Raw genomic sequence first — 72089 nt, forward strand, 5'->3', positions numbered from 1 at the left:
AAGCAGTGCTGAATGCTAACTGTGTACCCATAGCTTCCTGAAAACTCTTCCAAAATCATGAAGTAAACTGAGGATCTTGGTCGGAGACTATGGATACCGGCACACCATGGACGCGAACTATCTCTTGAATATATATTTCTGCCAATCTGTCCATGGAATAACCGACTTTAATCGGAATGAAATGAGCAGTCTTCGTCAAACGATCAATAACCACCCAAATTATATTCAACCCTTGTCCTGCTGGTGGTAATCCCGTAACAAAATCCATCGAAACGTGATCCCATTTCCACTCTGGAATAAACAATGGCTGCAACTACCCTGCTAGTTTCTGGTGCTCAACTTTAACCTACTAACATGTCAAGCACTACTGTACAAATTTAGCTATCTCTCTCTTCATTCCACTCCACCAGAAGTACTCCCACAGATCCCGATACATTTTAGTGCTACCTGGATGTACGATGTATAGGGATCTGTGAGCCTCCTCCAATATAGTTCTTCTGATCTCAATATCGGTAGGAACATAGAGCCTAGTACGGAACCGCAAGGCTCCGTCATCTGATGTGATGAACTTCTCACCCTGACCATCTTGCACCCTAGCCATTACCTTTGCCAACTCTGCATCATCACCCTATGTTGCTTTAATCCTCTTATATAGCATAGGCTAAACCACTAGACTGACAATGTTTGCCTGAGGACTCTCCTCTATCAACTCTATGTTGAGCCTCTCCAAATCCATCAAAATTGAGTGTCGAATCTCCATAGCTGCCAATACGGGTCCTATTGACTTCCTGTTCAAAGCATCTGCCACTATATTTGCCTTCCTTGGATGGTAAATAATCGTTCAATCAAGTCTTTAATAAGCTTTAGACACCTTCTTTGACTCATATTCAGCTCTTTCTAGGTGAAGAAATATTTCAGGCTCTTGTGATCTATGAAAATCTCTCACTTTCCACCATATAGGTAATGCCTCTAGATCTTGAGAGGGTACACCACTGCAGCTAACTCTAAATCATGGACAGGATAATTCTTCTCATATTCTTTAAGTTGTCTAGAAGCATACGCAATTACCCTACCATGCTGCATCAATACACACTCAAGACCTTTCAATGACGCATCACTATATATTACAAATTCGTCATCCCCTGATGGAATAGATAATATCGGAGCTGAAACTAACCGTCGCTTTAACTCCTAAAAACTTTGTTCTCAATCATCGGTCTAATCAAATTTTACATTTTTCCTTGTAAGTCATGTTAATGGTCCTGATAGCCTGGAGAAGCCATCTACAAAGCGCCAGTAATAGCCTGCCAATCCTAGAAAACTCCTGACTTCCTAAACGTTTCCCAGCCTTTCCCAATTCAGTATTGCTTCTATTTTACTTGAATCAACTGATATACCCGTATCAGAGATCACATGACCGAGAAAGGTAACCTGCCTTAACCAAAACTCACATTTCTTGAATTTTGCATATAATTTTCTCTCTCTCAATATTTGCAACACCAGCCTCAAATGATGTTCATATTCCTCAAAACTCCTCGAGTAGACCAGTATATCATCAATGAAGTCATCAATGAAAACAACCACAAACTGGTCCAAATATTGATGGAACACCTGATTCATTAAATTCATGAATACTGCTGGGGCGTTAGTTAACCCAAATGGCATCACCAGGAACTCGTAATGCCCATATTTGGTTCAATATGCGGTCTTCGAAATATCATCTACTCTAACTTTCACCTGATGGTAACCTAACCGCAGGTCAATTTTAGAATAAACCTGGGTCCCCTGGAGTTGATCAAATAAATCATCAATCCTAGGGAGAGAATATTTATTCTTAACTGTTAGTTTATTTATCTCCTTATAATCGATTCACAATCTCATGGTTCCATCTTTCTTTTTAACGAACAAAACTGGGGCTCCCCAAGGCAACACACTGGGCTTGATAAACCCTTTGTCCAGCAATTCCTGTAGCTGATCTTTCAATTCTTTCAACTCGACTGGAGCCATATAGTACGGTGCTTTAGATACCGGTGTAAATCTCAGCAACAGACCTATAGTTAATTCAATCTCACGGTCAGGCGGCAAACTAGGCAATTCTTCTAGAAAGACATTTGGGAATTCCCTCACTACTAGTATGTCAGTTTGTCTCAATTCTTCTTTTGGCAATTCTTTTATGTATGCAACATGCCCCTGGTAACCACCCTATAGCAATCTTCTCACCTGAATAGACGACACCGGCTATGGCATGGCACGTATGCGTGAACCCACAAATATGTACTCTTGTTCATCCGAGGATCTAAAAAACACTTCTTTCTGGTGCCAATCTATACTAGCGTGATGAGTTGTTAGCCAATCCATGCCCAAACCCTTGAATATCAAGTACTAAAAGGTTGGCTAACAGTACTCTCTTCTGAATACTTACTAGAAAATTTCGAAACACTTTCCTGCATTTTACCACAGATCCCATCGGCGTACCCACAGATAATTCTACATCTAATAGCTGTGTCTCTACCCCAGTTATTCTGACATACCCCGCGGATATAAAAGAGTGGGTGGCACCTGTATCAAACAAAACAACAATTTTATATGGTAAAATAGTAAGGGTACCTATGACCACGTCTCCAGCCGTCTCGGCGTCCCCTGGCGTCAACGCATAAACCCTTGCTAGTGCGATATTTCTCTGCTGACCTCCGCGGGGTCCCTGGTATCCTCCCTAAAATGGCCTAGGATCCGATACATAACCTGGTGGCATCTGGCAATATCGATCTATATGACCGGGCCTCCCACAGCGATAACAAACATTCTCCCCTGGTCAGCACTCACCAGGATGTCACCATCCTGATCTAGGACAAATGACAAGAAGTTATCCACCTTGAAATCCATCGTGCTCTACCATCTGTCTCTAGCCTCGGCCAGATCTACCTCCTCTCCAAGGGCCTCGATTGGGACCCGCCTAAAAACTCGAGGGCGCAGTCCTCTTCTTTTGACCTGTGTCTCAGTCTTCCTGGGTAGACTCTCCTTTGCTATACTAGCCCTATCAACCAACTCTACAAAATCGTGGATCCTCAGTACCGCCACCTTCCTATAGATATCTCGCCTCAAGTTTCTCTCAAACATTCTGGCCTTCTTCACTTCATCGGGGACAATATATGGGCAGAAATGCGAGAGCTCGATAAATCTCACCGCGTACTGCTAGACTGTCATCGACCCCTAGGACATACTCAAAAACTCTTGTGCTCGAGCCTCTCTGACTGAGGTATGATAGTACCTATTGAAGAACACCTCCTTGAATCGAGCTCAAGTCATCGACACTTGTATAGCCCTCTACTCCTCCAATTTCTTGGTAGCTATCCACCATCTCTCGGCCTCCCCCTCCAGTCTATATGTAGCATATAAGTGCCTCTGCTCATCGATGCAGTGAAGTAATGTCAGAATCTTCTCTACCTCCTACACCTAGTTCTCAGCAACTGTAGGGTCAGCCAAAGGCTAACGGATTCATCTTCATAAATTTCTCTGTGGTACATCCCTGAACTGGAGATAGACCTCCTCGCTCTCTAGAGCTTCGCGCTATTTCAGCCATAACTTGCTAAGCCACACTACGTAACACAAAATCTGAATCTCCACCACCTGCGCCAAAAGGACCCACTCCGTCATCACCACTAGTGTGAGCGCTATTGCCTCCTACATCCATCCTACAAATATGTAGAACACCGTTTTAGAATCCTATTCCCCATACAGACCCAACTTATTCAACCAAAACTTCAAATCCTCTATAAATCATCCTTCCTGATCCTAATCCCAAAATCCAATCCTACAACCCAAACACACGACTCGTTGATAGTTTACTATGGCTTTCCTGAAATCGTAACCCTAGGAAAAACACAGAAACCACCACGAAATCCTATATCTAAATCACAGAATAAAACCTCAAATTCTTTTCCTATATTCTAGTATTGTTTCCCGCTGCACTCTAGAGTCTACAGAAACTATCAACCTAGGCTCTGATACCAAAATGTAACGTCCTCAAAATTTACACCATTTTTTTTAAAGAATATGTATACATAAACATATCTACGCAGCGGATACATAAGTCATACAACTATATATACTATACAATACTCGAATTCAGTACATTTAGACCATAGCCATATAAAACAACTCCCTCAAGTATCACCTACCCCAAAAATACAAAACCCTATCACAAACTTACCCTACAACCAGGGTAACCAAGTCAACTCTCTATCCGCAAGCCTGATCTGCTCGCCTAGCAGGCCCACCTGAAAAATGGTAAAGTAATGGGGTGAGAAGACGCTCAGTAAGTGGAAATATGTTATTACTAGTGTGTGACGACCGAGTCATATAACTATAACAATAATATTTAAAATGACATGATCTGGAAAATCTGTAAAACACGTATATCACATGTATAGTAGCTTAAAATATTGGTATCATCTAAACTTTCTATCATTCATACTGCTAATACCTTACTATATTTAATAAATGTTGTAATCTGTATACATATACATATTCAGAACTCTGCTCTTTCCCTGGGACTCTATATGTCATGATTTGATCCCTCATGACAGGGTTGTGTGGCTCGTAGGCGGGAATTAACTCTGGTCGACCCTCCAAGTAAGTCATCATACTCCACACTACCTCAGTCTGACCAAACTGCATCCACTCCTAAGCTTGGGATTGGCTGCTACCTAGTCAAACTGGCCCCCTCAATCCAGTGAACTATGGAGCTGCATCCTCTCCGAGCACAGTTTGATGGTACCCACACAATATCTGAGATAAATGGTTGCACTCTATTCTGTATATAGCAACGGTACCGTGCTCTGTAAACTATATCTGTCTGTAATCTTTCCACAGGGATCTGATACTATATACATATATACTACATTCTTTTTACTATTTCCATTATGTTTCCAAAATAACCATAACACAATTAATATGTACTGTAAATACTGTAATATCTGTAGTATCTTGATGTTATAACTGTATAATCTATCTATACCTTCTATCTGTGTAATCTGTCTTTTATACTCTGAATGTTATGGCATTTAGGAAAACATAATATTTTGTAATTACTATATATATACTGATCTGAATAAACATCTGTATTTATATATATATATATATATATATATATATATATATCCATCTGTGAAACTATCTGAATAAAACTGTATATGTTCATGCATCTGTCTGTATAATATCTGTGAATATCTGGCTATATCTATATGTTCTGTATAACATCATAACTGGGAAAACTGTATAAAATTCTACATCAAATAATATCTACTCAGGCCACACATACTTTATAATTTCATATTCTGTAAAACTACATAATAATTGGTATACATGCCATTGTAAAATTTCTATTAACATAGTCAAATCTCCTAGCATAGCATATTTCCCTTACCTAGTTTCTAAAAAGCCCCTACAATACTCTAGCCCTACACTCGCAGGGTTCTCCACTCAACATCCTAAAAATGACATCCCCCAAAACAAAACATTAGTATTTTCATGCATACAACATTTCCTATAACTACAAGAAAAGCATATTTTGAATAAAACAACTTACCCTGAATTTGGGACGAATTTCAAACCACTTCCACCAATGATCAACTCCAGCAGTCTTGCAGAGAACTTCACCAGGAGCGTTGTGGTGGCTTCGAATATTTGATCTGGTGAGAAATGGGGCCGAAATCGTAGAGAGAAGGAGAGAGAGGCGTTGAGAGAGAGAGAGAGAGAGAGAGAGAGAGAAGATGTTTTACGCCAAAATTTTGCTAATTAACTTGAGTTTTCACTATTTATAGCCCCGAATTCATCGGTGAGACATGTCATCTTGTCGACGAGTTCTTAAGTGATTTCGTCGATGAACCTTACTTCCTCATCGATGAATTTTGGACTACCCAAAGCCCTCTCGGTATCTTCTTGTCGAACTCAGGGAGTCCATCGATGAGGCCCTGTGTAAATCTTCTGGGTTATTACACTTCGCTATGAGCCCTTCACCTTGTGAACCCTCATCGCTAGCCTTCTTTTTCTGATGGAACCCCAGCAATGCACTTATGATATCCTCCAACTCCAAGGTTTCTTTTCCCTAAGTCGGAGTCCTAACTAGATTTTTGTATATAGGTAACCTAGGTAGGGAATTCTGTAGCATCAACGCTTTGTCTTCTTCCTTGAACTTCACATCAACTTGCATCAGATCACTAATGATCTGATTGAATTTGTTGATGCGCTGAGTCAAGTATGAACCCTATGCCATCTTAAGCCAATAAAACTTCGCTCTAGTTTCAATTAAACTGCTACTGGCCATTCCTCATCCATGACGTGATACAACATGCCATCGGCTAGACATAGCCTGATAGTGGACACAGCTTTTTCTTCCAGCTCCTTCCAACTTGCGTCGTCCTTGCTTTCCGGCTTCTTCCCGTATAGAGCCTTCACCATACGTTGCTGCACTAACCAGTCCTTCACCCTCCTCTGCCAAAGTCCGAAGTTCCCTCTTCCATCGAACTTCATTGAAGAGACCCCTGCCATTGTAAACCAATAGCTCTGATAGCAATTATTGGAAACCAATTAGTGCTCTAATACCAATTGTTGTTTGCAGATGCGTAGCAGAAGACCTCACACACTTACAAATTAATCAACAAACAAGTAGTGTAATCACTTAGTAATGAACAATAAAAAATTAACAATCAACCACAAAGCATAAAAAGAAAGCAATAAGAACACACACGACACAAGATTTACATGGTTCGATAATTTGCCTACGTCCACGAGAGCAGCGGCTATTTTTCACTATCACAATAAAGCTTACAAGAAGCTTATCAAACTAGGGTTACATAATATGATTATATACTAGCACTATGCATATAGAAGACTTCTACTATATCTAAAACACTTCTATAGCAATCCCCCCAAGGAAAATCCTCCAAAATCTCTCAATCTATTCATCTCCGATTCAAAAATTCGTGACATTCGCAAGCGTAACTGTTGATGGTTTAGGCTAAACCGTCAATGGTTTGAAGTCGAGAAGAATTCCCTGCAACACTGCCTGAAACCGTTGACATTTACACCCAAACCTAAGACGGTTTACCTTCTGCATCCTTATTTCTTTATTCCTCACTTCACGATACTTTCCCCTAGTGAATGCGTTCCACTCAAAATATGAGCTACATCCCCAACAAATTAACAGTATATATATAATGATCGAAAATTATGTTCTTTTTCTCTTAACCAATAGTGAATTATTAGAGGCTCCTATTGTAAGAACCCGACCCGAGGTATGTAGAATGAATAAATGAATAAAGGTAAAAAGGTAAAGTTTGCAAGCTTCATCAATGAAGCCATTGTTCTCGCCGATGAAGGCCCTCATAATCTTCTTCACCAAAAATCAGAGTCTCATCGACGAAGAGATACCGAACGTGTTGTAAAATATCAAAATAAGGTTTGTCGCCAAAGGAGCCAGTTCGTCGACGAAATGTATGGATGATTCGTCGACGAAGGCGCCATCTCATCGACGAGGTTGCCCGGGTCAAAGAGGTTATAAATATCCTATTGCTTTGCTTAGTTACCAAGAAACCTCTCTCTCTCTCTCTCTCTCTCTCTCTCTCTCTCTCTCTCTCTCTCTCTCTCTCTTCAATTCTTCATTGTTCATTGCCTGATTCGATGATCCGACATTACTGCGTGGATCAGGGGAGGAATCTCTTCGAAAATAGTAGATCAGAAAGTCGTTTTGAGGATTTTCGGGTTTTGACCCAAATTGAGGTAAGGGTCCGATTTCAATTTCGTTTTGGAATATGTGTAGTAGTAAGAATTGTAAGGGACTATAGTTCTTGGTTGTTTAGGTTTTGGTGTCTCGGTTCGTAGTTTTGGAGCCGTAGAGTTTGTATTTTGATATTCGGAAAAAGGTAAGTGGATTCTGTTTATACCAATTTATTTTTGAAATCGGGATCGATAAACCCTTAGTTTACGATCGTATATATGTTTGGATTACTTATTTGGGAAAATCTATCAGGTGAAAATGTGGGATTTTCAGGTTACAGTTTTTGAAAAAATTTGGGGGTTTCAAGTATCATCTCTGTCTTGTTTGGGAAATCGTATGTTGTATTAAAACTGTGGTATTGAGATGACCGTTCCCATTTTTGTATTAAACTGTATTCTTGAACTGAAAATGATATGATTTGTTGTATACCAAATAAGTGTGGAATGAACTATTGTATGTAAAATATTCTAGGTTTGGTAAAAATAGTTAGGGGCGGCTAATTACTGTACGCTGATGAGTATAGGGACATGAGTTCCAAAATTGTTCTAGGTTTTGTAAATCAGCTAGTGGCGGTTAAGTACTGTATGCTGAATCAGTTAGGGGCGGTTAACTACCGTACGCTGACGCCACGTCTCGGCTAATTACCATGGGCGAGAGTGTCCGACTCTATATATGAGGGTGTGAAATATTTCCTGTTCTTTTCTGCTGGTCACTGATGGGTGTGAGCTACACCATAGTGGCAATGGTATCGCTGTGAGGCTTCGATTGTTGCAGATTATCAGGTGCTCGTATTGGCAATGTTATTGCTATGAGGCTTCAGTTATCGCAGGGTAATTGGGTGCTTAGTGTGACGACACTGACCGTATGTTTGGGTATCGTATGTACTAAAAGAATTTGTGGAAAATACTAGAATTGTATTGAACTGTATCGTACTATATTGTATTGTGTTATGTTTAATGCTGAAATAACACTCATATGGCATACACTGATATGACATGCTTTCTTCCTTACTGAGAGGTGTCTCACCCCGAATATACATATGTTTTTCAGGTCTTTCAAATAGTTGGAACTAGCATCCTAGCGTTCGGAAGCGAGGGTGTCGGGTAGCTGTGTTTAGTACCTGTGTAAGTATGAGTTTGGTAACCGGGTTGTCATTGTTGGGTTTTGTAGACGCCCAAAGTATGTACTGTAATTTTGGGAACGTATAATTTGGTTCTATATAGACTCTAGTATGGTATGATGTATGTATAGAAAGAACATTTTCTGCTACGTATTTGATGAGTATGGATAGGTATGTGAATGTGTATAGGGTTTACGTGTACCCCACGGGGTCGGACCCTCATTTGGTATTGTATCAAGTATGTTTAATTGATACAAAGACATGTTAGATTACTATATTCACGCTTGGGACCCATTTGCGGATTCGGGGCATGACACCTATATTTTTTATAAAATAGAAAATGTTAATGTTAGTGCTCTTTATCTTGGGATTTACATGATTTGCTATTTGAATTAATAGTATTTTAGTAAGGATTCTTATGATTAATTAATAAAGACTTCTATTTACGACCAAAAAAAAAAATGTCAATGTTAGTGTATTTTATCTTAAGATTTACACGGTAATATAGTCTACTACGCTAGCCAAGAAAGAGTGTAGCAGACTCCATTTGCCCGTGGAGGAAGAATCAAAAAATATAAAGGTATTGCTTATAATAGTTGCTTGTCGACGATCACCATCGCCAGAATAGTCGCAAAGCTTCGTCGTGCCATACACCCTCTCAGCAACTATCCACACAAGCATGTATACTATTTGAATTAATAGTATATTAATAGAGACTCTTGTATTTGTAAATGAATATGTATTATATATATAATGATTGAAAATTGTGCTTTTTTTTTCTCTTAACCAATAGTGGATTATTAGCGGCTCCTATATTTTATATAAAATAGAAAATGTCAATGTTAGTGGTTTTTATCTTGGGATTTATACAATTTGCTATTTGAATTATTAGAATTTTAATAAAGGCTCTATATTTTGTGAATAATAATTTTTTTTAGAATTGAAATGTCATTTTCTCTTAACTATAGTAGATTAATAGAGGCTCCTATATTTTTGACAAAATAGAAAATGCCAATGTCTCAGGATTTACACAATATGCTATTTAAATTAATAATAGATTAATAAAAGCTCTTATGTTTATAAATGATAAAATATTTTTCTAAAATATGAAGAAAAAAATATAATGATAGAAATTTTTGTCATTTTCTCTTAACTAATAGCAGATTAATAGAAACTCTTATATTTTTGAAATAATAGAAAATATCAATGTCAATGTATTTTGTTTTGAGATTTACAAAATATGGTATTTGAATTAATTGCATATTAATAGAGGCTCTTATATTTGTTAATGATAAAGTTTTTTAAAGAATATGAAGAAGAAAACATAATTATTAAAAAATTTGTTCTTTTTTTCTTAACTAGTAGGTGATTAATATAGGTTCTTATATTCTCGACGAAATAGAAGATGTCAATGTCAATGCATTTTATTTTAAAATTGACACAACATGCTATTTGAATTATTAACAGTGTAGATACCTTATTTTGTCGGAGTCTTATATAACAAAAATTGGATAACATTTTTATTTCGTAAAATGAGAAAATACAAGAAAATAAAAAATATAGAGAAATTAAATTTGTTACATTGAAAATAAACAAAATAAAAAAAAAAGAGGAAAAAAAAAAAGAAATAAAAAAAGCGTTGAATTCTCCATGTTTGCACCTGCATATTCGTACAAAAGAGAGTCAGTTATGAAATAAAAAATAAAAGCTAATTGATATTTTAAATATGATTGGACTTAAATTGGTTAATCAATTTGATGAACCAAGTAGCTTTAAGTTTGATTGATCAATTTAAAATTGATTTGAAAATAAATAAAATAGAAAAAAAAGAAAAAATAAATAAAAATAAAAAAAGGGCCGAATTCTCCATGCTTGCACCTACATATTCGTACAAAAGAGAGTCAGTTATGAAATAAAAAATGAAAGCTAATTGATATTTTAAATATGCTTGAACAACTTAAATTGGTTAATCAATTTGATGAACCAATTACCTTTAAGTTTGATTGATCAATTTTAAATTGATTGATCAATCGAATTTAATCCAAATTGCTTCCCTTAGACTTATAAATAGGGATTTTTTGAAGGTGAGAGAGACAAATTGACAGTTATAGAGACAATTGAAAGTGAGGGACAAAAAACTGAGAGTTTGACAAAGTCTGAAAGAAAAAGCAAATTGCTGAGAAATTGAGATGACAGAGATCGAAGAAATCAAGGAAGATTGAAGATCGAAGGGTTCAAATTGTAGCAGGGGCTTGGAATTGAAAGGAAAGACAGAGACTTGGAAGACAAGTGCAATATAAAGAAATTCAAGAGGCTTGGAGTGGAGAATTCAAAAACTAAGGTAAGTATGGTTTGATTTGTTCAAATCTCTAATAAATGTTGAATTTTGAATTTATTTAGTTAGTGTTTAAATTCAAATAATTTTCTTAGAATTTAGATCGAATTTGGAATATTCATACCCAATTTCAAGGATGGGTCAACTTCACCCAAATTCAATCCATTGACTTGAGTCTAACCTATTGACCTGAATCCAACCCATTTACTCAAAGACCTGAGGCTCGGGTCCATTGACCTTTGACCTTGACCCAAAACCCATTTGTTTAAATCCAAAATCCAATTGGGCTTGAAATAGTTTAAGCCCAATCCAAAGTTTATGTAAAACCAAAGTCTAATCCAGAATTTAAGCTCAATCCAGAATTTATTTAATCTAGAGCTCAAATGGGTTTGGCTTAGACTAAACCAACTGGTCCACAACCATTTCAAGTCCAAATCTAATTCTAACTTAAACCTAAGCCTGGACTTAATTCGAGTTAAGTCACTCAAGAAAAGGGAAAGGGAATGGAAAGGATTTATCTCTATAAATTAAGATAAGTTGATAGAATTTTCACTCCTTCTGAATTAATATCTTTAAAAAGAAAAATAGAAACAGAGAGATAGAAAGGAAAAAAAAAAGAGTGTGAGATAGAAATTTATGTAAAGTGAGAAGAGAAACATAGAGAGTTCTACGAGAAGAGAGAGAGAGAAAAGAAAAAAAAAAGAGTGGAGAAAAGATGAGAAAGAAAGAAAAAACTTTTATATGCTTGTTAGTGGGACACATGTCACCGTTCATACGGTAACACGCGTCACAATCAGGGCCGCGTATTTGGAAGGCAACATGGCGCAATCCATCTGAAGTATGTTTTGTCTGAATGACCACATTGCTACTATGTCAACAATCCTTGTCACACACTCAGAGCCAATCAGAGCATGTGCATATAGCAGGTGACATCATGCTGACCTCACCCTACTGTAAAAAAATTTTAAAAATAATAAAAATAAAAATGAAAGAAAAAAAAAAAAGTATGTCACGTGGCGTGTGACGTCATGATAACATCACCCTACTACAGTATATAAAATAATAATAATTAATAAAAAATAGGGACATGTGTCTCCATGTTTGGCTAACACATAACCCACTTATCCCAACTCGATCAGAACTAGTTCAGATCGGTTGAACCAATCTGACTTTGTCCGAATATTCGGTTCATTTATTTTAATTTAAATTTGATTTTTAATTGATTCTTTAATTTTAAAAATTTTGAACAAAAAAAAAATAGAAAAATTTAGAAAAATATTTTTTAAAAAAAGGAAAAATAAATAAAAATTATTTGACTTATTTTGACTTAGAAAAAAAAAATGAGAAAAAAATTTAAAAAATGAAGAAAAAGTCTTTAAAAATTTTAGAAAAATGTTGAGAAATTTTCAGAAAATTAGAAAAAAAAAATTAGAAAAATTTGGGAATGTTTTAAAGATTTTTTTTTAAATCAAATTTGATGAATTTATTATCTGTATATATTTTATTTTTGTGTGTGTGTTCCACTGATTTAACAACAAATAAAAAGGTACTTGAGACCTGACCTAAATTAGTTTTGAGGGAAGTTTATCTAATAAGATTCATTCCTTTAGAGGTCTTATTAGACATCCTAAATCGCACTTTATTTTTCATTTTCCCTTTAGATTTTATTTATTTATTTATTTATTTTAAAAGAATTAATTAGAGACCATTAGATTCAATTTAGGATTAATTCATGATTAACTAGGCACCGTTTGGATAACGAGTGTGTAGAAAATGTTAGTACCTTCTCCTCACATAACTGAACTCTCGATCCCAATTCTGATTAATGTAGACTATGACTACTGATTCCTTGACCTAAGATTAGTCTAGAAGATCAATCAACAAGCAGTAATTAGGTAAACTAACTACACTTAAGTAAATAACAGGTCAGTGGCGACTTTATCAAATTTTTAAGATTATTATTTCTTATCATTTCAGACCCTTCTCCGGGACATTGCGTCAAATAGATTAATAAAGTAAAGACTACAATGAGTTTTCTGAGGAAGAAAAGTTCAATTTTTATTTTTTTTTCCATAATTTAATTTTATTTCTTTATTTATTAAAATTCATAAAGTGTGAAATTGCTCCATTAAAAGTTATAATATGTTTGAAATTTACTTGGTCACAAATTTGTTTCGCTAATTAAGCTCATAGTTTTGAATTTAATCAGCCCATCTAAAACAGAGATTGGTTAGACAGTCAAATTTGTGTTGAGGCCCATTCAGAAAGCCCAACCAAACTGGCCCAAAGGCCAAAACACTCTGAGGCCCAACACATCCCAACTTCGTAGTCCACATCCGTTATTGGATCAAGATCCGGATTGGCAACCCAGGTCAACTCAGATTTGGACCCGAATTCAGACCCACATTGATTTCCAAAACAATTTTTTAAAAAATGTACGAACAAATCAATTAGTGATCCAATTTGAAAACAAATATTTAAGGTCTTTGGAAGTTGGGAAATGTTAGAGAAAAGAAATGAAAATATGAAGAAATATGGTTTTTTATGTTTGATTGGAAGAAAAGTGAAAAATAAAATAAAATAAAATATATAAAAAAGAAATAAATTAAAATATAGTTTCACACATGATTAGTTTTTTATTTTTTTAAATTTTTGTTCATAGTAGGAAAAAAATAATTTTTAATAGCATTTAATATAGAGAGAAATTATTATGAGAACTAATTTCTTATTTTCCTTACATTTTCTTTTCCTAAACAAAATCCTTATCCAAACATATCATTAAAACTACTTCCCATCAAGTCTAATTACTTTTCCACGGTCCTAATTGTGTCATACTAGTTTAGTTCTATTTTATTCGTCCATTAATAAAGGGGTTACTCTAAACTCAATCAATCAAATTTTAATCATTAATAAATCTTAAAATTAAGGACAAGATATTACGTTTTCGGTTCATTAAAAAAAATCATTTTTTATCTTATATATTATTTTTCGTCTTTCAAGACTCAAAAATAAAAATCAACATAAAAATATCAGATTTGAATTAATAAGGGGTGTCGTAAGAGACAGTTTATGACAAGTCCTAGGTCATGGTACAGTGTGGACAAGGCTGCAACTACAAGCAACTAGCAGACAAGCAGCATGTTCAATTATGGGACACATCATATACTAAGGATAAGATTTTATAGTACTGTAAGAAAGTTGACGAGTGTCCAGCAAAAAACTAAGAGCTAAATCATTGACATATTATATATGTATATAATATTATGCTGTCTTCTAAGAAAAGAGGACAAAATATTCATGCATGCATGTTCTTTAATCACTATCTGTCCATCTGTTGTGAAGGACGAGAAATTCAACCTCGCCCTCTCTGCTACATATGGCCGAGGGGCACGAAAGAAAGACAAAGAGGTTCGGAATTAATTGTACAAGAATGACTCATCTGCTGCATAAAGTAAAGCCGACCACCTATTAATCTAAGGCCCCCCACGCCAAACCATGCATGTGCAGGATATGCAACTCACACTTTTTAAGTCTTTTTTTTTTTTCATCCATTTGGAGGTGGGGGCGATTCGGTTCGATTTGCCAGTATAATGGGTAACCCATGTTTCATCTTACGTTTTTTTTTTTTTTGCCCCTTTGTAATTTGTCAAACTTATTCAAACTCGGAGGGTTAGAATGTCAATTTTTTAGGGTTTTATTTGTTCGGATGGATTGTTAGGGTAATTTAAATAAGTAGAACATATTTAATTTTTGCTTGGTGCGATATATATAGATGTGGAAAAGGATTAGTGAACGGCATGGAAGGGAGGGCATTGGCTCACTTAAATAGTGTAAGACTGGCCAGTCCCCCTTCTATACCTAACTACCAGCTACAACCACTAATGACTAATTAAGTAATAAAAGGACTAAATCACTTTTTAAGTTCTAATTAAACGAGTCGATCTTCCTCCACCAGCCAATAAAAGTTAAGATATATGAGGCTATGTTATTATAGGCATACTATTTAGTAGATTTCTCATTGATAAAGTATGAAATTTTTATCCATGAAAAGTCAAGTTCAAACCTTGGGAGGGTACCTCGAGTTGTATTGTCGAGGTTTAGGGCTTTAAATCAAACAAAAAAGGACTAGTTCATGGCATGGAAGAGCATCCATTGGATTCAATTCACACACTAAATTTATTTATTTATTTTTTTCAACAAGTGGGTGGTTTGTTAGGTTCGAGTTTTTAAATTTATTCAAATTATGAGGATTAGAACGTCTCCCATGACCTATATTTGCTTGGGTGGCTTGATTAGACTTATTTAAATAAGTAGAGCATATTTAACTTAAATTCGATGCAATATTAGTGTGAAAAAGGACTAGTCAAGAGCATTGAAGGAAGGACCTTAGCTCACTTAAATAATGTAAGATTAGTCGGTCCCCCTTCTATCTCTACCAACTACGAAATTAATAACTTAGTAATAAAAGAATTAAATTGCATTTTAAGTAATGATTAAACGGGTCGATCTTCCTCCACAAGCTAAAGGTTAAAATTAATACACAAAACTATGTTATTTTAGGTATATCTCCTATCTCCTTATTACTCAAAGTTTTCACCATATTCAAACAGTTTTATACCAGTACATAGAGGGCAGAGAGAAGATCCTTTTAAAAATAGGAAAAGGCAAAAGAGCAGTGAGATGCATTATGGCTAGCCTCGTCATTCAAATCTTTGCATGCGAACAAGAAGATTCAAGTTCACATGGATGAAGGGTAAAAGGTGGAAGTTCTAAGCAATATGCCAAGACAAAATATGATTAATGAGAAATAAAGGATCTATACCCAATCCAATATGAGTCTGCGAAGTCACATGAGGGATTTGGCTTTTCTCGCAGTCATGGAACTCTAAATTTGCAGATTTATTGGGTTTGGTGTACATCGGGGTTGTCCAAATGTAACCAGAGGATGAAATTTATTTGTTTATTGAAAAATTAATTTATATCCAAAGTATGAATTTCAAATCTTAAATTTGGATTTGGATAATTTTTGAACAAATTTCAATGTGATTTTACATTATATTTTATTTAAATTTAATATAATTTCAAATTTAAAATCTCTTCAAACTAGGTGTTGACCTAACATGACTTACTAATCTTGTTTTGATGATAACAAATAAAAGGTCATTTAACATGTTTTGTTACAAGTGATGAAACTTCAGGAATCAAGTCATTAAAGTTCAAATTCAAGTGAATGCAAAGCTCATTGCAAGCCTCTGTGAAAAAAAAAAAAATGAAAGCTTGAAGATCATAAGATCATGAGTATCAAAGAGGAATTGCTAGAAGTTTAGAGGATTTGAAGTTCAAAGACAAGATGGATTAAACAAAGGACAAGCATAGACTCCAAGCTTAGAATGTGTCTTAAAGTTTTAAGAGAATCTTTATGTAAGTACTTCATTCAAATGATGATTAGATTGAATTTGAAGCTCATTAGGAATTTCATTGACTTAGAGACCATGTTTTGAAAAACCCCGAAAAATACTATTTAAAAGTCTTAAATTATTTTGGAGAAAGCAAAAGAGTAAAACTAATTTGGAAACAAAATTGAAAAATCAGTTGTTTGGTCTGTTCATACGACTAACAAGATTTTTCCAGTCGACTGACAAATATTTGAACTAATTTGGAAACAACCCGAGAGGATCAAGGCGACTAACTCGTGTGTTCCCAATCAACTGACTAGTTCTAACTTTGAAAATCTCAGTGTTTTAAGTGGATCCAGACGACTGACTCTTATTTCCCAGTCGACTGACTCTTCAAGATTTTAAATTTTAAACATAACGGAAAATTTCCAAATTTGATTTTTTTTGAATTATAAATGTTATAAAAATTTAGGAAACACTTCAAGTCACTTAGGGAGCACGAAATGCTCTTGATTAAATATCTATCAATAACCCCCCCCCCCCTAAGGCTAAGGATTCAAACATACAAAGCAATTACATCAATCATGCTTTCTTACTCTCAATACTCTCAAAAGCTCTCTTGTACAATTACTTTCTAAATTTCTTTATTGAGGTTTGTTGGGAATCTCTTACAAAATTCTAAGCCTACTTTGAATTCTTTTAATCTAGAAAGAAAGCTCATGGTGATATACTTCTAAAGGCTTCAAATTATTTCAAATGTTATTTTGAATTGAAGTATATTTAGTGCTTAATTGTTCTTCACAGATGATTTTCCGAATATTTTATCGATGTTCAGGGCAATAGGTTGGAAAAATATAGCAGTCTATCAAGCAAAGGGTCTATACCCTAATCTTGTTAAGATTTTCTATGCCAACATGACTTAAAATCAATCGGTTCTTTCATCAAAGTTAGAGGCCATAAAATTTCCTTAGCTCCTCAAACCTTGGTCCCCATTCTTCATATTGACCGAGGTGACTTTGAGTGTCCTACATTTTCCCGTACTTGGATTATGGATCAAGGATTCACACCCAAGGAATTCTTACCTTTGATTATGGTAGAAGCACCTGAACAATTCAGAACTCCTCCCAAGTACGCTCAGCTGAACATTCAAGTTCAGATTCTTCAGAAAATCATAACCTACAACATCACATCTTAGGTTGGATGACATGATTACATGTCATATATGTTGATTGCTTCATCATATGGTGTCTTTTGAAAGGAAAGAAACTTGACTTGTCCAGTTTGCTTTTAAAATGGATGTGGGCAAGGTTGGAAGCTCGTCGGGTTACTCTTCCTTATGGAGGCATTCTCAATGTGTTTGTAATAACCCAAACTTAGAAATGTAAAAGAAAATAAATAAAAGGAAAAAGGGGAAATAAAAGAAAGGGAAAAAAAATTTAAAAAGGGTAACAAGCAGGGACTCATCGACGAAGTTGATCTTCTTGTCGACAAACAATCTTCTGGGTTTCGTCGACGAGTATATGTGCCTCATCGACGAAGTTTTACTGAGAGAGGTTTTGGGTATTTCTGAAATTCGTCGAGGAACTCACGGTTTCGTCGACGAATGTTCTTCTTGGGCTCATCAATGAATCCACGTGTCTCGTCGATGAAGCTCTGCTTATAAATAAGAAAGTTTTCATTTTAAGCGAGAAATTCTCTCTCGTTACGCCACTCTCTCTCTATCTATGGCTCCATCACCTTCTTTCTTCGATTTTGGACCCAATTCAGCTCGGATTGACGATCAAAAACCACCAAGAGGTCCCTGAAAAGATTTTCTGCATCATAGGCAGAACAGATTTTCAATTTGGAGTACTTGGACACCACTCCAAAACTAGGGTAAGTAGGGTATTTTTAATATTAAATAAAGCATTGGGAGTGTGTGGGCCTATGAGATGATAAATGATCAGGGATTAAACTAATTAACTTAGAATTTTTGGAATACAAGGTTTTGTTTTCCGTTCAGCTTAGGCAGAAATTTGAGGAGCAGGTAAGGGAAAAACATTATAGCAATTTTTTATTAATTTTAAACTGATTATATTCGAGTATACAAATAATATATATATACATATATATATATATATATTTGATTTATCTGATCAGTTAGGCATTTGAAAAATAATGATTTTGATTATATTTTATATTTGGGAAAAACTGTGTGGCATGAAAATAACTTTTATAATTAAAGGGTTGCGAGTACTGTGTGATTATATATATATATATATATATATATATATATATATATATATATTTGATTTATCTTATCAATTAGGCATTTGAAAAATAATGATTTTGATTATATTTTATATTTGGGAAAAACTGTGGCATGAAAATAACTTTTATAATTAAAGGGTTGCGAGTACTGTGTGATTATGATTGTTGTTCGCTTGTGGCTGCTGCTTGTGTTATAAATTCTGGTTGGTTGTGAATACTATTCAACTGTGAGTATTGTTTGATTGTGAATACTGTGGTAACTATGTTGATATGCTTGAATGATTGGTTATGCAATGGATGTGTATTATTCTATGATTCATGTAAATTGCGATACAACGTTGGCAGTGGTATAAGGAGGTTGTTATATGAACGTTTATATCAAGGGGGTAATACATTGGCAGTGGAATGAGAAGTTTGTTTTACCGATTTACTATGAACGGGGTTGTGTGTGTGAATTTGTAACCTGCGTGGTTGAGGAGATTGTGTAGTAACCTGTGTGGTTAAGGAGATTGTGTAGTAACCTGTGTGGTTGATAGTCCTCTGTGGACATTAAATCCTAAGTGGATGGTATTCCTGTGTGGATGTGAGTCTTGTGTGGACATTATGTTCTATGTGAAAGTGGACCCTGTGTGGGTGTGAATGAAGTATGTGTGTATCTTGTGTGGATTGGTTGTGATATGAGTAGTTACGTGGATCTTTGTGAAACGATTAGCATTGGATGCGTGTAACTTTAATTACATAAGTATTTATGGTAAAATAGAATTCTCAACCTGAGGGCATGCTGAGAAAGGCGAGTGCCCTAACTAGTAATTTTCTGGGATACCAGAGCAGAGGGAAGTTGTTTGTATAGGCTGGTAATCTTCCCTATTCTCGGAGACTTTACCTGGATACATAACCCAAGGGCTTATTGAGTAAGGTAAGTGCCTTTGTATTAGTACTAAAGTAGAGGGAAGGTACTTGTATAGGCAGATAGTTTTCTCTTTTCTCGAAATTTTATCACTAAACATAACTATGTGTGTGTAGGATATCAGACGTCAGTGAAATTAATAATGATGTGATTTCTTAGCTTCTATGATATTGAATACCAGATGATTATTCTTGTATGTATTAAACTTTTTGTCGCACACTGTTATAACTTTTTCTTCCTTACTGAGAGGTGTCTCACCCCAACAATTTATTATTCTTTTCAAGTTCTATAGGTGATCGAGCTTAGAAAGCTCTAAGGCGGGGTTAGTTGTAGTGACCCAAAGAATAATGTTATTTAAATAATTAAGAGGGAGAGAAATGGAAGCAGTAACAGAAGGAGGCAGCAAACTTTGTCGACGAAAGAAATTTTGGATATAATAACCCCAGAAATTTTCCAAGCACTCGTCAACGAACATAGGGGTTTCGTCAACGAGGCTTCTTTAGGACCTTGTCGACGAGAAGATACCGAGAAAGGATTATTGGGATGTCTGAAATTCATCGATGAGGGGGCAGGTTCGTTGAAGAATTTTCTATAGGACTCGTCGAGACGAGGTGACGTGGCTTATCGACGAATCTTGCAGTATAAATAGCCCTAAACTCAGTTAATCGCAAAAAAAAAAAAAATGACGGCAAACCTTCTTCTGTCTCTCTTCTACGGCCTCTCCTCCATCTCTCTTCGATTTCGGCCCCGTCAGCCACCGGATCGATGATTTGAGACCACCACGACGCTCCTAACGGAGTTCTCTTCAAGTATGCTGGGGCGGATTGTCGGTGGGATTGAGTCGAGTTTCTCCCTAGAATCAGGGTAAGGTCTTTTATTCAGTTTTTGACCTTCTAGCAGTTGTAGGAAATGATGTAGGCCAAGAAATATTGATATTTGGTTCTAGAAAATGTGGTTTTCAAGGTGTGGAATAGGAAGCCCTGTGGGTGTAGGACCAGTATACGATAGGGGCTTTCGACAGTTTGGTAAAGGAAACATGCTATGCTAGGAAAACCTAGTATGGTTTCAATATGAAGTTTATGTTTTACCAGATTATTATTCAAAGCAAAAATTTATACCATTTATTATTAATATTAAAATATTTTAAATTATGGTGTGGCATGAGAGTATGAAAACAGTATAGAAACATATTTTTATAGTATTTTCAGGAATATGTTTTACAGAATATACAGACAATGAAATGTGTTTACAGCATCTTTTAGAATACCATGATTTTACAGTTTTATAACACCATAACAAGTAGATTTATAGTTTATCTCAAAGAAATACAATTGATATAGTTACAGAATATTACAGCATCATGGTTTATACAGTTATTACAGAATCATGATAAAACAGTTTGTGTATATAGAAACGTATTATATGATATCAGACCCTAATGGATCAGACAACAAAGCACGGTATCGTAGCTACAAATATACAGATATTCAATTCAGAGTGCAACCACTTAACTCAGATAGTAAGTGGTATGAGGTCGATCGTGCCTAGTTGTGGATAGGCTCCCCATCAAATATGGGATGAGGAGGGCCGATATGACCGAAGAGTAGAGTGGTTTACCCTTTTCGACCAGCCAGGATACATCCAACCTTCAGGCCACACAACCCTATCATGAGGGGTTAAATCATGACATACAGCCATCCAAGGAAATATTCTTAAATATTATGGTATTATTAGATTTTTTTTTTCAAAATAGTATTATTATTATGAAAAGTAATTTCATATAGTTTGACATGTTAAATTATGTACTTAAAGGTTTTATAATATGTTATGTAGTATCAGCATTTTCAGTTTTAATTATTTGTACTACCCTTAACTCGGATTAATTTTTACAGATTCACATCTCGGTAGCCACACACTAGTGATAGCATGTTTCGTCTTACTAAGTTTTGGCTCATCCTAGTGTTGAATTATTTTTCTAGTGAGCCAGTTAGGCGAGCGGAGCAAGCTCGTAGATAGAGGAGCTATTAGTCTGCCCTTTTTGAGGGTGAGTGTTTTTGGGGTTCAATTTTGTTAGTCCTGGTAGTAGTAAGAGTAGTTCTTAAGAGTACAGTGAAATATGTAATATTTGTGGAATATTTAGACACTCTGGTATTGTATAATTATATATGATTATGTTTATTGACTTACGCTTCTCGCTGCTTAGGTTGATGGTTGGGGAAAAAAAAACCCCCCTAGTTAAATAGCAGGTCATTACATTAGTTTTGTGAGTGGTTAAAGAAATGGATATATATAAAATTCTATGTTTAATTTCTTTTCTGGTTATGTAATATGAACAATATGGTTAAACCCTTTTTTATATATATATAACTTTAGTATGTTATTTGAGGTTGTATAATTAGTTCTGCTGTGTGAATGGTATCAGGGATGGATGATTGGAATCTTATCACCCTGGGCCCCACTTGGAGGGCTCCAGGACGTTACAATGTTGTTCTCTCATCTTAGTATCATCAGTCCGAATGAGTTGTTCATCAAAAGAATTCAGTATGATTTGTTCAATTCTACAACTCTAAAACAGATGGGATAAGAAAAGCATGACTAGAATTGGTTTTTAAGAGGAAGAAAACCACCTAGGCCAACCCCCGAGCAAGCTCCACCTTCTAAACAGCAGCCTGAACCACAACCTGATGCTCCTTTGTGGTTCATGCCATTTCATCATCAGTTCACCACTTTTAGTAGTGATGTATGCTTAGGACTTCAATCTCTTCAAGAAAGTCATTCCTCCCTTCAATCTCATATTTCCTCCATTGATTAAAGACTTAACTATTTGGAACATTATCAGGCTAGTTTGTCACGTTATCCGAGTAATGATGCATCAGATGATGAATCCAAGGAAAAGAAAGCTGAAGGAAATGATGATAGTGCTCGTGATGATGCAGCTGCTACTGATGCTTGATGATCTTGTTATGCTATGAATTTCAGTGATCTATCAGTGTTTTTGTTGTCTCTTTATATATGTATTCAATTTGTTTATGTTTCGAATTGTATTTCAGTTTGTTGTTTTTGGTATGTATCTCAAGTTGCCTATATGTACACCTTTGGGTTTCTTTGAAAATTATTTTGTTTGTATAACTTTGTGTCTACCTTGGACTTTTAATTGCTTCTTATTTTTTCTCGTTTTGATTGATGTCAAAGGGGGAGAAGGATTGAGCAAAATTGAGATATTAAACAAACTTAAAATAAATGATGAAATATGAAATATATTGATGATGAAATCTGAAGTTCATACTATTGAATGATTATTATATTATCAAAACATTGTTAAAAATATGCTCATTGTAAAGGGGAGCCTTATCAAGGTTCACTCACTTTTGTTACTTATTTGTCATCATCAAAAATGGGAAGATTGTTAGCCTCATATGGCTTACTAATCTTGTTTTGATGATAACAAATAAAAGGTCATTTAACATGTTTTGTTACAAGTGATGAAACTTTAGGAATCAAGTCATTAAAGCTCAAATTAAAGTGAATACAAAGCTCTTTACAAGTCTCCATGAAACAGATATGAAAGCTTGAAGATCGTAAGAGTATGAGTATCAAAGAGGAATTGCTAAAATCTTAGAGGATTTGAAGTTCAAAAGCAATAAGATGGACTAAAAAATGAGAAGCATAAAGACTCCAAGCTTAGAATGTGTCTTAAAGTTTTAAGAGAGTCTCTATGTAAGTACTTCATTCAAATGATGATTAGATTGAATTCGAAGTTCATTAAGAATCTTATTGACTTAGAGACCATGTTTTGAAAAACCCCAGAAAATACTTTTCAAAAGTATTAAATTATTTTGGAGAAAGTAAAAGAGCAAAAAGAATTTGGAAACAAAATTGAAAAATCAGTTGTTTGGTCTGTCCAAGCGGCTAACAAGGTTTTCCCAATCAACTGACAAATAGTTGAACTGATTTTGAAACAACCCGAGATGACCCAAGAAACTGACTTGTGTGTTCCCAGTCAACTGATTCATTCTGACTTTGAAAATATCAATGTTTTAAATGGATCAAGGCGACTAACTCCTATTTCGCAGTTAGCTGACTCTTCGAGATTTTAAATTTTAAACATTACGGGAAGTTTCCAAATTTGATCTTTCAAATTCTAAACGTTATAAAAACTTGAGAAACACTCCAAGTCACTTGGGGAGCACAAAATACTCTTGATTAAACATCTATAAATCCCCCCCCCCCCCAAGGCTAAGGATTCAAACACACCAAGCAAACACATGGATTAAGCTTTCTTGCTCTCAAAACTCTCAATACTCTCAAAAGCTCTCTTGTGCAATTATTTTCTGAATTTCTCTACTAAGGTTTTTTTAGGAATCTCTTACAAAATTCTGAGCCCACTTTGAGTTCTTTGAATCTAGAAAGAAAGCTCACGGTGATATACTTCTAAAGGATTCAAATTCTTTCAATTGTTATTTTGAATTGAAGTATATAGTGCTTAATTATTGTACTGATTAGCTCTTGTTGAGAGTGTAGAGACCCAAAAAAATTAATTTATGAAAATAATAAAGGAAAAGAAAGAGAAAGAGAAAGAGAAAGAAAAGAAGGAGAAAGGAAAAGAGGGGTATCACCAGGGATTCGTCGACAAACCCATGGTCTTCTTTGACAAAATTCCTTCTATGGTTCGTTGACAAGTATACGTGTCTCATCAACGAGAAGATACCGAGAGCAAAGAATTTCATGCTATTAAGGGTTTGTCGATGAACCCATTACCTTCGTCGACGAACGTCCTTTTGTGGTTCGTCAACGAGTGCACGTGTCTCGTCGACGAAGCCACGTGGCTAGCAATCTATAAATATGCTGAAATCAGAATTTCAACGTGAAATTCTTTTCTCTCTCTCTCTAGGTTCGACCAACCCACCTTCTCTTTTCATTTCTCGCTTCATTTAAACTTGTTGCGATGATCAGAAGCCACCATGAGGTTTGTGGGGAGATTCTCTATAACTTAACCGAAGCATAATGTTGATTTGGAATTCTTGGGCACCACTCCAAAATCAAGATAAATAAGGTATTTTAGGGTTTAAGTGTTTATTTGGAGTATATAGGGCCTAGGAAGTTCTAAATGAGAAATATTATGGGAGATGAGTTGATTGATTTGGGAAAAATGGGAATTTTAGGGTTTTGACTTTCGAATGTCGTGGGCGTAGGACTTGGGTTTTAACATACCTCTCAGTAAGTCAAGTAAGAGGAATAAATTATAACATTTATTTTTGGGAAAATGAATTGTTGATTTAAAGTATGTGAAAATGAAATATGATATTTTGCCTGTGATTAATATGTTATAAATATTAGACAAAAATTGTGTGGCATGAGAAATATGATATAACTGGTTTATATTGGGAATGTAATTAAAATTGGGAGATATGATTTGAGTTTAGGAAAATGAGATTTTGTGTGTGTATATATACACTGAACTGTTTTATACAAAAATGAAGTTATGGAAATGTCATTATGTTTTATATGCATAATTGTGATGAAATGAGATTTTAATATGAAAATGATGAAAAGTGGCATACAAAATGATTTTATGGAAAAATGAAAAATTGTGATATATATAGATGTGCAATTTACTGGAAAATAATGAAATGTGGTATTGATATGTTTTTACTAAGAAATGTTGAAATATGAGAAATAAGATATATATTATGAGGAGAATGATACAAAAAATGATGAGAATACTGCTGATGTGATGAGATAAATGTGAATACTGAATTAAGAATATTGAAATGTGAATATGGAAAAATGAAAATGAGAACCCTGATGGATTGTTGTTGATTGAGAGCATGGTACCGTTGCTAGTGAGGCGGTAGTGCAACCACACGGTCTCATGGAGAGTGTGGTGAGATAGTCGACTGGGCCTGTGAAGGGTTGTGATGCCCTCCTGGGGTCCGGACTAGGATTGGGTAGGCTATTCGTACTACAGACATGTTCCCCTTGATCTAACCAGGTAGGCCAACTGCGGTTAGCTCCAGCCTTCGGGTCGCACAACTCAATCATGGGGGGAAGCATGACAATGAAATGGAAATATCCTTAGGTCAGCCATGAGTTACAGACACATTGTGAATTTTATACTGGTGAAAACTCATGTGCTAGTTTGTGATTACTTATTATAAACGTGATAATGAACAGTCATGGGTTAGAGGCACGTTATGAAATATATTGGAGGATACCCATGGGCTAGAATGTGAAAATGGCCGGAAATGAGATGGAAAAGCCTACAAAAACTATTAAGATATGAATATGAGAAAGAAAAGCTTATGAAAGAAAATGTGAATATGATTTTGAGAAATGAGAAAGTACGAATATGATTAAGAAAATGATAAGAGAGCTTTGAAAGTATGTTTCACATACAAATATGATTATGAGTACATATATACATATATACATATTTTCTCCCAACTGTTATATGTATTAAAATGGAATGTGATATAACGTAATTGAACTCATACTGCTACACACTATGAATAATTTATTCCATCTTACTGAGAGTTGTCTCACCCAAATATTTTAATATTTCAATGAACCATAACATACTAGGAGATAGAGCTCCGAGATAGAGGGGAGCTAGTACCCTGATAGATAGGGTAAGCATTTTGTGTTGGGGAATGTATTTGTGTGATCCCCTAGGATATGTTATGGACTTCTGGGGATGTATATGGATATTTAAAACTTTGGTTATTTGTATTCTGGATGGCATATAAATATGGACTTCCGTTGTTAGGTTTGTTTGTATGTGATAGTCTGATTACCCGGTACCCTACTTCGAGTTAGGTTATGTTGATATGGTATTAGAGGTTGTGACTTGGTAGATGTTTAATTAATATTTATTATTTATTGAAGAGGAAAAAAAATGGTATGAAAAATCAGGCGTGATAGAGAGTTTCTTTGTACACCAAAACTGGTCTTGTTTTGTAAACGATTCAAGTTCTTAAATTATTGTTGGACGAAGCGTGGGGTATCATTTGGAGAGGTGAACTCTAGCCCATTGAATGAGAGATTGTAAGGTTGCTCTTGCCCATAAATGAGTTGTTATAGTGGATACCTTGGGTGGTTTAGCCTAAGGAGAGGACGTAGGCGGGTATAGCCGAACCTCGTAAAAACTCTCATCTCACTCTCTTCCCTACTCTCATTTAATTCTCTGTTCATATAATCTACGTGATTGGATTTTAATTTTTTATTCTTAATAACTACATGGATTGGAAATTAAATTAAACCAAGGATTAATTTGATTTTGGGATTGTGGAAACTGAAAGGGAGTACGTTGGTTGATCAATAAAATTGCGAAAACCATAAAGGGAGTACGTTGATTGGTTAACCCCCAAGACTTATCAACTAAAAGTTTATTTAAAGTCTGAGTTTTTGGAAGAGTGTTGAAAGTTTGAATTGTGTTTCGTATTGAGAAAATAGGTACACAAATACAAGGCTTCTTATCAGCAAACATATATTCTCAAACTCTACTTTGAGTTACAAAAGTGTTGAAACTTTGAAAGCATTGTTGAATTCTTTATCTATTGTGTTGATTGGATTGTGTTGACGTCTTGATGAGATATTCATCTTGGTACATACATTCATAAAGGTTTTGCAAAGTTAATTTTCCGCTGAACTTGTAATTAAAAACAACTTTGCTGGAGTGGTTGCTAAACTTAAAATAAGTTAAGCAAGAATAAATCAAAAAAATTAAAAAGAACTTTTAAAATCCCAATTCACACCCCCCCCCCCTCTTGGGAATACACCTTCCTTTTCAATAGGTGTAAACGTCATGATATTAACAGCACTAATGATATGTATTGAGATTCATGACCATCACAGGTTCACGTGATATTATCAAAGAGAAAAATATATGGAGCCTACAATCTCTCTTTTTCCCCTCTGATCTTGTAATGTGAGTTCATGATGTCGTATGTTTGTGATTTCTATTGATGATGCAAGCCTTGTACGAATTGATTTGAATATATTTTCATATCGGAATAACTTTTGATAAAAGTGTTAACATAGTATTGAAAACACAACTTTAAATAAATTTTAATATGGAGGGATGACAAACCTCAATACTAGAGAAGGGATGCCCTTATGATAAGAGCTCAAAATCTCACCCTCAGTTCCATTAGGATTATAATTTCTATTGTGCAAATTAATGCGCCACGGAACCGTGATCATTACAATGCAGCAACTAATGATAAACAATACAAAAACACAATTACATAGATAATAAGGAAAGTAATAAACAATGACACAAGAATTAGGGTGGTTCGGTAAAATGACTATGTCCACGAAAGCAAAGGACAGCTAAAATTAACTATTAATCAAAACCAGTGTTACAACATTATATATATATATATATATATATATATATATATATATGTTAACCCTACACGTATAGAGAGATTAGAAAGTTCCCTCAATACCCCTGTATCAACCTCTTGAGGATTTGCCTCCAAATCCCCAACCTATTGATCTTCCCAATTCAAAATTCAAAAATAACACTGAACAAAATCGTCAACGGTTTCTTACTGAGATTAAATTGTCGATGTAACCGTTGATCAAACCGTCAACGATTTCTTCCTTAGACTAATATCGTTGATGTAGTCGTCAACTCACCATGCAAACAGTCGACGATTTTCTTCTACAGACCAACTTTCTTATTTTTTCCTCATCATGCTTTATCTATGCATGTGTTCCACTCAATATGAGCCGCATACTGCAACAATTTCACCTTTCTTTTCCTCAATTATCTATAAAAGAAAAAGAAACTATGAGATAGAGGACCACCCAAATGACTTTTCACTAAATCCAATCTTTTAATTCTATGATCTATATTTCTATTTTCTGAATCACGAAATTGCATTACAACTATCCTAAATAGATATATATTACTGTGGAATTAACCTCTTTGCAAATACTACCTGAAAAATACTCAATATTTTTCATACATTAATAGATTAGATATCTCCATTTTTTGGCTTATGCTTTTGCATTATAAACCTAGATAATATGTGGGCCACTTTCACAGTTGTTCCACATGTTCTCAACTCTATATCAACTTGTTTTTTGGCCTTATATATATATGCTATTTTTTTGTTTTTGTTTTCTTTCGTCCAATTATCATTAGCTTTGTAGGAGTTTGGCATGGTGCCAAATAGTCTATGAACTCTCCACGTAAGCCCCTTTTATTCTTTTTCTGATTGGCCACATAAGGCCCATTTGTTTTGTCTGTTTGGGACTATACATGACAATGGGGGTGCTTGGCTTCGAATACTACAATCCCACCATTCACATTTGTTATCCGGGATAGGGATTAGATTAGTTATGGGCATGGACACATGTTCATCTTACACCTTAAGAGTCAGTTTGGATAAAAAAACAAAAAAAAAATTTGGAGAAAGAAGTGAAAAACACAAAAAATAAGAAAGAAATTCATTTTCTATTCATTTTCTAATAAAATTGAAAATTAAAAAAAATTAATGCTAATGATATATAAAATTAAATTTTTATTTATTATTTTATTTTTTTCTCATTTCCTAAATAACTAAATGCAAAAAAATAAATTTCTTTATAATTTTCTTTCCTTAATATTTTTCAAGTCCCAAACAGATCTAAGAACTTTGTAATCTTTTTCATGATCAATGGTATTCGGCTACAATTAAAACTTTGTATTTGTTGAGCTAAATCACTTCCAATGGTATATGAATTTTAATTCTGTTCTCATGAAAAAAAAAGTGCACATTAAAGAAGAGATAACACTGCGCTTGTACGTATGAAATTCTAACTTGAGAAGTGACCTTTGATAAGTTTACATTTTGGATGAAGTTGAAATCTATCTCGCCCAAACAGAGTGTAATTAAGTGCTTAATTACCCGCCACGATCTCCCTATCTCTGTCTCTATCTGGGAATGTACGTATCTCAAGTCTCAACTACGAGTCTGTTCTCTACGAGTCAGCAAGCAAACGTATATTTCTGAGTTTGTTGGTCAAACAGTATTTGTGATTGAGGCTTCTCCCTCTTTCATTACTCCTTCATAAACCTCTCGAGCTTTTTCATTCCTCTTCTTCCAATTCTTCTCTCTCTCTCTCTCTCTCTCTCTCTCTCTCTCTCTCTCTCTCTCATTCTACACTGCGGTGCAGTACTTAAGATCGAGTTATGGACAGACATCACCGCAAGCAATTCAAAATCATCACCACGGCTGAATCTGAAGGTCAGTAACTGCTTGTTTGGCATATGAGAAAGAAACATAAATAAATGAATCTTTTCCCTTACTCTATTTATGGTTTTGTATAAATATCATTTGACAAACCAAACAGCTCATAATTTTTTTCTGAAAAGTTTAAGAGGGTTCTGTGGATCGTGCTAGAGCATAATATACTTTGGTTGAAATGGATGGATGGCAGAGGTAAGCAGCATAGAGTGGGAGAATATAAGCATGAGCGAGCAGGAAGAAGATCTTATCCTCAGAATGCATAGGCTTGTTGGGGACAGGTAATTAATTAATTAATTAATTAAGCCATTGCTACTTGATATTTAATTTATTTGCAATTTCTGTATTATCATATGTGTGTATAAATAGGATTAATTCTTATAATTTTTTTTAATATTTGAAACTTTTTTGGAAATCAGTATGAAAGTTTATAAATTCAACTTAGTTTACGGGTCTCATAGGAACAAGTCACGGGAGAAATTATTCGATCTCCAACTTTTTATTCGATATCCTAGAACAACCAAGGAGAATCAAATCCTTATAATTCGCTTTGGAAGGCAAATTACGAGATGTTATATTACAGAAAAATAATAAACTTGATGATTAATTAGGGGCCATGCATGAATTTATAGAGTAATATTTAAACGGAGCCCATGAATAGGATTTTTTTCCTTGTAGTCAATAATTTGAATTATACAAAATTATACATTAATCTTTCTTGTACTTTTTTTTTTCAATTTTTTTTATCCCAAGACAAAATTTGTGCACCCCCATATATATTAGAAATATAATAGAAGAAAAAAAAATACTTATTAATAAAATTAATATTAAATAAAAACACAAATACTTATCGGAAGTTGAGACTTGGAAGGACCGTTGCCTTTAAAGCCGATTTCGCGCCTACAAAGAACATTGCTTAAAATTAAGAAATTAAGAATAATTTCCATTATATGAATACAAAATTACTAAAGTAGTAGTTAATATCGTAAAAAATGTTAAAACTAAAATGTTAAATTTAATATATATTTAAAGAAAAAATAAAATCAATGACTATTATATAATATTCATTCAATAAATATGTTTTAAAATTTAAAAATCCAACATTTTGCATTATTAGAAATATATTACAATCTTAAATACTTTCGTCCTTAATCTCATGCTTGAAAGCTTGACATTCTAAATTTAAATTTGTATCAATGTAGATAAATTTAATATAAAGTGGAACTAAAATTCATTTAAACATACAAAAAAATTTATATTTTAAAAAAAAAATTGGGCTCATAAATACATTTTAAACTTTCATATTCAAAATTAAATTTAAATTTATATAAATTTGTGTAAAATAGAAAAATATAAAATTAATTAAATGATCATACACGACCCTTATCCCTATTTTAATGAACGTTGAAGTTAACGTGGCATATATGGACCCAGCTCCATTGAAAATCGCTGTATAATAAATCCTACCTTATCACAAAAATACTTTATAATAAAAAATAAAAAAAATTATATTTTATAACCACGCTTGCCACGCCAGTGGATCCGGGGTGTTCCCCTAGATTTACTTGTCCTAAATTTAAAAATATAATAATAATAATAATAATAAAATAATAATAATAATAATAAAGACAAAAAGTTGTGGGGTTTAGTTGTGAAAAGTATTTTTTATTTTTATTTTAGTGTTTAAAAAAGTATAAAAAGCTAATTAATTTTTTTATGACTAGTTTGCTTCGATGGAATAGTTAATCCTTGGATTAAGATGGAGTATAGTTTAAACTTTTGAAATCAAAAAAATAGTTATTTCTTGTACATTCATAATTATTTTATTTAACATGTAATAAGAAGAAAATAAACATCTTCATAATAATGTTTCGTATTTTTATTTGTTTTATAATAATAGTATAATTTCTTATAACTAACGAACTAAAATTAATCTATTCTTGAAAATAGACATTTTTGGAACCAAGCATAACTTTAATTTTATAATTTTTTTGGACAAATAAATACATAACAAAATTTTTTGGCAATATTTGATTGAAAAAATAGTTTTATTTTTTTTAACTTTTTAAAATAATTACAAAGATGCTATATTGTTTTTAAATTTTTAAATTTATATTGAAAAGTTATTATTATTATTATTATTATTATTATTATTATTATTGAGTATAAAAAATTAAAATTTAGATATTGGACTTTTATTACATGAATTATGTATTAAGTTTTGTTAATATCCATACAAATTTAAATTAAGGGTAAAATTTCAATTTTCAAAAAATAACACTTCACCCTTGAATTTTTAAAAATTACAAAAAAAAAAAATCCCTTGAAAAACAAGTAGACCAACACTATTGGTTCCTTGGTATAGTATTAATTTAGAGACCAATTAACATGTAATAATTTGGTAAACTAACTGCACCTAAGTAAATAACAGGATAGTGGCGACTCCGTCCAACTTATAATATTATAATTTCTCGTCATTCCGGCCCCTTCTTCAGGACAGAAAAACTTACATCTCCTTTTCTAATTTTAATTTATAAAAAAATAAATTTCGAAAGTTTATTTTATTTTATTTTTTACACCATGTTTGATAAGTTACTTGAATTTAAAAATATTGAACTATATTTTATTCGTTTTACAATATGTTCAGTCATTAAGTTTTTATGAAAATTACATCAAATAAACTTCTTGTAGTATTTGAATTACTATGTATTTCTATGAATTTTTAGTAATTTTTATTTTTCCTATTTTTTTAAAAAAAATAATAGTAGTAATTTGTTTTTGTTATGATGTTGTCAATTGGTTGATTTAAAGGGACTCAATCGGATAGATTAGTTAATTTGAGAATCAATTAGGTTTTCGATTCACTTAATTAGTTTTAAAACTTAATGTTGATTTTTTTTTCAATTTAATTTATCAAATAGGAATTGTTTGAAAAATACCATTTTATTATGATTAAAATTATATATTTTTTTCATATATATATAACGGTTGACTAACGGTCAATTAATGGAAAGTTTATTTTATCAATAAAATTAATCCTCAAGAAGCTCTTTATAGTTTTTAAAAATATAGGAGGTGAAGTGTCACACCCCAAACCTGTAGATGGGTCTCAGGTGTGATTTAGTAACCTAACATGTCTCTATATATTTTAAAACATACATGATACTACTTTGAATGAGAGTCCGACCCCGAGGGGTACATATAAACCCTATACACAATCACATACATATCCATACACATCAAATATGCAGCGGAAATATTCTTTTTAATATATACCTCATACTATATCAGAGTCTATGCTCCAAAATATAGTATATACCCCGAGTGTCTACAAAACCCAACAATGACAACTCGGTTACAAAATCCGTACTTACTCAAGTACTCTACGCAACTAACCAACACCCACGCTCCCGAACGTTAGGATGATAGTTACAGCTACTCGAAGGACCTAAAAAATATTTGTATATTCAGGATGAGACACCTCTCAATAAGGAAGAAAGCAGGTTATATCAGTGTGTGGCATACAAGTGTTATTTCGACATAAAACATAACATAATACAATTTCAGCATTTTCACAATTCAGTTCTCATACATACGATACCAAACATACGGTCAGTGTCGTTACACTCAAGCACCTGATACCTTACAATAACTAAAGTCTCACAGTGATATCATTGCCAGTACGGTGTCCACTCACACCCATCGGTGACCAACCGGAACAAATAAGCGATATTTCACATCCTCGGATATAGAGTTAGACACTCTGAACCCATGATATTTAGCCGAGACATGGCGTCAATGTACGGTAATTAGCAGCCCCTAGCTGTTTTACAAAACGTGGAACAATTTTGGAACTCATGTTCCTATACCCATCAGCGTACGGTAATTAGCCGCCCCTAACTATTTTACAAAACCTGCAACATTTTACATACAACATTTCATTCCACACTTATTTGAGTATACAACAATCATATCGTTTTCAATTCTAGAAATATAGTTTAATGCAAATACAGGTATGGTCATCTCATTACTACAGTTTTATACAACATATGATTTTCCAACAGAAATAGAGATGATACTTAAAACCCCCAATTTTCCCAAAAACTGTAACCCAAAAATCTCGCATTTTCACCTGATAGATTTTCCTAAACAAGTAGCCAAAACATACATACAATCGTAAACTACAAGTTTACCGATCCTAATTTCAAAATTAACTGATATAAAAAAAATCCCCTTACCTTTTCCCGAATACCAAAATACGAATCTGACTCCAAAACAACGAACCGAGTTCCCAAAACCTAAACATCCAAGAACTATACTTCACTACAATTCTTACAACTACATATATACCGAAACGAAACTGAAATCGGACTTTTACCTCGGTTTTGGGTCAAAACCCAAAAATCCTCTAAACAACTTTTCGATCCACTATAAATGTAGAAATTCTCCTCCTGATCCACGTGGTAACGTCAAATCGTTGATTTTGGAAATAGACGGCCCGAAATCCTAAAGAGAGAGAGAGAGAGAGAGAGAGAAAGAGTTTTCGAGTTCTAGAGAGAGAGAGTTTTTGGTTTCTTAACCATTAAGCAGGTGAAATAAGATATTTATAACCCTTTGACCCGGCCAGCCTTGTCGACGAGACGGCGTCCTCATCGATGAGCCTCAAAAGGAAGTTCGTCGACGTCACGGTGGCCTCGTCGACAAGCCTGGGATTTTAGGATTTCCCGAAATCTCTCGGCATATCCTCGTCGACGGGCTACTAAATCTCGTCGCCAAGCTGCACAAGAGACTTCCTCAACGAGCAAAGAAGCCTCGTTGATGAGCCCTACTGATTTTTACCTTTTAAATTTTCTTTCTCTTTTCCTCATCTATTTAATACACTTATCTCGGGTCGGGTTCTTACAACCTCCCCTTCTTACAAAAATTTCATCCTCGAAATTTGTAATCTCTCATTTACCAATTCAATTACATACCCAACGCATACTCGACTCTAGAAAGAGTCGGCGACCACCCACATAGTAGCCCCGTCCCAAATACATACATACCCTCACTTATGGCGGAGGAATACCGTGGTTACATACATACACTACCTTGAGAGCTCATAATATTACAAAACTCTCCCAAAGACTAACCACACATCATTACTACGATAAAAGAATATAACATACATACATACCCATACCGATCCTGCTACCCAAAACTTCTACTCAAAACAATTGTGGATGTTTCCGGTGTATTTCCATCTCTAACTCCTAAGAAGCTTCCTCAACTGCATGATTCCGCCACAGTACTTTCACTAACGGTATCTCCTTGGTACGCAACCTTTGAACTTTACAATCCAAAATCTGAACAGGTATCTCTTCATACGCCAAAGCATCTTCAATCTCTAAGGATTTGTAACTAATCACATGTGACGAATCCAGCACGTACCTCCTCAACATGGATACGTGAAACACATCATGGATCCTCGAGAGTGTTGGGGGTAGTGCAATCCTATAGGCCACCAGACCCACTCATTCCAATACAACGAATGGTCTCATATACCTCGGGCTCAGCTTGTAACACCCCGACCCCGAGGGACCTGGGATATTAACTCTTTACTACTGATTTACAGTGGAAGCAAATAAACTCGATTCTTATTAAACCAGAGCGCTAATTATTCATGTTACAATCACTTATTTCAAAAGAAGAAAATTACACAAACGTAAATATCTGAAATCATACTATATTTCTAATAAATCTTTATTTTTCTAATCCCCACCCGCATGCTTGCTAAGCCTGATTTCCGACATGTCCTTCAGAGTTATCTGAAATAAAATATGATTGGGGTGAGACGACGCTCAGTAAGTAAATAAGATTATTATTAGTGTGTGGCTAAAATGAGCTTTTAAAGAATTTCGTAAAACAATATTTAATAATATAACTTCAAGACTGCTTTTAGAATAAATATAAATTTAAAAATTTCTGCATAAAACTTTTGTCATCAATTTCAACAGTAAATTTTTATAATCATATATTATAACTGCTAAATTAAACTTTTAACTTTAAAACTGTAAAAACATTTAATGATAAACATACATATACTTTTCCTTATACGTTTTCCTTAGATCGTCATTTAAGCACCAGAATGATCCTTTTCACGTAAACTTATACTTTTCCTTCAAATCATCAGTAACTTGTATACGTAATTAAATATGTATAAACATATATTATAAAAACCACCCTTAGGCCTGTTTGCCGTAAGTCATGTTTACCCCCATGACTGGGTTGTGCGGTCCGAAGACTGGACTTAGCTTGGCTGGCCGACCAAACTAAATCAACGTACGTAAACTTTAAGTGAGATTTTCCTTATTAAGTCCTGGACTTAAACCAGGTGTGCACTCAGGAGAAATCCACTAACATAAATAACCACTCTGTAAACAGTGTGGGTGCACTCTGATCCGTATAAACTTTAAGCTGCGGTACCGAGCATCTGTAACTTTGAACTTTCGTTGCCATAAGGGGTTTGAAAATCATCTTATTATAATTTATGCAATTTAAAATAATATCGTGAAAATCTCATCTTTACTCATATTTACATAAAAAATGTAACGTAGAAATAAACTCATGCCACACAATTTTTGTGTTAAAAATATATATAATTTTATTTTTGAATAGAAAGAAATGCTGAAAATTTACCCGAAGGGATTGGAACATTTTTTAACCCAAAAATAGATGCAAGTATATTAAAGATAGAACTGGTATAATTAAATATGCGTAAAAATAAACTCATGGAAATTTTGTGGAACTAAGTAACATAATTAAAATTTACGTACAAAATAAACTCGGGTATGAATTTAAAATAAAAAGAAACTAACATAATCAAAATTTACTTACAAATAAACTCGGGTATAAATTTTGAATAAAAATACTAACATAATCAAATTTACTTACAAATAAACTCGGGTATAAATTTTGAATAAAAATACTAACATAATCAAATTTACTTACCTTCTTCTTTTACCGTGTGCTACGAACACAATAATTATCTTTAAGAAATGAGATCGGAAAAAGTGGGTGATTAAGAATTTATTCAAAAATTCTCTCTCCACCACAAATTCTTTCACTCACTAATCCTTCTCTTCCTTGGAAAATTGTTGTGAAAAATGAAGGTTGAGAGCTCCCTATTTATAGGAAAATTTTGGGGAAGAAATAGAATTTATAAAAGTGTGGGGAGATAGGTGAAATTATCATTTTAAAAATTAAAGAATGGGCAAGGTATGGGTTGAGTGGAGGCTATTTAGGAGTGCTTGCCACCATTCCCACTAAATAAATTTTTAATTAATTACTTTCCTAATTAATTAATCCATTACCTAACTAATTATTTTATTATTTTATTATTTTTCTTAATCATTATTATCATTATTATTATCATTGTTATTAATTTTAAACTTGAGTGGAGGCCATTTGGGAGTGCTTGCCACCATTCTCACTAAATAAATTTTTAATTAATTACTTACCTTATTAATTAATCCATTACCTAACTAATTATTTTATTATTTTATTATTTTTCTTAATCATTATTATTATCATTGTTATTAATTTTAAACTATATTTAGTATTTATTTTATTTTATTTTATTTTTGAATAAGAATTAAATTTAAATTTTAAAAACTCATGTGGGCCCCACATGGTCTTGTGGGCCCCATGTAGTCTTGTGGGCCCCACACAATTTCGAGACCCAAATGGATCGTACGTAATTCCAATAACTCTTATACGATTTTATGCATCCTGCATAGTTTTGAGACTTGTGAAAACCTTCATACGGTTTCGGGACTCATGTGGGCCCCACACAGTATTGTGGGCCCCACATATGATACCTATATTATTATTATCTTATTATGTATTTCGACAAATTATGTCTGTCAAAACACTATTTTATGTATATATACTTATTTACGTGTACAAATAGTGTCTATCCTGTTTATCCTATGAAATTCCATTTTGACCAGGCCGACCTCCAGGGAGCGACTGAGCCGCAATGGTCTCTGAGCACTCGCTAAGACAAGGTCTTTCTTAGGCATCAAATATGGAATCAAGGATCCTACAGAAAAACACTTCTGTATTGATATTAACTTAATGACTATTTTTATTATTTTATTATTATTGTACTTTAATCATATATATAAATTTTTGGGTCATCACACAGCTTGTCCTTCTTCCCGAATCCCATCACCCCTTTCATCAAAGTGATTCTTAGAAATATCTTACCCCCTACCTCGAATTCCAACTCACGACAGCGAACATCTGCATAACTCTTCTACCGACTCTAAACTGATTTAATCCTATCCCTAATCAATCTGACCTTCTCAGAAGCCTGTTGTACGAGTTCAGGACCCAATATCTGTCGTTCACCAACCTCATCCCAATACAGAGTAGAATGACACCTCCTACCATACAATGCCTCGAACGACACCATCCCGCTAGCCTAAAAGCTAGTTTTATAGGAAAACTCCACCAATGGTAGAAACTGAATCCAACTACCATCGAAGTGTAATACACAAGCCCGTAACATATCTTCCAAGATATGTATCGTCCTCTCTAACTGTTCATCAGTCTGGGGGTGGAACGCTATACTGAAAGTAAGTTTCTTCCCTAGTGCTTCTTGTAAGCTCTTCTAGAATCGAGAAGTGAATCTCAGGTCTCGATCTGAAACAATGGATACCGGTACCCTATGCATTCTAACTATCTCCTGCACGTACAAATCTGCTAGTCTAATCAAAGAGTAGCTAACCCTCCTCGGTACAAAGTGAGCAGATTTGGTCAACCTGTCCACTTTTACCCAGATGGCATTCTGCTCGTGCAGTGTTGGTGGTAACCCGATGACAAAGTCCATGGAGTTGTGTTCCCATTTCGACTTTGGGATGCTCAATGGCTGCAACGGCCTTACCGACCTCTGATGCTTAGCCTTTACTTGCTGACACGTCAGACATTGTTCTACAAATCGAGCAATCTCCTATTTCATGCCACTTCACTAGAAGGATTTGCACAAATCCCAATACATCTTCGTACTACTCGGATGTACTGTATACAAAGAACGATGTGCTTCCTCTAGGATCGTCATCTTTATCCCCTCATCGTTTGGAATGCATAGTCTGTTTCCAAACCTCAGCACACCTCCCTTAGAGATGTTAAAATCTGCAGCCAACCCTTGCTGCACACTCTCTACAAACTTGACTAACTCCGCATCATTAGCCTGCGCAACTTTAATTCTCTCAAATAATGTCGGTTGGATCACCAAGCTAGCAATGAAAGTCTCTGCCTCATGTTCAACTCCTTCTATATGAAAAAGTATTTGAAGCTCTTGTGGTCCGTGAAGATCTCACACTATTCACCATACAAGTAGTGTCTCCAGATCTTCAATGCCTATACTATCGCTGCCAACTCTAGATCATGCGTGGGATAATTCTTCTCATACTCCTTGAGTTACCAAGAAGCATAAGCAATTACTTTCCCCTGTTGCATCAGCGCACACCCCAAACCCTTCAGTGATGTGTCGCTGTAAATCACAAAACCACCATTACCAAATGGGATGGTTAAAATCGGGGTAATGTCCTATCGGTGTTTCAACTCTTGGAAACTCTGCTCGCACTTGTCAGTCCAATCAAATCTCACACCCTTCCTCGTCAATCGTGTCAGAGGGCCAAATAACTTAGAGAATCTCTCCACGAATCGCCAGTAATACTTAGCCAGTCTTAGGAAACTCTGAACATCCTGCACACTTTTCGATTTCACCTAGTCAACCACTGCTTCTATCTTACTAGGATCAACTGAGATACCACCCTTTGACACGACATGGCCTAGAAACATGACCTAATTCAACCAGAACTCGCATTTCTTCAACTTAGCATACAACTTCTTCTTTTATAGAACCTATAGTACCAACCTTAGATGGTTTCCGTGCTCTTCCAAACTCCTAGAGTATACCAGAGTATTGTCAATAAACACCACTACAAACTGATCCAGGTATTCATGAAAAACCTTGTTCATTAGGTACATAAATATTGCTAGGGCATTTGTCAACCCGAAAGGCATGATTAGAAACTCGTAGTGACTGTATCTGGTTCGGAAAGCAGTCTTTGCCACATCCTCAGTCCTAACTTTCACCTGACGATACCTTGACCGTAGATTGATCTTCGAAAATACATGCATTCCCTGCAGCTAGTCAAATAGATCATCTATACTAGGCAATAGGCATCGATTCTTCACTGTTACCTTGTTAATCTCGTGGTAATCAATGCACATTCACATTGACCCTTCCTTCTTCCTCAAGAACAAAGCCCTTGTCCTATATTTCCTGCAACTGCTCCTTTAACTCCCTAAGTTCAGTTGGAGCCATTTGGTATGGAGCTTTAGAAATCAGAGCCTTACCTGACAGCAAATCAATAGCAAACTCCACCTCCCAATCAGAAGGTAAATAGGGTAAGTCTTCCGAGAATACATCCGAAAATTCGTTAACTACTCTGATATCTTCAAGTTTCAAATCATCCCGAGATGGTTCCTTCACCCAAGCTAGGTACCCCTGGCAGCCCTCCAAGAGTAACCTTCTCACCTGTATAGTAGACAAAATTTATGGTGTCGAACACACACACGATCCCATGAACTCATACTCCTGCTTCCCAGGAGGTCTGAACACTACTACCTTCCTACGACAATCAATCACTGCATAACTAAAGAATAGTCAATCCATCCCCAGTATGACGTCAAATCCACATATGTCGTACACTATTAGGTTCCCCAATAGCAGTCTTCCCTGAATAACCACTGGACAGTTTCCTAATATTTAACTACAGATCGTTACACTCTCAATTGATGTAGCCACAGACAACCACTCATCCATCACTGGGGTTTCAACCCTACATAGTTTCACGAAACTAGCAGATATAAACAAATGGGTTGCTCTCGAATCGAATAAAACAAAAACTCTATTCGAAAGCAATAACATGGTACTTGTCACCACGTTCCCAGCGTGTTCCGTAACTGCTGGAGTAAGGGAGTGCACCCTTGTCAGAGTCGTGTTTTCTTGATAGTTCCCTAAGGCTTCTGATTACTTTTATGGTTCTGGCTCTGTGCAGACATATCGCTCCTCTATGCCTGATAGTATAGGGATATGTGGCCCGGTTTGCCACAATTGCAACAATTACTGACTAACATTCAGCATCATGCCATTTAAGACACTTGGTGCATGGTGCGGAGGATGGATCTCCCTGAGAACTCTATTGTTCGGTATTCTGGTGATAGCCCAAACCATAGTTCTTCTTCTTCTTCCATTGTCCCTGTCGAGGACTAGTCTGAGAACTAGAAGATACCAGCCTCTTCTTCTGTTCCTATACCCCCTCATCCCCCTAGAGGTCAACCTCAACTATGGTGGCTTTATCCACCAGAACAGAAAACTCTCGAATCTACAGCATCCCCACAAGCCAGCGGATCTCCTTCCGCAAACCCTTCTCGAACCTCTGAGCCTTCTCATACTCGTTTAAGATCAAATACGGCACGAAACGAGATAGCTTAATATATCTGGCAGCATATCTCTGCACAGTCAGGATTCCCTGAGTCAGGTTTGAGAACTCAGTAGCCTTCACGCCACAAGTGGAAGCCGGGAAGTATCTCTCGAAAAATACTTCCTCGAAACGGCTCCAAGTCATACCAAATGGACCAGCTCTCTGCTTCTCAAGCAGACTCACCGCCGTCCACCATTTTTCCTCTTCTTCTATGAGCTGAAAGGTAGAATAGAGAACCTTCTTCTGGTCAGTACAATGTAGAACTTCCAATATCTTCTCGGTCTTCTACACCCAGTTCTCTGCTACTATCAGATCGGGTCCCCCCATAAAGGTCGGAGGGTGCATGCGGGTGAACCTCTCTATGGTACAATCCATGGAAGTAGGAGAGTGCACGTCTCCTAACACTACGCCTAATCTCTCACATAACCTGCCTCGTCAAACCCCAAGGCACAGAAGGAGACTCATCACTTGCAGTCCCCTCGAAACCACTATCCAAGTTGTTATCCTTAGGCTCCATTCTGAAAATAGGATAGGAATCGGTTACAATTCCTATATCATACACAGTTAACACAATCATTGAAACCCAACCATGTTAACTACAACTCTCACAGGTCCAGGTCTGTCCTACCACACTGACATGAAACCATCAATGGTTTGTCTTGATTTTACTGAAATCGTCATTTTAGGAAAAACGTAGAACATCGCCAATAAGTCCCTGTCTAGCAACAAAACAACCCTCGACCTACTCTACCCACTTCCTACATCTTAAACTCTGGTATGTACACATAATTACGCCTAACCAAGTCTACAAGACCTAACAACTTGGTTAGCTCTGATACCAAGCTGTTATGCCCCGAACCCGCAAATGGGTCCTAGGTGTGATTTAGTAACCTAACTTGTCTCTGTATGATTTAAAACATACATGATACTACTCTGAATGAGGGTCCAACCCCGTGGGGTACACATAAACCCTATACACAATCACATACATATCCATACACATCAAATACACAGTAAAAATATTCTTTCTAATACATACCTCGTACCATACCAGAGTCTATACATGACTAGAGTCTACACTCCAAAATACAATATATACTTTGAGTTTCTACAAAACCCAACAATGACAACCTGGTTACAAAATCCGTACTTACTCAAGTACTCTACGTAGCTAAGCGACATCCACGCTCCCAAACGTTAGGATGCTAGTTACGACTACTCGAAAGACTTGAAAAATATTTGTATATTCGAGGTGAGACACCTCTCAATAAGGAAGAAATCAGGTTATATCAGTGTGTGACATACACGGGTTATTTCACATAAAACATAACACAATACAGTTCTAGTATTTTCACAATTTAGTTCCAATACATACGATACCAAACATACGGTCAGTATCGTCACACTCAAGTACCTAATACCCTGCAATAACCAAAGCCTCACAGCGATATCGTTGCCAGTACGGTGTCCACTCACACCCATCGGTGACCAACCGGAACAAACATGCGATATTTCACACCCTCGGATATTGAGTCAGACACTCTCACCCACGATATTTAGCCGAGACATGGCGTCAGCGTATGGTAATTAGCAGCCCCTTGCCATTTTACAAAATCTAGAACAATTTTGGAACTCATCTTCCTATACCCATTAGCGTACGGTAATTAGCCGCCCCTAACTATTTTAAAAAACCTGTAACATTTTATATACAACATTTCATTCCACACTTATTTGAGTATACAACAATCATATCTTTTTCAATTCGAGAAATACAGTTTAATGCAAATACAAGTATGGTCATCTCATTACTACAGTTTTATACAACATACGATTTTCCAACAGAAATAGAAATGATACCCGAAACCCCCAATTTTTCCAAAAACTGTAACCCAAAAATACCGCATTTTCACCTGATAGATTTTCCCAAACAAGTAGCCAAAACATACATACGATTGTAAACTACAAGTTTACCAATCCCAATTCAAAAATAACTGATATAAACAGAATCCTCTTACCTTTTCCCGAATACCAAAATACGAACTTTATGGCTCCAAAACTACGAACCGAGTTCCCAAAACCAAAACATCCAAGAACTATACTTCACTACAATTCTTACAACTACATATATACCAAAACTGAAATCAGACCCTTACCTCGATTTTCAGTCAAAACCCGAAAATCCTCTAAATGACTTTTCAATCCACTATAAACGTAGAGATTCTCCTCCTGATCCACGTGGTAACATCGGATCGTTGATTCTGGCAACAGACAACCTAAAATCCTAGAGAAAGAGAGAGTTTGGTTTCTTAACCATTAAGCAAGTGAAATAAGATATTTATAACCCTTTGACCCGGCCAGCCTAGTCAACGAGACGACGTCCTCATCGATGAGCCGTAGAAAGAAGTTCGTCGACGCCACGGTGGCCTCGTTGACAAGTTTAAGATTTTAGAATTTCCCGAAATCTCTCAGCATATCCTCATCGACGAGCTACAGAATCTCGTCGCCGAACTGCACAAGAGACTTCGTCAACGAGCAAAGAAGCCTCGTCGACAAGCCCTGCAGATTTTTACCTTTTAAATTTTCCTTCTCTTTTCCTCATCTATTTAATACACTTATCTCTGGTCGGGTTCTTACATGAAGTGTCAGTTTTAGAAAACTCGAGCATTGTTACTTGATTTTACCCTTAAATTAAAGTTTCAAAACTCATGATCCCAAATGTTATGTGACAAAATTTTAAATAAAAAAATAAAAAATGTATTTTTTTTATAATCTTAAATAAAATATGAAAAGTTGATCTACACAGGTACTTTTTTTTTTTTTTATAGTTTTAATACAAATTTTAGAAATAAAAATAAAAATAAATTGAAACTTTTAAAATTTTTTGGAAAAAATAATATTTTTCACAACTAAAAAATTTACCTTTTCTTTAAATTTAGTAAAAAGTTAAATTTTGTTCCTGATATTTTAAATATTTTTTCACAAATTTTTATGAGCATTTAATTTTTGACACTAATGCACCACAAATTAGCCAAATAATTTTTTTTACATAAAAATTGAATAATTAAATTTTTTTTTTTTTCCTTTTTAAACACATGAAATGACAAAACAAGAAATTCATCCCCAATAATGAAATTTTAATTATTTTAGGGAGGTTTAGACAGTTTTGACTAAAAAACATCATATACTTTTTTTTCAAAAAAAAAAAAAATCCTATTCCAGTTCCTTTTTTTCGAGATAAATTTTTAGTCATTGTTATACCATTACATGTGTCAAGGGGGAAAAAGTTTGAAATAATTAACTTTAAAAAATTTTATTTGATTACTTTACAATAAATTATCAAAAAATGTATAAATGTGTGTGTGTACGGGCCCACCCCAAGTGCAAAATCTCTTTATTTACTTAGCAAATATTTTGAAGTTTTCACATGTAACTATATATACATTTTTTTTTCTTTGATAACCCGGAGAACTTCAACCACCTTCGCTCCACTTTAAACAAGGTGAAAGTTGTTTGCCCATTGATGCACCCCTAATAATTTATCAAGGTAAACTCTTAAGGGAGAATCGAACCTCTGACTTTGGGGTTGAAACTTCAAGATAGTTTTTGTTTGATAGTAAACATTTCACATGAATTATGTGAATAGGCACATTATCAAATCACGTAAATTCGTGTTCTTCCTTTGATTAATTTTATATATTTTTTGTATTTGCGTGTGTGTACGCATAATCTCAATGTATAATTTCACACACACACACACACACACACACACACACATACACACATATATGTTGAGATGAACAAAGTGGCGGAAGATTTTCGGTTTGCGATGGTTTTGAAATTTTTGCGCTTTAGACCATCCATTGACGTTATCTGTTTGAATATCATAAAGTCATGGGGCCTTTCGGAGATCCCTTCTGTTAATTTCATGGATGATTTTCACGTACTAGTTCAGATGAAGAATGAACGAGATTTTCTTTATGAATGGTCTCATGAAGGAAAGATTTTGGATGGGTTTCTGTTTCGTCTTTTTTGATGGACAAAGGATTTCAATCTAAAATAGGAACCATCCTTGACCCCGCAATGGTTATTTCTCACTGGTCTTCTGATGCACATGAACGGTACTGATTATTTACAAATTTTAGCCACAAGGTTTGATTGATACCTGGGAACTGACAATGCTACGCTTAACCGCACTATGGCTATGGGTGTGAGAATGTGTGTGGAGGTGGATTTATTGGCAAATCAGGTGGATGCTTTCCCGATTGTTGTTTCTGAAAATCAGAAAATTTGGCAGGAAGTGAGATATGAAAAGTAAGGATTTTATTGTAAGAAATGTCATAGACAAGGGCGTTCAAAGGTGGTATGTCAAGGGGGTGAAAGGAAACATAAAATTGGGGATAGAAGTAAGGATACGAAAAATGCTAGACAAGAAAATTGACTAGGAGTTTGGCGTGTGAAGAAATTCGATAAAGGGAAGGAAGTTCAGAAAGAATTGATTGAACTATGCATTGTTGAAGAGCCTTTAGAGGTGGCTCATGTTCAAGAGGGTGCAACGACATCAAAAATTTTGTCAGTGGTTGAGACAGTTCAGCAAAGTGAGATGGAAGAGGGGGAGATTGTTCCTAAAGATCCGAGGCTTGAAGTGGAGATTTTGCAGATGAACACAAAATAGTATGAGATTATGTAGAGGGAGGAGATTGTTAAACCAGTCTTGGGTGCTCCCAACGCTGATATTCTAATAATGGGAGAAGGTATAGTAGTGCGTGATCAGTTGATGACATCTAGTAATATGGTTTCATAAATCTTGGAACAAAAGTGTACAATCATGCCCAAGTATGTCCCACATAATTTTGTATCAGATAGGGAGGTGGAGACAAATACTTTAGAGAAACTCCCATTGGAAAAAGACTATTGTTCATATGATGATTTACATGTTCCACTTGTTAAGTTGAAGGATAGTAAATTTTTTGAAGCTTTCACATGTAGCTGTATACATTTTTTTTTCTTTGATAACCTGGAGAACATCAGCCACCTTCGCACCACTTTAAATAAGGTGAAAGTTGTCCGCCCATTGATGCACCCCTGATAATTTATCGAGGTAAACTCTTAAGGGAGAATCGAACTTGTGACCTTGAGGTTGAAACTTCAAGACAGTTTTTGCTTGATAGTAAAAATTGCACATGAATTATGTGAATATGTACATTATCGAATCACGTAAATTCGTGTTCTTCCTTTTTCTAATTTTATATATTTTTTGTACTTGTGTGGGGCGCCTTTGGTGTCTCTCCTACTCTATGCGGATGACATTCTTATTTTTGCCAATGGCAAGAGAAGTTCCATTCGAATGCTTATTAAGACTCTTAAGAAATATAAGGATTGGTCTGGTCAAATGATAAATAAAGACAAGGCAAGTATTTTTTTTGTCAAAGAGAATTGCTTATGCTTGGAAGAGATCCTTGTTAAGGACGACTGGCTTTGCGGAAGGAGGTTTCCCTGTTACATACTTGGGTGTTCCTTTGGTATCGGGTCGTCTTACGGCCCGTATTTTAGAGCCCCTAGTTTCTAAATTAAGGGAAAATATAGTGGGTTGGAAATTTAAGCTTTTATCTCAAGGGGGCCACTTAATTTTAATAAAGCATGTATTATCATCAATGGCAGTTCCTCAATTGGCGGTAATGGACATTCCTAATTTTGTCTTCACAAAGATAAATTCTATGTTATCAAATTTTTTTTGGAGTGGAGTAAATGATAAAAGGAAAAGGAAATGTTGTTCCTGGTCTAATATATGTAAGTCTGTTTGTGAAGGTGGTTTGGGTATTAGGGATTTTGAGGAAGTAAAAAAATCATTGCGTATGAAGTTTGTGTGAAGATTGCTAACTATGGATAATCTGTGGACTCAATTCTTTAAAGTCAAGTATTTGTATAATAGACACCACTTGAGAGAAATGAAACCAGATAAAGAAACTAGATTTTGGAGATCAATTGTTCGTATGATACCTGAAGTATTAGAGCATGTTCGTGTTCAAATTAAAGAAGGGTCGGCCTCTTTTTGGTTATGTCTATGGTTAGCCTCCGGTCCCCTTTGTGCTAAGGTTCAGGAAATCAAAAACCATAAGCTACGAACACAAGATTGTTGGGATAGAGATGGGTGGAAAGTTGATTTATTAGTTGATCTATTGGGTGAAGATCAGGTTGAGGAAGTAATGAACTCTGCTATTTCTTGCAAGGAGGGTCCAGATATAGTAATTTGGGAACCTTCAACAGATGGGAAATTTACCAAAGCAAGTGCTTGGTAAATTATAAGGGAGCGTAAATAGGAATTCATCCTATGTTGCCAAAAAGGGTGTCAATTTGTATGTGGAAGTCTTGGTTCGCTTGTCTTCCGATTGATACTCATATTAAAGAAGTAGGTGTTCAGATGGCCTCTCAATGTGATTATTGTTCAAATGTCAAGATTGAATCTTTATACCATGCATTTTGTATGAGATCTTTTGCTTAGGAAGTATGGAAACAAGAAACAGTGACGTTGGGTGTTAGTTGTATGGCAACGAATACATGGAAAGCCAAAGTTAATGCTTGGTTTAGTTGTGCAAGACGGGCCTCACAGTTAGGCATTTTGGTAGGTCTCATACCTAATCTCATTATTTGGATACTTTGGACTCGTCAATGTAGAGCCAGGATGGAATCAATTCATGATTCAGTGAGAACTATGTGGCTTGATATTAAATGTTGGCTGAGATCCATTTCAGACAAATTAACTAAATATGCACCTGCTTCTTGCACGGATATTGTAGTCCTTCGTGCTTTGGATATTCAAGTAAAAAATGTGAGGGTTCGTCTTCCTTGTGTAGTCAGATGGTGTAAACCTGGGATAGGTTGGGTTAAGTTGAATGTGGATGGAAGCTGTAGAGGTAACCCAAGTATTTGTGGTGGTGGAGACGTGATAAGAGATGAAAGAGGTTTATTTAAAGCAACTTTTTCCTCATTATTGGGTTATGGAACCAATAATATGGCTGAATTGAAGGTGATTATTATAGGGATTAATCTGTACAAAGATCTCGGATTTGATCAAGTGGAGATTGCATATGACTCTGATTTGTTGGTTAAGTGGATAAATTTTGGGAAGTGTTCAGCTTAGAACTTAGGAGAATTGTGGAAAGAGCTTGTGCTAGCATTGAGAAGCATACGGTACAAAATGGAACATGTTTATAGGGAGGCAAATAAAAGTGCGGATTTCTTTGCCAAGTTGGGTGAATCTGGATTTGTTGGGATTTCTTTCCTTGCGCTCGTGCTTTGGGCTATCTTCCGAAATTTTGTTTGTTTTCCACTTCAAGTTGTTTAGTTCTTATTTATTTGTTTGGTTGCTGGTCATTAGTCTATTGGTTTTGAATAAGTTGGTTAAGTTAGTTTTTAGGTCTTTGAGTTTTATTTTGTTATCCCCAAGTCTCAAGTTTGGAACCACGGTATTCCTCTGCCATAAGTGAGGGGTTTTCTAATAAAGATAGGAGGTGCCGCCTTCTTTTTTCAAACATATATATATAGTTATATTTATATGGGATGAGTCGAGGTGCATCTCCCACAAGCCAAACAATTAACTAGACACAATCTAGTGGGCAATAATTAATTAGGGATTATTTTAAAGGAAAAATCAGCATCCAACAATCTAAAAACTTTGTCGCATTTTAAAATGTGGGGTGGTAGGTTTGTAGTTACATCGATAAGCATATTGTGAAGAAAATTTGTCTCGCAAAGTGGTTGGTGTGCTTCATAAAAACAAGCAGGTAAATTGCCATGATTGAACGCGAACCCATGTAGTTTTTGGGCATGTTCATCATTGATATTTAATTTTTCTTCATTTTCAGTAATATTAAAATAATTTTTAATTTTTGATAATGTTTAATAGAGAAAGAAGATATAAGAAAAAATGGGTTTCTCCTTTATTTTTCTTTTCCTTTTCTTTTCATTCTTCAAGCAAAACGCTTGAGCTTAAGTAAACCCATAGGCCCCGTTTGGAGCCATGAAAGTACTAGAAAAAGGAAAGAAAAATATAAAAGAATCCTCATGTTCATGTTTTGTTATCAAAGAAAATGAGAAAGAAAATAAAATATATAACAAAGCTATGTCTACAAGTGCAGCTATGCCTACAACCCATACACAAACATTAGGTAAAAAAGGTTGTGTGCTCGTGTGTGTGAATATATATATGTTCACGCACACACGAGGTAGAATTTAAATAGTGAAATAATATAGTTAAATTAAGCTATTTAAAATTTAAAAAAAAAAAAAGACATAATGAAGAAAAAGGTAGATGATTTGGTTGAAATGAAATAATTTAAAATATTTTAACATTTTTTTTCTAATAAATGGAAGTGGGAGTGGGAATATGAAATTCTGCTATTTCTTGCAAGGAGGGTCCAGATATAGTAATTTGGAAAACTTCAACAGATGGAAAATTTACCACGGCAAGTGCTTGGGAAATTATAAGGGAGCATAAAGAGGCATTCTTAGTTGCAAAATGGATCTGGAATCCTATGTTGCCAAAAAGGGTGTCAATTTGTATATGGAAGTCTTGGTTTGCTTGTCTTCCGGTTAATACTCGTATTAAAGAAGTAGGTGTTCAGAAGGCCTCTCGATGTGATTGTTGTTCAAATGCCAAGATTGAATCTTTAGACCATGTGTTTTGCACGAGATCTTTTGCTCGGGAAGTATGGAACAAGCAGCAGTGGCGTTGGGTGTTAGTTGTATGACAACGAATACATGAAAAACTAGAGTTAATGTCTGGTTTAGTTGTGCAAGACTGGCCTCACAGTTAGGCATTTTGGTAAGTCTTATACCTAATCTCATTATTTGGCGACTTTGGACTCGTCGATGTAGAGCCAGGATGGAATCAATTCATGATTCGGTGATAACTGTGTGACTTGATATTAAATATTGGCCAAGATCCATTTTGGACACGTTAACTAAATGTGCACCTGCTTCTTGCACGGATATTGCAGTCCTTCGTGTTTCGGATATTCAAGTAAAAAATGTGAGAGTTCGTCTTCCTCGTGTAGTCAGATGGTGTAAACTTGGGATAGGTTGGGTTAAGTTGAATGTGAATGGAAGTTGTAGAGGTAACCCAGGTATTCGTGGTGGTGGAGGAGTGGTAAGAGATGAAAAAGGTTTATTTAAAGCAGTTTTTTCCTCACTACTGGGTTATGGAACCAATAATATGGCTGAATTGAAGGCGATTATTATAGGGATTAATCTGTGCAAAGATCTCGGATTTGATCAAGTGGAGATTGCATGTAACTCTACTTTGTTGGTTCAGTGGATAAATTTTGGGAAGTGTTCGACTTGGAACTTATGAGAATTGTGAGAAGAGCTTGTGCTAGCATTGAAAGGCATACAGTACAAAGCGGAACATGTTTACAGGGAGGAGAATAAAAGTGTGGATTTCTTTGCCAAGTAGGGTGAATATGGTATATCTCGATCATATAGTTATCAGGATGATCTTCCACAGCAAGTTAAGGGAATGATTTGATTGGATTTGTTGGGATTTCCTTCCTTACGCTCATGATGCTTTGTGCTATCTTTCGAAATTTTGTTTGTTTTTCACTTATAGTTGTTTAGTTCTTATTTATTTGTTTGGTTGCTAGTCATTGGTCTATTGGTTTTGAATAAGTTGGTTAAGTTAGTTTTAGAGTCTTAGAGTTTGATTTTGTTGTATCCAAGTCTCAAGGTTAGAACTACGATATTCTTCCGCCATAAGTGAGGGGTTTTCTAATAAAGATAGGAGATGTCGCCCTCTTTTTTCAATATATATATATATATATATATATAGTTATATAGTTATATTTATATGGGATGAGTCAAGGTGCATCCCCCACAAGCCAAACAATTAACTAGACACAATCTAGTGGGCAATAATTAATTAGGGATTATTTTAAAGGAAAAATCAGCATCCAACATTCAACAATCTAAAAACTTTGTCGCATTTTAACATATTGGGTGGTAGGTTTGTAGTTGCATCAATATTATATTGTGAAGAAAATTTGTCTCGCAAAGTGACTTCATAAAAGCAAGCAGGTAAATTGTCATGATTGAATGCGAACCCATGTAGTTTTTGGGCACATTCATCATTGATATTTAATATTTCTTCATTTTTAGTAATATTAAAATAAATTTTTATTTTTGATAATGTTTAATAAAAAAAGAAAATATAAAGAAAAATGGGTTTCTCCCTTATTTTTCTTTTCCTTTTCTTTTCATTCTTCAAGCAAAACGTTTGAGCTTAAGTAAACCCATAGGCCCCGTTTGGAGCCATGAAAGTATTAGAAAAAGGAAAGAAAAATATAAAAGAAACCTCATTTTCATGTTTTGTTATTAAAGAAAATGAGAAAGAAAATAAGATTACTTTAAATAGTGGGTGAGTCCAAACAATGGATCCTATTATGTGAGACCCACATACGCTCCGCAGTTTGGAGTGATTTCAGGTCTGAAGGGCCTGAAAAGAGAACCATGCTAGTCATGAGTTAAAGCACGAGACTTTTTATAAAATTTTTGAATTCAATTTTTTTTGAAAAAAAAAATACTAAATGAGAGATGGATTTTATTGTACTATTAAGTTGGGCCCAAAAATAGAAATAACATTATGATTTCTTGCTTTTGCTACTCTAGTAAATTTAGTTCTAATAATTAATTTGGTCGAAAATCCTAAGAAAAAATGTGTTAGAATCTTCACAAACATTTTGTCTTGACATTACTGGAATGGTTAGAAAAAGTAAAATGGTTTTAACTTTCAAGAATTTTACTAGCGACTTGCTTTCCCTAGTTAGTAGGGTTTTAGGCCACCATGCTTGCTAAAGCGGGAGAAATTATTATCACCAGTTTTTAATCTCTGCATTGTTTGTGACTTGTGACTTTTCAAGTGATTTAGTCGCTGTGAGTTGACTATGCAATTTGTTTTTGAAAGCGTATATGCACAATATGGATATTTCAGGTGGGACTTGATCGCCGGTCGGATTCCGGGCCGGACCGCAGAGGAGATAGAGAGGTTTTGGATACTGAGAAGCCATCACAAGAAAGAGGCCTCCAAAAGGATTTCCTAAAGTATTGAGTTCTTTTGGCTATTTCAAATAATTGGCATTTTTCTTCCATCTCTTGCTGCCATTCTGTGGAATAGTTCTATCAGCAGTCTAATTTTTTCCATTGAAACACTTAAAGAACTGTGCTTTTTAATTTCTCTGCATGGACTTTATGCAGCAAAGCAAGAAACAGAAAGTTCCAGCATAGTCCTACATGCAAATACAGAGAAGGCAAGATATTTCAGTAGTGGGGAAAAGAAGCTAATGCATCCCATTCATCAGAAACAATTTTTGTTTGCTTTCTTTTGGTTTTTAGTTTTACTTTGTTTTTGTTTTGTTTTGCTTTGCTCTTGTTGTTTTATTGATTTTTTTTTTTTTTGGCTCCAAACTTTAGTTGGTGCAGAACATAAACGTCTGATATGCAATAAATCAGGTTTTGAATGCATAATTTTTTGAAAAAAATTTATATTAACAGTTTTGAGAATTCCTAGTGTTTTGCTTCGGACAAATGAAAGCTTCACAGTACTCATGCAGATTGAAGCTACAGGATATAATGTAAAGGCCTCCAGAAGTCACAGTTTGTATGCAGTAATCAGCTAGTAAAACGATGTTTAATTTGCATAGTTTGAACTATATTTTATAACTGTATAAACCATCATCTGTATGGTACAAAATTAGAAGAAAACAAAATACAAGCTGCAATGCAACCATATGCAACCATTTGCAACCGGAGTCTTAGCATTTAACTTACACAAGTAGTGCTATGCTACACAGGCAATGACCATGATAGGCTCACGTGGCTGGAGAAGAGTGGAGGAAGCAGAGTAGGCCCCATCTACTTCATCCACTCTCCTCCAGCCTCATGAGCCCATGACTCAGCTTTTTCTAACTTACATGGTATGGGGTTTTCAGTTTTCTATATTCACGTAGCCTAAAAAACTATGATACAAATCATTTGTATACAACTTATATGCGACCAATATGGAACTGAGGAAGAAGATTATATTATTGTAGAAGTGCATAGGTAGCTGCTTGGTTTAGAAAATATATTTGCGAAGATAATCCACTCGAGCTGGATTTTTGAGTTTCATGAGAGCTTTCATTTCATGCTTCCGAACCATCTCTCTCGAGATATTTAAGTTCCCGGCAATTTCTCCTAATGTTCTATTACCTTTACCATCAAGTCCATATCTCTGTCTGATCACCAGACTCTCCTTAGGCTTCAGAGAATCAAGCTGCACAAGGAATCAAGGTCACAATTTGTTGATTGTGCAAAAAGGGAAAGGGCAAAAAAAAAAATTATCCCACAAAAGAAGACTCATCTAGGAATTAGCATTCTTAGGCATTTTTCAAGAAAGAGGTGCAGTGGTTTGCCTACATTTGTACATTTAACTTGGCCACAAAACAAAAGATCCTTCTGCTTCAGGTTATTTTCCTATATATATATAGGGGTTATTCATTTTTTTGAAAAAAAAAACTATTAATTACTGATGATCACAAAAAGCATTTCATAAAATCAGCTAATCTAGGAAGGACACAAATCGACACACACTCAAAGGAAACGGGTTATTACCACATCATCAAGAGCAAGCCTAACAAGGGCAGGCTGCCTTTGCTTCTCACTTCCAACACCATCAGTATCAGCTACTCCATCAATTAACTCTTCTTGCGTTACTGGATGCCTTGCATGGAGAGACCCAACAGATCTTGAAGCTCTCATTACTTCACGATACCTCTCGGGGGATATCCCAGCCCTTTCTATTATCTCTTCCTCTGTTGGCAATCTCTGAAGCTCAAAGGACAACTCTAGTTTGGCCTTTTGGATTTCTGCTCTAACCTGCAGAAAATGGAGTGTTAGAACTTAGAAGTTCACACATGTTCCCGTGTATTAGAAGTGACCGCCTAGTGCACTCAATCCCTATCATCGAATTTCTCTTGAGTTCTGGAAATATATCATCTAACTTCATTCTTAAAGTTATCCAACAATAAGTCCCACAGAACCTTATACACGAGAAATATTTGTAATTTACCAAAAACAAACTTCCTATTTGAGTTTGCCCCTTTCCCTATGTTCAAACGATAAATTTTCCACGTATCATTTTGCCTGTAACCCAGATTATCGCTGAAAGGAAAGGTGGTGCTTTTCCTTCTTTATCGCTGGTGCTTGTTTAGATCTCCACATATGAAAGGGTTCTTGACTAGTGTTATGCTTTTGTGGAAAGTGAAAGAGAGAAAAGCAAGCTTAGAGTCTTAAGCAAGCATACCGACTCAAGGCCAAAGGAGACTCGAGTAAAGCTTGAGATTGTTATGGAGCGTACAATGGCGTGCCTGATCCAAAACAGACTGTAGGTGGAGAGCTGGAACTTCTTTTTTGGTTCAAAGCGGTCAATTGCTGTCATAAGACCCTGCACTCCAGCTTGACAGAGGTCTTGGAACCTTGAGCTATTTGCAAACTCTTGAAAATATTTATTGATCACAAACAAAACAAGCCGGAGGTTGTGCTGTGGAGAGAGAAAATATTATCAGCATATTTATACCACAATGCCTTCGGTTAATGTAATTGGAAATGTAACTGGCTAAGATGGTAGACAAGCTAATAACTGAGTACGATCATATTGATGAGTTGGTAGCCAACATCCTCTAAAAAGTCAATGACAAGGTTATGTTGGTTCACGAATTGGAATATACATTGTGTGGGAATATAGTAGTTGATGAAAAAGAAGCTGGTGCAACTTTTAGGCAAATTGTTGTGTAAAAGTTGATTTTGTTTCTACTAACATGGAATAGGCAAAGGAACGTCCACTTCTCTGCTAAAACTTGACTGCTAATGCCTTTTTTCCTTTCTTTCATACACTATTATATCCCTAAATTAAGTTCTTCAATTCACACCCTTGTCCATTCTATGAACCAAATGTAATATAAGGCCTCAACACTACCTCTAAACAAAACCCAAAAGGAGAAGTACCTTCTATTCATGTATTCGGATTCATTGTCAAACTATCAAAAATTGTTTTCTTTTTTTAGAAAAAAATGGAAATTCATGTGTTATATCAGTATGTAGAGAGACTGGATACACTGCAAATACGGTTATTCAAATATCTTCGACACAATACCCAAGGACGTTCATAAATGATGCATTATCAAATAATTTTTTCTTCTGGGATGCTATTTGCATGAAAGTTAGGCGGGGAAAGTATTTGCAAAGATAAACTAAATCAATGTACAAGAAAAACAATCTTATTTGACAAGCTTTAAACTCATCATAGTTATTTGATCAAAAAATATCTTTTCAGATGGATGTCACATTAAGAAGCATTGGCTGTATCCCATTTGCTTTCAACAGGTATATCGCATTAAACACACATAAGACACACCAAATGAATGCCACCTCCGGTTAAGAAATCTCAGGTCCCTCAGTAGAAATCTTAATTGAGAGTTACCTTAATTAGCTTATTCCTTGCAGCATGACCAACCTCAATGTCTTTTCTTAACTGAAGTGCTGGCATGTTTGTTGCCTTTGCCAATTCTCCATCTGTTGGCTCTCTCCCCAATTCTTTATGCAAATTCCCCTTAACTTGAAGGGCAGCCTACATTACAGAAAAAATAAGTTACCAGCATAGTCTGATCAAACACAGAATAGAACCATTATTCCCATGAACAAGCAAAAGACGGGGAAGATTTAATGAGCTTACTTTCATAGGTTGCATCAACTTGAAGAGCCATGCATGTTCAGATGAAGGAAGAACTCGCGGTATCTTCATTTTCCTCCAGTCCAAACCAATCAAGTCGGTTGGAGCAGAAGACTCCCTAAGAAGCCTATGAATCTTTTCGTTTTCATCCTTGCTATTTTTTTTCTTCAGAACTGAATCCACCACTCTATCTTCCTTCATCTTACTTAAAGCAATCCTCTGCTCCAGGCCCAATCGTTTTTGCTTCCTACTCTGGTTCCTCACCACATTACTGGCACTTACCTTCTCCTCCTCCTTTTCATCTTCACTATTTTTCTTCCTCCTCTGCCGGCGTCTCTTCCTCACACAACCCACATCTTCCACATCAGAAGCATCAGTTGTGGGGCTAAGCTTGAATATGTTTTCAAGTTTGGCAGCGGCTTCATTGTAATCCAGTTCTATGGCACATGGAGAAGCTTCATCCACAGAAACAGCTTTAACTCTTTTTGAAGGTTTAGTAGCTTGTCTTAGTTCTTGGTGCTCTTTGGATGTCTTTATGGGTAAAGGAATCGACTCATTGGGTGTAACCAATGCAGTGTTCTTGGTCTTATTTGTTTTAAATGCCAAAATCAAGAACCTTTTTGATGCAGATCTTTGAGTTGAAAATCTTGAACTCAATCCCAGTGGTGTCTGAGAAGCCGAGCTAGAAACAGTTACAACTCCCATGCCAAGTTGCCCTAGCAAAAGCTCACGTAATAAACCGATCAGCGGACGAATCCTGCACCCATAAGAGGCACAATAAGTTTTATTTGGTGGCATGCAAATTCTGGGACAATTTTTTTCCCCTGATTTTAGAGTAGCCTATGGGCTATTACAAGAGTAACATTTGTCAATGCAGTTCTAGAAAAATCCCTGTGAGCTAGCCATGTCAGTTTTATCTTTTAGCTTTTATACATTTTAGCTTTACAGTTGTATGGAAGGAATTGAACAATTTCTTGGAACTTTTCCAACATCCATTTTCTTTTTCTTATGACAGATGGTTAGAAATTCATTTGGGCTAATTCATAATGAAAGGATCACTAGGGATAAGAAATCAATTGCAGCCATAAGACAATATACTCTTGGCATCATCAAGATTGAGATTGTAAAATCCATCACAAATCCAACTTTATCAAGTTATGAGAAAAACCAATCCTTGTAGTAGTATGAATACACCAGACTACGGAGGCCTAAGTCAAATTCCTTAATAAACTGGGACTCATTAAAATTAGAGGATTTGAGAAGCTCTCATTTGAGCTGAATTCACACATGAATGGTCTCTGAAACAACAGGTGCAGGGGAGAAAGGTGACAACCCTCATAATAACAATAACAATAATAATAGTGCATAGGAATTGCATTTCGATAGGTGGAATTTTAGAGATTGTTAGATCAAGTCTACATGTTCAATACATCAAGTTGCTGACACTTTGTTCTTGTGCGTTCAGTCCCACATCGCCTCTGTGAGCAGTTCCAAAACCAGTATAAGATCCTCTTAGCTCTCTCTCCTTGATACCTAGGTTTTGAGGATGAGTTCTCTAACACACTTAAAGTATATCAATTAATGATATAGTACAGTTTGCTTCTTCAATTGTTCAATCTCTCCATTTTTTTCCCCAGGTAAAAGAGAGTGTGACTGAGGTGTTCAAAGGTTTCAAACTGAAGCCAGTGATATGACCATCAATAAACTTCACCAGCAAGTCAATTTAGCATCTTCACTGCAATTTACTCATTGACCCTCCTACCTTTATGTCATTAAAATTCTTGATCAAAGGTAGAGAGGAGGGGAAAAAAGAGAGGCAAATTTTCACACACATGCTCGCACACACAAGGATGAAACATTGTTATAATACAAGTTACTGAAGCTAAAGCTTAGGCTTTGGGAGTATGAATTTCAGTTTCGTCCTAGAATTGGCCTCTACAGGTTTGGATGAAACTCAATATAATTTTGTCTAGAGTTCCACGTAACTCTGCATAAATTCAAATTTTAAGTTCCGAAATTAAGCTTCCAAACATCAATAACATTTAGGTTTGTAAGTGACAACATCCAATTTCCAAGTGCAATACAAATTAATGTCTGCAACTATAAAACTGAAAACTAAGGATAACATGTTTAAGTTCACGTTTTCCTCTCTCTCTCTCTCTCTCTCTCTCACACACACACACACACTTTCATACAGTTCGCTAACACTCTGCCACATACAGATCAAGGAACCCATCACACAAAACCCTCTTTCTTTTTCTAACACACAAAAACAAACCACCAATTCATTCTTTACTTAAATCCAGCATTACCCACAAAAAGAAAAAGAATTCGCAAGAAAATTTAGGTATATAACATAACAATATTTTCTATGAAACCAAACAAATTACGCACTGCTCAGCAACATAAATAAAGCCCAGATCAATCTTTACCAGAAATTAGTGAAAAAAAAAAACCATATCAGATAAATCGAGGAAGAGAACAATACCTTTTTTATTATCAGCTAAATCGAGTAAGAGAATCTTCTGGCAAATGTTGGAGAGGGTTCAGGGTTGATGAAGATGAGCGCTTAAATATGAAAATCTCAATTACGTAAATTATTGTGACCACAAGTGCCGCCTGTGGAAGATCAACGGTGGATATCTGTAAACGTGGATCAGCAGAAAGTGGGTGCATGATGACGTGGCGTCTGCTGGAGCAGAGATGTTGCTCTCGTGGCAACGGCGGAGTGGAAGAGAAGATGCTTACACTTACCGAGCGTGGAGTTACGGATGGGACGGGGACACGTGATTGGTTGTCATTGGTGCTCGGGTGTTACACAAGTTTGTGGGACCCAATTGGTTTTGGTGGTCTATGGTCCCTTGCATAGTTACGTTGCATAACAGCGGCCATTGGCCACCCTTCATTTTTCATTTTCATAAATTATGTCATTTGGTATTATAAAAAACCATTTCTTTCTCTCACTTTGACCTAAACTTGAAATAAACATACAAATAAAAATAATGACAAAAAAATGAGAGTAGAAAGAAGAAAGATATTTTGAATATGGTCGGTTTCAAATTATCTTATAATTCCTCCCGAAATAGTAAAATTTGTTATCTCATCCACTTGTGGAATAGGTACAACCAACCCATGTAAAATTTTTAACTTATCTCTATTCATTTTTCTGCATCTTTTGCAAGAATAATTAAGTTATGCCTCCTTTAAAAAAAATGTTAGCTTTGTGGACTCATGAGAATCACAACTAGACGTGGTGCACAGAGAGAGGAAAAATCAACTATGCATAATGTAATTGTCTCAAGTCAATCCTAGTCAAGTATAGTTCGTTTCTTCTGAGGTCTCATAATTTTTTGTATATTATAATTGACGAATATAATACATATATGTATAATTTCACTAAAGTGTTGTTCATTTGCCACATTGAACGTTAAGGCTTTACTTCATAAAAAGTGTCTCCTAAGGTTGAACTTCAACATTCTTGTATGATCAAGATCTATAAACAAGACTTAAATTAAAAGTTTTTGAGAGACATAGCTAGAGTTAGATGTAAGGACTTTCATGTAAGAGATTAGAATTTTTATCTTACAGAGTTAAAAAAATTTGAAATGAGAAATGAGTTATGTCTCATTGTGTGGCTCAAGTTCAATAGGACTATAATAAAATAAAAAAAATAAAAACATAAATTAAGGCAAATCATGAGTGAGGTTAGCCCAATGCATTATATATGCATGATGACGATCCAACTTTAGTACCCAAATTACTCAATATAATTTTCGATTTGTCTTGCAAAAAACATTCATAAGATTTTAGTCAAAATCATCATTTAATGATCAAGATTTTTCAAAGATATGTTCGATGTAGGATTGTAACACTAAGATAGTATTTCAGAGCATGAATTCTAGGTTTAAATTTGAATTTTGATATATTTAGAGAATAAAAATAAAAAGGTGCAATTTTAGAAGGATAGTCATTCACCAACATGCAATTGCCCAAATTAGTGTTAGACCTATTGAAGAGTAGAGGTGGAAGCGAATCATAGCTAGCCGTAGGGGGTGGCAAAATGAGTCAACAGGCTCGGGTTTGGATCGGGTTATAAACAGGTAACACTTAAATGGATTGGGTTTAGGTTGACTTGTTTACAAAAGGGTGAATAAATCACAACCCCAAATTTGCCTTAATTAATGAATGGGTTATAAAGGGATACCCTTTAAGAAATACATAATATATTTATTTTAAATTATTTTTTTTCACAATTTCACCAAATATGAGTTAAATCTTCTTTTGAAAAAAAAACACTCTTTATTCTTTTCTCATTAATATCTTAACATTTGTGAGGTAATAATACTTATTTATTATCTAATTTATTTTTCTCTTCAAGCATTATTTTAGAAAAAGTGATTTGAAATTTAAAAAATAGTACCTACGACTATTTATCATTTTTTCCACCTAAATATTTCAAAAAAATATAGTTATATAACTTATATCTTATCTATATTTGTTTAAAAAATACATGGAACATGATATATGCATCAAATATCATAATTTATATATATATATATATATATATATATATATATATCTGTCACACCCTGAACCCACCAAGCGGGGCCTGGGGTGTGATGTGATCCAATCACCTCTGTCTGATACCATAACCTCAATCACACAGCGAAAAAATAAATAAACATCCTTAATAATACACCAGAATTCTATATATATCACAAAAAGTAATATTCTCCAACATCTAGTATTCATAAATATACAACTTAGAAAACTAAAAAAACATAAACCAAAAATACAACAAAAAATTTGTACCCTCTTACCAAAAATACTATGCCAACAAACCCAACCCCAAGCTCACTAAGCTCGATCATGCGGAGATCCTGAAAAAGATGAAATATATATCAGGTGAGACACATCTCAGTAAGACGGAATAGATTAATACCAGTGTGTGGCTATCATGAGGTTTGTGTATAAAATATAATCATCATTTACATATTAATCCACAATTATGAAATCATTATTTGTCCCTACTCACACACATGCTGCGTATTTTATTAATGAGAGTTTCCCAAAGACTGTGGTGATTACCTGTCCATACAAGTAGCACCTCTTTGCTCTAATACCTTATGCAACATATGACTACAATTGAAGCATATCAATGCACTTACCTTACTCGGTAAGCCCTCAAGTGGATAGTTTATCTCGTATTCACACACACATTCAATCAAAAGTTTACGGGCAGAAGTTCTCAAGAATAAGGAAGATTACCCACTCATATAAGTAGCTTCTCTCTGCCCTAATACGTTATGCAACCCAGTCTGGCTGCATCAGATACTAATCAGGGCACTCGCCTTTCTCGGCAAGCCCTTGGGCGGAGTGTATACTTCGCCCTAAATAAATTTAATACTACAATATATAATACATTTATACTCTACTCTGAATCTTTTATCTCTATAAAATTCATCTTTTCAAGTTCACATTCGCTAAGATTGAGGCATTACGTATCGACGTCCCTCAATCCAGTCATTCACATCATCGTTATCAGGGTGTTACGTATCGCCGTCCACCAAGACCTTTCTCAATATTACACATCACATAAATTCATTTCCCATTTGCTATTCTCATATTATACATTCAGTTAAATTAAACAATTATATATTTAGAACTCACTATTAGATGGATAAATCATTGTCATGCTTCCCCCCATGACGGGTTGTGCGGCCCGAAGACTGGATTTAACCGTGGTCGGCCCATCAGAGTTAAATCAACACCACATTCTACAGTCTGTAAGTCTGATTGGCTTTCCCACACTAGTCCGGACTCCAGGGGGAACTCTACCCTACACAGCACAATCGACTATTCCATCTCTGCACTCTCTCTAAGATGTGTGGGTGCACTAATCTTTGCCAAAAATCATATACAACAGTACTGTGTCTCACTATGGTCATTCGGAGTTCTCAAACCATAACTTGTAATTTTACATTCACATTTAGCTCTGATTAACAATACACATACAAATAATCTTAGTACATTTCAATATTTCCAACATGTCATACACATATATACATATCACAACTCAACTCAATATTTTCATTTTACTCATGTCACACATTTTACTGGAAATACACATCAAGTTATCTCCACAATTTCCAAAAAATCCATTAGTTTAATCATTCCATTTTCGCAAATAATATCTAATAACACAACTCTAAGCACAAAATCACAATTCAAACAGTTGGTTTTTCTAAAATTCGCATAATAAACATATACTTACACATGTTATTTTTCAATTATAACCAGTAAACTCACAAAATTACTAGCTTAATCTATCGACCAAGTATTTGCCAAGAAAATGAGGAGGGAGAGAGAGAGATGGAGAGACAGAGGAGAGAGATAGAGGAGACGGATGGGGAGAGAGAGCTGAGCTCTCAGTAACTTTTTAAAAAAAAAACTTTCCTTTAGTGAAGAATCTAAGATCCCTTCAAGTTATAAGGATATATATATAATAGTATAATATTACATTATTATATTATATTATATTATATTAATATATTATTTAATTACTTAATTAATTTTAATTATTTATTTATTTATATTATTATTATTATATATTACACTTCTATGCATATTATTTTCTAGGGCGTTACATTCTCCCCTTCTTATAGAAATTTCGTCCTCGAAATTTACGAACCGATAATTCTATTATTAACAAACCACCCCATACCACATATTCTAATATATTTTAGAACTACAAATAACTATATTAATATAAAACCAGAAATAACTATTGTTTATCTTATAATATAAATTTATTATCTGTTCCTGCACTACAAATATTAAACTGCAAAATCAATAAACGTTGAAAACTGAAGTCATTGCTCAGAAACATCACCATCGATGGATTATCATGGTTTTCTAAAACTCACGACTGAATCTGAAAATCACAGAAGTCCGTCAAGGGATTTCTGCCTCAAAACCACGAAACAAAAACTCAAAAGTCCTAACAATGTCCTGATCTACCCATTCCAATTCTAGTCCTAACTCGATCCTATACTCTGATATTAATCATATTTAAGTCTGCAGAACCTAAAACCTAATACTTTGATACCACTCTGTCATGAGCCAAACCCACCAAGTGGAGCCTAGGGTGTGATGTGATCCAATCACCTGTGTCTGATACCATAACCTCAATCACGCAGCGAAAAAATAAATAAACATCTTCAATAATATACCAAAGTTCTCTCTCTTTCTCTTTCTCTCTCTCTCTCTCTCTCTCTATATATATATATATATATATATCCCAAAAAGTAATATTCTCCAACATCTAGTATTCACAAATATACAAATCAAAAAACTAAAAAAACATAAACCAAAAATACAACAAAAATTTGTACCCTCTCACCAAAAATACTATGCCAACAAACCCAACCCCGAGCTCACTAAAGCTCGATCACGCGGAGGTCTTGAAAAACATTAAATTCATATCGAGTGAGACACCTCTCAGTAAGATGAAATAAATTAATACCAGTGTGTGGCAATCATGAGGTTTGTGTACAAAATATAATCATCATTTACATATTAATCCACAATTATGAAATCATTCTATGTACCTACTCACATACAGGTAGCGTATTTTATTAACGAGAGTTTCCTAAGGATTGAGGTGATTACCCGCCCATACAAGTAGTACCCCTCTGCTCTGATATCTTATGCAACCTATGGCTACAACTGAAGCATATCAGGGTACTTACCTTACTCGGTAAGCCCTCAGGTAGATAATTTATCTCGTACTCACACACACATTCAAACAAAAGTTTACAAAAAGAAGTTCCTGAGAATAAGGAAGATTACCCGCCCATACAAGTAGCGTTCCTCTGCCCTAATATGTTATGCAGCCCAGTATGGCTACATCAGATACTAATCAGGGCACTCGTCTTTCTCAACAAGCCCTCAGGCAGAGTGTATACTTTGCCCAAATAAATTTAATACTACAATATATAATACATTTATACTTTACTCTGAATCTATTATCTTTGTAAAATTCATCTTTTCAAGTTCACATTCGTTGAGTTCGAGGTGTTACATATCACCGTCTCTCAATCCAGCCATACACATCATTGTCATCAGGGCGTTACGTATCGCCGTCCCCCAAGACCTATCACAAAAATTGTCATCGGCGTGTTACATATCGCCATCCCCCGAGACCTTTCTCAATATTACACATCACATAAATTCATTTTCCATTCACTATTTTCATATTATACATTTGGTTAAATTAAACAATTATACATTTAGAACTCACTACCAGATGAATAAACCACTGTCATGCTCCTCCCATGGCAGGTTGTGCAGTCCGAAAGCTGGACTTAACTCTAGTTGACCCACCAGAGTTAAATCAGCACCACATTCTATAATTTGTAAGTCCGATTGACTTTCCCACATTGGTCCGGACTCGAGGGGGAACTCTACCCTACATAGCATAATCGATTATCCCATCTCCACACTTTCTCTAAGACGTGTGGGTGCACTAATTTCTGCCAAAAATCATATGCAACAGTATTGTGCCTCACTATGATCCACCGGAGTTCTCAAACTATAACTTGCAATTTAACATTCACATTTAGCTCTGATTAACAATACACATGCAAATAATCCCAATACATTTCAGTATTTCCAACATGTCACATATATATATATATATATATATATATATATATATATATATATCACAACTCAACTCAGTATTTTCATTTTCCTTATGCCAGACATTTCAAATAATAAGCATAATTCTATCTCATTAAAATAGTAAACCAACCCATATTCATCATTCATTTTATTGAAAATACACATCAAGTTATCTCCACAATTTTCAAAAAATCGATTAGTTTAATCATTTCATTTTCGCAAATAATAACTAATAACACAATCCTAAGCTCAAAATCACAATTCAAACGGTTGACTTTTCTAAAATTCGTATAATAAACATATACTTACACATATTATTTTTCCATTTTAATCGGTAAACTCACAAAATTACTGGCTTAATCTATTCCCCTTACCTGGTTTCCTGAAATTATGCTTGCAGGGATCCCGAAATTATACCTGCGACGCTCACCCGAATCCTGAATTCATAAATCCTAATTTATCGATTACACTCTAAATAAAATAGTATTTTAAACATTTCCTAAGCCCATAAATTTCAAATAAACAATTAAACTCCAAAAAATAACCAATTTTCTTAATTCCCTAAATCTCACTCTCGCTTTGGAGTAGTGTTTAAGACCCCCAAATTGAAAATTTGCTCCAACCAAAATGTCGACGATCGAGACTAGGAGCTCGTGGTGGTGTCTGATCGTCGATTTAACTGAAGATCTAAAGAGAACTTGAGGAAAGAGAGAAAGTATGCATTACTCCAGGAGTGGTGCCTACGTCGCTCTTACGACAAATCCACTCCGATAAAAATGTCAGTGATGGAGATAGGAATCCAGCGATATTTTCCGTTTTTCAGAGAGAGAGAGAGACGAAGACATGGAGGAGAGAAATAGAGGAGACGAACGGGGAGAGAGCTAAGCTCCCTATAACTTTAAAAAAAAAAAACTTTCCTTTATTAAAGGATTTGTTATAAGGATGTATATATATATAGATATATAGTTGAGCTCTTTATAACTTTAACAAAAAAAAACTTTCCTTTTTTGAAGGATCTGTTATAAGGATGTATATATATATGTTATAATATTACATTATTATATTATATTATTAACTAATTAATTAATTAATTAATTCTAATTTTTATTTTTATTTTTTATTATTATTTATTTATATTTATATATATATATATATATATATTTACACTTCCATGCATATTATTTTCTAGGGCTTTAAAATATATGTGTGTGTGTGTGTGTGTGTGTGTGTGTGTGTGTATATATATATATATATATATATATATATATATATATATATAGAATTTCATTTATTTTTAATAAAAAAACTAAACAGGTGACCTCACAAGTACCTATCCCAAACCTCGCTTACTTGTTCATTCATTGGGTTAGATTCAAGTTGACCCATTTATAAATAGATCACTCTTTCTCAGATCCAAACTTATTTTGAATGGACGGATAACAAGCCACCCGTGGGGTTGCAACCCATTTTACCACCCTTCATGCAAAACTACTAAAAATGTGGAAAAAGAGAAAAAATAATAGAGCATTCTCATGAGAGCACTTGTTAAAAGAGCAGCAATAATTCGTAAATTTTAAAATTATAAAAAAATTAAAAGTAAATAATAATTATAGACCTAGAAATCCCATACAAGTAATAAAATTTAAATTTATTTGAAATTTTAAAAAATTGATTATTAGGTAAATGAAAAATAACAATATAAAGATTTTAGAATTTAAATCAAAATTTAGAAATTTCAATAAATTGATTAATATTCTCATAAAAATAATAAAACTTTCACGTATTTATTTAATTTTTATTTATAATTAATACTATATAAATATTGAATTTAACATTTTACATAATTTTTAATTTGATCAGCTTTGTCATAACATTTTCTATATTTTAAATATTTTTCACATTCTTATATCTATGTGATGTTATAAGAGCATCTCCTTTATGTTTTTTTATTTATTATTTAAAACAAAATATAAATTTTTATATATTAATTTGAGTATTCATACTTTAGTATTTATAAACTATATTATGATAATATATTATTAGTTTGTGTTGAAAATATATCTAAACTTATTAAGGATTATAAAAATATTTTGTAAAGTATTATTCATATGCAATTACGCGTAACGCATGTTACATATTCAGGGTGAGTTTGATCTTCTCTTTTTCCGTAATTTCTCCTTCTAAAAGTATAAAAGCTAGTATGATACATTTAATACATAATTTTTGCAATTTAAAAAAAATTAAATTTTAGCTTTTTTAGCGACCATTTTGAAGTTATATATTTAAAACTTTAAAAGCCAAAAATTAACTTTTTCTCCAATGAATTATTTTATTGTATTATTATCCTAATTTTTTTAAAATATTACAAAACCATCAATGCACTAATTATATTTCCTGAAAATATAATTATCCATCTTACAATTTTTTTTTATTTAACACTCAAAACTATCTTTTCCATTTAATAGTTTTTTTTTTTTGGTTCTGGCCAAAACAAATTTCAAAACAATAAGTCATTTTCATCGGTTACTTTTTAAATGGTTTTTAAAAAAGTTATATGGAGTCAAACTAACCTTTACTATAGTTTTCTTTTTTTCTTTTTTTCTTTTTTGGTTTAAAGCATCCTTGCAAAAGTTTATATTATCTCATCCAATGTAAAATAGGAAAGAAAATGTTATTTTCCTTATAAAATTAAAATAATTATTCCTTACCTATTCCTTTTTATGAATTCATCAAAAAAAAAAAAGAAGTGATATTGTTTGCCTCATAGTGATGCCGCATTCATTTTGTTTAAAACATTCATATTCTTCTATTGTACAATCATTATATTACTAGGAATAAGCACTTCGCAAATCATAAAATTTGATTTTTAATTTTTTTACAAATAATAGAAAATTGACAACAGAATCAAAAATTGACAATATAAATAAATACATTTTTATAATATATTTCTTTATTATGTAGAAATAAAAATAAAAAACAGAAAATAACAATAATTCAAAGCAACCATTTAATTTCCATTAATGTTATATGACCTCGTCAAGCATTTTGTCAAATTCTAGTAGACCACATGGTTTTGCTATTTTTTTACCTACCCATGTCTCATTAATTTTTATTAGCTTTTAATTCTCATAAAAACATTATGTCACAACGTCCCAAAGAAGATCCAGAATGGTAAGAGATAATAAAATTGAAGATTCGATACAATCATCACTAACCTATTATTTTTTAGGTGCAATTAGTTCATCTTATTACTACTCATTGATTGGTATTTAGACTAATTCTAAGGTCAAAGAATCAGTAGTCTTATTCTTCTTTTATCAAAGTTAGGATTGAAAGTATAGTCATGTGAGGTGTAGACATCCAATTTTGTCCAGAGGCCAAATATAATAAAAGAAAGTTTTTTCATTATTATTTTTACACTATGTACAGTAGAGAAAAAAAATAAAAATAAAAAAGGAAATACATAAGAAAAATACAAGAAAAGAGTAATACATAATAAAAAAAAAAATCAAGTACAGTACAACATAATGAAAAAAAAAAAAAAAAAAGGAGACAGGAGTCTTGGAACACTGTCTGCTGCTTGCATGCTTGCACAAGGGAAAATGGTCAAAATTGAATAGATAGGTGGGGAATTTAGCAGTTAATATATGGATAGTGGTTTAAAATTAAATGCATCCAGGACTTGGGTCCATCAACCCAACTTGTTTTCAAAATAAAACGGCTCTAGGCCCTTTTTTTTTTTTTTTTTTAAAGCCACTTATTTTACGGGCCCCAAGCCCATTTAATCAAGTCCCTTTAAAAAAAAAAAAACTAACAGGGCGAGGCCCAAAATTCTTTTATCCACATTTTTTTTACTGGGCCTTTGATCTATTTTCTAAATTAAACCCGTTTTAAAACAAGGGCCCTAGGCCCAAACCTTTTTTAAAAAAAACAAAAACATACGTCTTTTAAACTCTGGGTCTTGGGCCCATTTTCAAAACCAATTTTTTTTAAAAAAACCAAAAAAAAAAAAAAAAACCTCGGGCCCAATTCTAAAACCTAGAGCCCATTTTTTTTAAATAATCCTAAAGTCCATATTTTTAAATAGAGCATGGGGCCCAAAATCTTAAAACTCCCAAACAAACCCACTCAGTGGGCTAACTCAGCCCGAGTCAACCCAAATTCCCACTCAGTGAGTTGACTCACCCGAGTCAACCCAAACTCACTTAGTTCAGTGAGTTGATTCACCCAAATCAAGTCATTGTAAACCCAAACATCAAACAAGCAGGATAGGATCAAATTTTATAAAAATAATAACAAAATAAATGAATTTTAGGGAGGAAAACTTATCTTTGCAGAAGCCTCTGAATCCCCCCAATTGATTTTGAACTTGCAAAACAGAAAGCAAAGAAAGATTAGAAACACCTAGAAAATCACAGATATGAGAGAGAGAGAGAGAGAGAGAGAGAGAGAGAGAGAGAGAGAGAGAGAGAGAGAGAGAGAGAGAGAGAGAGAGGAGAGAATGCTCGAGAGAAATGAGGAAGGAGAGAGAAAAAATGATTTTTTTATGGGAGATAATAGGGACATGTGACACATGCACGTTTTAGTCCATATTTCTAAGGTTAGTTTTGTTTTTTTTGTTTAATTCTGCTTTTAAGTTGCACAAATTTGAAAATTAGAAATCTTGTGGTTTAAAATGTAAATTCAATCTACGCGAATTTATGTGTAATTCCAAGAGGGGGGTGAATTGGGTATTTTAAATTTAGGTCTCTTAAGTCCTAGTTTTGAAAAACTTTCAACCACACACGCATAGACTAGATGACAAACGATTTAGTATTTCTCAACTTATCAATTAATGTGCGACTTTATCAAGCAAACAATACTATCCAGTTACTTAATATACACAACAAACAAATAATTAAGAACAGACAGAAATTAAAAGAGTTAAGGGAAGAGAGATGCAAACACAGTTTTTACGAGGTTCAATTAACCCAGTCTACGTCCTCGCCTTGGGTGAACTATCCAAGGATTCCACTATACTGCTCCTTAACTTGGGACAGAACTTCCCGTTACAATTTGCTACTTATAAAAGGCGTAACTTTTTCCTTCCCGGTTCACAACCCGAACTGTCAATACAATAGACAAGTAAGATTCCTAAACACTCAGATGCTTCTCACAAGGTAATGAGTACAATAAAATCTAAACACATTCACAGGATATAATTTGAAGCTTAATGGAGTGTATGTGATGTGTTTAATAAAATCTTTTACAATAACAAATGTATGACCTTTTTATAAAAATCTATATGTTACGTGCTCCAAAGATATAGACCAAATATATGATCTTTGTAAATAGATATATATATATATATATATATATATATATATATATATATATATAAAATAAGTTTGCTCCAAAGATCTAAACCCTATTTAGTATTTCTCCAGAAAAGATTCCTCAAAACTATATATTTTAGAGATTTTAAGGCTTGCTCTCAAATACTTTTTGCAATAATAAAATAAGATGAAATCTTTGAATAAATTATAAACGTGAATGCTTTCAAAGATTTAAGCTTTAGCAAAAACTTGTTCTCAAATAAAATTTTCAAGTAATAGATAGATGAAGAACAAGAGTTTTTCTTCTTTTTATTTTATTTTCTTTTATTTTTTTGGTAAAATAGGGCAGCACCTCCTTTTTTTATTAAAAAATCCCTTACTTATGGCAGAGGAATACCATGGTTTCAGAAAAACAAACTACAAACAGATAAAATTAAAACGTTACAAAACGACACATTAGACTCTTAAATTAGGAAGACCAATTTTTTCAAGGCATATCATGCCTCTAATTAGATGGGGTAAAGAAGCAAACTCCAGATATCTCATAGTGGTGTCTTCCTCTCCCTGACGAGCCAATAAGTTCGCAAACTTATTTCCTTCTCTGAATTGGTGAGCAATGGTGAAATTAATCATGGAAAGAGCCTCAAGAAGCTCTTCCCAAAAATCTCACAAATACCATACCATGCATCTTCAAGAACAAACCCAATCGACCACTATCTTAGAATCACATTCAATCTCCACATTCATATAACCCATTTCTTTACACATCCGCACTCCCTCCGTTAGTGCCCTAAGTTCAGTTTTATTATTAAATCCATAGCCAAAGAAGGAAGAATAAGCACCCAGGAAAGCCCTGCTGCAATCTCGAATCACACCACCCCCTCCACATGTCCCTGGGTTTCCACGACAACTACCATCTACGTTCAACTTAAAGGACCCAACCTGAGGGTTCCCCCACCTAACAACACAAGGAGTCTGTGCCTTCGGAGTGATAATTGGAATCTTAAGAGCACTTAAAACTTTGCTATCCTGAGTGGAAAGGGATCCGCTTGATCTCATATTCTCCGAAATCCTCCTAAGCCATACCTTGATTGCCAACCAAACTCCTTCAGCCGATTCCTTAGCACCTTCCATTCAGACTCTACATCGACACACCCAAAGTCTCCAAGTTATTAAACTCAGCAAGATACCAATGATTACACCCCTCTGAGTTGATTTCTTAGCATAAGTAAACAATTGTTGAACACAAAAAATCCAAGAAACTGCATTCATACAAGGAATCCCCAAGGTTGTAGTAGCAAAATCCCAAACCTTCACAACAATCTCGCTCGAGCAAAGGACTTGATTCAAGGTTTCTATTTGCCCCAGCTCGCAACAATTACATCAAGAAGCAAGAGCAATACCCAAGGATTGAAATTTCTCATCCACCAACAATCTGTCAAAACAAGCTTTCCAAGCACATATGCTGACCTTTTTTGGCAAGAGATTGTGTCATAACCAATCCATATATTGTACATGTGATCCTTTGAGTCTAATTAAATTCCGAGCACTTGACGACGTGAAGCTTCCTTTATCATTGAGTTTCCAAATTAGAATATCCACACCTGGTCTCCCACAAGCAATATTTTGTATGACTTTTTCGGCTTTGTCATTACCAACCAACTCCACTAAGTGCTACCTATCCCAGACACCATCCACCCACATAACTTTAACATTAACTAGAGGATTTTGAATATTTTTAAATTGCAAACAAAGCAGGCCACTAGCCAAC

The 72089-nt window shown here is 34.6% G+C and overlaps 2 protein-coding genes across 4 annotated transcripts; one reads left to right on the plus strand and one right to left on the minus strand.

Annotated features, from left to right (window-relative positions):
• Positions 1-29811: 29811 nt before the first annotated feature.
• Positions 29812-52914, plus strand: LOC131145427 (MYB-like transcription factor ETC3). 2 transcript variants are annotated; one of them, XM_058094480.1, is made up of 4 exons: positions 29814-30023; positions 30217-30304; positions 52545-52654; positions 52808-52914. In XM_058094480.1, the coding sequence occupies exons 1-3, from the start codon at positions 29969-29971 to the stop codon at positions 52651-52653; spliced, it is 252 nt and encodes an 83-aa protein (XP_057950463.1). In that variant the 5' UTR covers positions 29814-29968; the 3' UTR covers position 52654; positions 52808-52914. The 2 variants fall into 2 exon arrangements, with proteins under 2 accessions (XP_057950465.1, XP_057950463.1); XM_058094482.1 differs by having other exon boundaries at positions 29812-30023; positions 52545-52914.
• A 325-nt stretch (positions 52915-53239) lies between these two features.
• Positions 53240-58875, minus strand: LOC131145426 (RNA polymerase sigma factor sigE, chloroplastic/mitochondrial). Of its 2 annotated transcripts, XM_058094478.1 has the most exons (6): positions 58807-58875; positions 56322-57034; positions 56070-56216; positions 54894-55130; positions 54203-54466; positions 53240-53864 (listed from the first exon to the last, which is right to left on the minus strand). In XM_058094478.1, the coding sequence occupies exons 2-6, from the start codon at positions 57021-57023 to the stop codon at positions 53667-53669; spliced, it is 1548 nt and encodes a 515-aa protein (XP_057950461.1). In that variant the 5' UTR covers positions 57024-57034; positions 58807-58875; the 3' UTR covers positions 53240-53666. The 2 variants fall into 2 exon arrangements, with proteins under 2 accessions (XP_057950461.1, XP_057950462.1); XM_058094479.1 differs by lacking the exon at positions 58807-58875 and having other exon boundaries at positions 56322-57071.
• Positions 58876-72089: the final 13214 nt, after the last annotated feature.

The sequence above is a fragment of the Malania oleifera genome, chromosome 13, assembly GCF_029873635.1.
Source record: "Malania oleifera isolate guangnan ecotype guangnan chromosome 13, ASM2987363v1, whole genome shotgun sequence".
Lineage (NCBI taxonomy): Eukaryota > Viridiplantae > Streptophyta > Magnoliopsida > Santalales > Ximeniaceae > Malania > Malania oleifera.

Coding starts and splice junctions, on each gene's coding strand:
- LOC131145426 (XM_058094478.1), bottom strand. CDS start 57,023: ATGGGAGTTGTAACTGTTTCTAGCTCGGCTTCTCAGACACCACTGGGA. Junction 55,131..56,069: donor CAAGGAATAAGCTAATTAAG/GTAACTCTCAAT, acceptor CTCTCTCCACAG/CACAACCTCCGGCTTGTTTT. Junction 53,865..54,202: donor GGCTTGCTCTTGATGATGTG/GTAATAACCCGT, acceptor TTCCTTGTGCAG/CTTGATTCTCTGAAGCCTAA.
- LOC131145427 (XM_058094482.1), top strand. CDS start 29,969: ATGGACAGACATCACCGCAAGCAATTCAAAATCATCACCACGGCTGAA. Junction 30,024..30,216: donor CACCACGGCTGAATCTGAAG/GTCAGTAACTGC, acceptor GATGGATGGCAG/AGGTAAGCAGCATAGAGTGG. Junction 30,305..52,544: donor CATAGGCTTGTTGGGGACAG/GTAATTAATTAA, acceptor TGGATATTTCAG/GTGGGACTTGATCGCCGGTC.